The following is a 72,089-nucleotide window of genomic DNA, read 5'->3' as shown; positions in this document are numbered from 1 at the left end:
ACTTTCGTATTGGAATTGAAGGCGAACATGTGCAACATTTTTCAAGATTTTCCTGAGAAAAAATTTCTCAAAACTTACTGTTACCGAAAAAGAGGAAACAGCAAAATATTTAAACTTTCATCATATGAAATTACTTAAAATGCTATTTTTTTTCTTATTTGGAGATATTTCAGCACGAACTGGTAATTGGAAAGTTAGTATTTTTTTTAGTGACCATATAATGAAAAATTCTTTTCACATCAGGTATTGATCGAAAACTCTCTTTTACTAGCATATTTCATGAATGTACCAAGTAAAATTAGATATTTTTTTTCATTAACGATTTTGCTACGGGAATAGTAAACAAAGTGAATTCTCTTATTACTAAACTGTAATTTTGACATCATAGGACAGTTTACTTAGAATAATGTATAGTATCAGCTGCCTTATTCTAGTTATCAAGTTTATGTATGCATCGGTAAAGAAGTTAAGTGATATTATAAAATATCATCATCATCATCATCATCAGCCTTTACAATTCCTACAGATCAAAGGCCTCAGACATGTCCTTCCACTTGCGTCTGTTCATGGTCTTTCTATGCCAGTCTACGCTCGCAAACTTTCTTAATTCGTCTATCTATCGCCTTCTCTTCATTCCCTTGCTTCTTTTACAATCTCTTGGGACCCATTCTGTGATTCTTAATGACCACCTATTGTCTGTCATTCTCATTATATGCCCAAGTTGTTAGAATATCCTCTACTTTAGTTTGCTCTCTTATCTGTGTTGCTCTTTTTCTGTTGTTTAGTGATATTCCCATCCTTATTCTTTCCTTAGCCTTTTGAGTTGTAACTAGCCTATGTTCAAAGGCTTTATTAAGGCTCCAAGTTTCCGATGCATAAGGTAACACTCGTAGGAACATCTCATTAGATACTTTTCTTTTAGATAAAGTGGCATTTTACTTTTCATAATTTCATATTGTATACCAAATGCACTCCACCCCCATGCCTATCTTTCTTTTATTTTCGGTCTTGCATCCTGGGAAAACACTTACTGTCTGTTCTAAGTATATATATTCATTAACATTCTGTAGGGGCTCATTTATAACTCTTATGTTGCCTCTTTACATTTTCATTGAACATTATCTTAGTTTTACTAATATTCATTTTAGTTCTACATTACTGCCTTCTCTGTTCAAATCTTTTATCACCTTTTGTAATTCCTCCCATGATTCATTAAACGCAACTATGTCATCTGCAAATCTTAAGTTGTTAAGGTATTCCCCATTAATAGTAATACCTACATTTTCCCAATCTAAATTCTTAAACACTTTATCATGGCATGCTGTGAATAATTTAGGAGAGATGGGGTCTCCCTATTTAACTCCTTTCTCAATCGGAATTTTCTCACTATCTTTATGTAGTTTTAAGATTGCTCCACTTCTGTTATAGATATCTTCAAGTGTTCTAACAAAAGACTCACCTGTTCCTTGTTTTTGAAGGGCTTTCATTACTGCTGATGCTTTGACAGAATCAAAAGCTTTCTCCTAGTCTATAGATGCTATACATAGTCGTTTGTCATACTCTGTTGATTTTGCCATTAGCTGGTTAATTACATGGATATGGTCAGTTGTTGAATACCCACTTATAAAGCCTGCCTGCTCTCTTGGTTGATTAAAGTGTATCTGTCTTTCTATTCGGTCCAATATGATCTTTGTAAATTTTGTATATATTACGGAGAGTAAACTTATTGGAAGGAAATTTTCCAGGTCTTATGTGCTTTCTTTTTTGTGAATTAGTATGATAGAGGTTTTCCAAGCTGTGGGTATATAGAGCATTTTTACAGACATTTGTAGAGTTCAGCCAGTTTTACTACTATGAAATCCCCTCCATCTACTATTAAATCAATTATTATGCCATCTTCTTGTGCTTTACCCCTTTTCATGCCTTTTAATGTTTTCTTTACGTCTACTGTTACATTTGGTACCGACTCTGGTATTTCATTATTTCTATTGGTGAAGTTATTTCTTATATGACTATTATATAGAAATCCTCTACTATTCTTATCACTCCATCTCTATTGTGGATAATATTTCCAGTTTCATCCTTTAAAGAAAACATCTATTGGTGCCCTGTTTCATAAATTTGATGTTTCTTCCTTTATTTAGTGTTTCCTCAATTTTGGTTAGATTGTGTTTACGAATATCTTGGGTTTTTGGTTTGTTTATTGTTTTGAATAGTTCTGCTAATTCTATATCAGTTCGCTTGGATTTTACCATCATTTCTAATTTTTTTTTTTCTGGTCTTTTCTGACAGTTTTTCTTGATCTTGTTTAGGAACTCGTCTACCTATCTCTTGTGTTGATTCCAATACAAATTTCTTTAAATACTGTTCCTTTCATCTTTACTTGCTTCCATTTCAACATGTAGCTTGGAATACCTATTTTGTATTGCTAAACTAAACTCATCCAATTTTTCTCTTGTTACAGGAGTGTTTATTTTCTTTCTTGAAATTAATATTTTCCTCTCTCTCTTTCCTTATATCTAAACAAATTTTGCTTCTCACCATTCTATGAACGTTTGACTTTAATTTGTATAACACTTACATCCTTAACTAAATTTACTTTTTCCACTGATAATAAAATCTATTTCATTTTTCGTTTCTCCATTCTGGCCGTCTCCATGTCCATTTGATTTGTTCTTTTTATGAAAGAAGGTGTTCATGATTTTCATATTGTTTCTTTCAGCAAATTCTACATGCATGTCTCCTCTGCCATTCCTTGTGCCTACTCCAAATTTACCTACTGCTGATTCTCCTTTCTTCTTTTGGCCTACTTTAGCATTGAAATCACCCAAAACAAATGTAAATTGAGTCATAAGTTTTTTCTCCAGTTTATACTTCCTATGTAGTTTGATCATTAATCCTGCAATGCTAGCACTAGTACTAAAGAATTCTTCTGTTTTAACTGCAAAATTTTTATCAATAAAAAACCCACTCCATTTTCATCGTTCCTTTCATATACCCCGAAACAAAATATATGGCCGTCTTTTAATTTTGTATAAGATTCCCCAGTTATTCTAATTTCACTCAATCCTATTATATCCCAATTTATTCATTTCAGCTTTTCTAGTAATACAGTCAGATTGTTTTTCCCTATTTAGTGTCCTGACATTGTATATTATAAGGTTGAGTTTCCAAAGGTGGCCTCTTCTAGTCTAGAGATTTTTTGCACCCCCTGTTGTAGAATGTAACTGCCCTCCATCTTGGGTAGTTGTTCCATTGCCGCTGGAGACTGGGGGCCGAGGCGGAGTTGTTGAATACATGGCTGGGTTTTGGTCAGTTTTCATCTCCACGCTGTAAATAAATACAAAGTTAACGATAGCTCAAGTAAATGGTAGTAGTGAGAAATGCTAAGTCAAGTAGCTTTAGATTGAATATTGAAGAGGAAAGTAATTTTCCTCTCTGTGACCAAGTTGTGGAATGATATTCCTAATCGGGTAGTTGAATCAGTAGAACTTCAAAAGTTCAAACTTGCAGAAAATATATTCATGTTGAACAGGCTTACATTAGTCTTTTTATAGTTTATATATGACATATCTGTTTTGATGTTGTTACTGTTTTTAAAATGATTTATAGCTAATTTTTTCTCATCGTTTATTCATTTCCTTTCCTCACTGGGCTATTTTTCCCTGTTGGAGCTCTTAGGTTTTTAGCATCTTGATTTTCCAACTAGGTTTGTAGCTTGGCTAGCTATAACAATAATAATAATAATAATAATAATAATAATAATAATAATAATAATAGTGTGTGTGTGTGTTCCTTTAGCTGTTTATGACTCGCTTATGACCGTTTTTCTTCTGACGATTTATTTTGAAAAGTTTTAGATAAATCTTGAAAGGAATATAATGCTGTGTTAACTCTTATACAATGTGTGACTTTCTTTCCTTAGCTCTGTATAAGCTTGAAAGTATTCACACCTAGGGTTGGGTTGCATCATAACTTTCAAGGAAAGAGACTTTCTTGAAAGGCTGTGTTTATTCTTTTCTTTCATACATTGTTGAGGAAAATGCTGTCTCCAAAGTTTAAAATGAAACAGACTTTGATGGTTTCGTTTTAATGTTATATCTACTGCCATTCCTGAAAAATACAAAGCATCCCTAGTTCCTTGGTAGCAGCCAATTGTTTAGGGCACCTGTCAGGGTTTATGACGTTTTTCGTATTTCTAAAATGGGCAAAGGAATTTCATATGTCTTCTTTTATATTTACAATACGATATTCTTTCTCTTTTGCGTTCACCGGCAAAGGCAATGGTGACAAACAGCATCTCTATTCATTGTGCCAGTTATTTGAGGTTGATTTCAACCTTCTGCCGAAAGTAGAGAGAGAGAGAGAGAGAGAGAGAGAGAGAGAGAGAGAGAGAGAGAGAGAGAGAGAGCAATTAAATTAGATCATTAAGGTCCAGAATGTCATTAATTACCCCTCGTGTCTCGCCTCTGAGGTAAGATTTTGTCCGCCCCCCTTCATGCCCATGTCTCATACTTGTGCTAATTGACCTGCGAGACAAAAACCAGTGAAGGGTGTGTGACCGACAAGTAGTTCTTCTTGTTTGTTGTGTCCATTGTGCGATTTTGACGAGTTATTTTGCAATGGCACTAAAGGTCTTCAATGGGGTTTCTATGCCATTGGCAGGTACTTAAAACCCTGGGTATTCTTAAGCCTGGTTAATGAGTACCCGGCAGTGATGGGGTCGCTTTGATTATTTGGCGAAGGCCGGTAGCTCATGCCAGTCAAGTTGAAGGATTATCTGAATGCCTTCCTTGCCATCAATGCAACTTGTTTTAGGACTGTTGCATATAGACTGATAGCATTGTTCGCAGACTGAAAAACCTCTTACAATGAATTGTTGATTACGGTCAGTATCAAAGGTTATTACTGAAGTTCCCTCTGGGATATTTTCTCCTTGGATTTTCAGTATTATTAGGGAGACTACAGTAGTTCTTTCTAGTTTATTTAAATGGTCACTCTCTAACCTTTGCATTTTAATTTAATTTTTGTGGTGTTATATTCTTACAGTACAAGCATTTTTTATTTACCGAACGCCCCTTGAATGGAAGCGGAAAGCTCAATTTTAAATTGACAATTGTAGAAATATAGTGCTTATTTGATTGACTACCGGATGTGCACATTTACCATCATAAGTACTTATTGAATATGGTTATTATTGCTTAATATACGCCTGATTTTTTTTAATCTTTTCCTATTAATCTTTTATTATATGTATTACATAACTACCTAGACAAAGGTTTCTGCGGGGTGGGTACGAGTCTAAATGTTCACACCGGTCTTTTGTTACCTCCGTCAACGAAGTTGGGAGGAGGTTATGTTTTCGCCTCTGTTTGTCCGTTTATCTGTTTGTTTGTGGTCAACTACCTGGTCACAGTTTTATTCATAGAGTAGTGAAACTTCCAGGGATTAATTGTTATGTTGAGAGGTGGAAGTGGTTCAATTTTGAAAGTCCTAAGCCAAAGGTCAAGGTCGAGCAAAAGGTTGACCGAATTAACCCTAACTTTGACCCCAAGTTTGCACATGCTTGTTACACATACTTCAAATACGCCTACGGTTTAAATTGATTCTGGGAAAGGCAAGCTGGTTTCGAGAAATAACCTGTTGTGGCGGAGGTCGGCACTCTGAGCGCTTTTCTAGTTTGCCCTGTAACTCCTTGACACAAGATAAACTAAAATTGCCCATGGTGGCATGAAGCTTTCCCTGTATTACCCCAGAAAAGAGAATGGCCGTCATCCAGATGCTAGGAAATAGACGTTAATACTTTGTTTAGTTAAACTATTGTTTGGGTTCGTTCTTTTTAGGAATAAAAGAAGGCTAATGTTTTTCCAAAAACCGGTGTATATAACAATGTCTATTTTAAATACTGTAACATGTGGACTGTAATTTTATACACCATTATATTAGTTCTAGCTATGATAACCTTAAGTCAGTAATATGGATACTTTTCTTCGCAATACTGACGATTACCTTGGATACTTTAATGTTTTTTTGTGACAAAATTTCCATAGCTATCCATTTTCCTGTTTATTTTCTTTACATGATCACTGGGTTATTTTTTGTTCGGCTTATTTTGCTAGATTTGCAGTTCGTAAAATTAGAGCTGGTGATGTGATGTTTTGATTATGATAATTTACTACGGAACTATTAAGTACCAGTGTGCTTATTATACTTTACAATTGTACCAGTAACAAGGCCCTAATCTAGACAACCAGTTTACATCCTCATGACAAATGGCTACTCATTTCTGTAGACTGCATATCTGGACAACGAAGAGTGCTGCAGAGCCTGTCACACTGTTCATTATTCACAAAAGAAGACAGATTTGATGGAAACGGTCAATTGGAAGGCAAAAAAAAAAAAATCATGTCATTAATAACAAATTAGTACGTGTTTAATGGATAATGTCCTGCGTTCCAATACACAGGCCTTTGGAAATCGGATTACCATCCCTTGGCAGTTTTATGTGATGGAATAACACATGGTTACGTTTTCATTAGCTAAATTAACGTTAGTTAGGTTTATTTCTTTTGAACAAATGTGCATAACGTTACGACTATGAACAGAATATTCTTAATCACTAAGTTCATTAATGGTGAAAAATATCTCCCACGCAATCTTTGTCGTGTGACCTTTTTCCCATAATGCTTCAACCTGTCTCCCCCACTTATTCCCTTCATCCAGTAGCCTCTATGGTAATTTAATCATACCCCACGGTCCTCCATTAGTCGTGTTCTTCAGTATGCTGAGCGAACATCTCTTTTCAATAGAGTCCTGTTAGTTTGAGCTTCATTTACTTTCATAGAATATGATTCATCCCTCTGCGTCTCTCTCACTCTCGACTCTTACCCATCACTTTCTGGGAGCTCTCAGTTTTATTTTTTTTTTTTCAGGTTTGATTATGAGAAAATTTGTGAATTTTGCTATATAATGAAGATAATTTCAGAGTCTTCAACACTTATTTATACGTTATGTATTTCAATTCTCCCATCTAAATCACCTGTTGTAAGAAGAAAGTTAAATTCCCCCTTCCCTCCCAAGTCTACGAAGTTTTTTGATGTTCAAATTATTCAAAATTACACAGAAGTAGTCATAAATCAAATAATTAAAGTTGCGTAAAAAAATCCTTATTTTATCAAAGATTTTGAAGATTTCCTTCTTTCAGTTACTAAAGGTTTGGATTAACTTTAGTTGTACGTGTTTGAGGTATGAATATCAAGATGTGGCTACGTCTGAGTTTATCTCACATTTATGCATATAATGTGAACTGAACAGTAGTTGCTCGGCTATCAGCAGCCAACCATCACATCGTAGTGACGTTCGAAGAGTGGCAATTCCTACCTCTGCCTAAGGTTTTTTAACCTTGTGCATTATCATTATCTTCAACAATAATGTTTTCTTTATTTCTTCGGGTCGGCGCATTTTTTTCCGTCCTGAAGAAAGAAAGTATTGAGACTTTAAAAGGTGTATTTCGTTATTCCTTGATATTACAAAATTTATGTAAAATTCACATGGTCGTTATTGGTCTTTTAATTTTTCATGTGTATTTTTTCATGTACATGTACAACACCGGGTGTTGTACCGTAGTATCGATAGATCTACGCACATGCATACACACCAATTAAAATTTATTGACTTATTATATCACTTCAATCTTGTAATTTTAGACTCTTAATTATTCGTTACTTTTATGATACAAGAGATATTGGGAGTTTTTTTTTTTTTTTTTACACCAGGACAGGAATAGAAATGAAACTAAGAGAGATTACTCGAGTGCCATATGTGGATGAGATCATGGTGCGGGGTAGATGGGGATGGTTTTGGCATGCTCTTCGCACTTCCCAAGAGTGATAGTTCATCAAACGTTCAGCTTGGCTCCACAAGGCACTAGAAGAGTTGGAAGACCCAGGTCTACATGGCTGAGGACTATAAAGCGTGAAGTAGATGAGGAATGGAGAGTTATTGAATTAAAAGCTCAAAATAGAGACGACTGGCGAAATCTAACCGAGACCCTTTGTGTCAATAGGCGTAGGAGGCGATGATGATGATGTTTATGATACAAAAAAAAAATATTCCCAAAATACCCATGAGTGTCCACAGTTTTAAAAGAATTGATTTTTCGCCATTACTAAGGTTTCTACTTAGTATGTTATTAATTACATTTCAAGTTTTTAAAAACTTTTAAATTTTAAAAGTTTTTAAGATTCTTATATGAATTATGTAAGGCACGAAAGTTACTGAATTGATATAATAGCTAATGTAGGCTATGCTTGAGTTAGGTAAAGGATAGGCCCGCAAGAAGTCCTCAATCTTTTTGCTGTTGTGGAAATGTTTTTCTCTGGACTTTGTGCCGAACTTTACATTTTTAACCCTTTCATCTATATATCTCACGAGAAAAGAAAAAAAAAAAAGGTTGAATCTCTTGTTTTTCAAACTTTCAACCATGATGTTGCATAAATTAAATTTACTTTTGTGTACCATATTTCGTTTTCTAATATTAAAACCCATTGACAAGGACCAAAGAAAACGTAGTTGAGTATCCTTTCGTAGGAATAACTAGCTAATTATTGACGAGTTTGTTTTTATGGCATAATTGTCTTTTATATATACATGGCTTATTGATAATAGCTATTGTAATTGATATCAGAACCATAAAGAGCATCTTAGTTTTGTGTTTTCCTCCTAAAAACCTGTAGATATAAGAGGCGGTCTTGGTATTTAAGGTGACCTGAAGTTGGCGAAAAGTCTCTTGATGTTATCCTCACTCTGATGTTAGTTTCTTTTGCGATATAAATTTATAAATGTAATTACTAGTTTGATGAAGTTTCGGGTCAGAGTATATATCTTGAACATACACAACCATTATCATATCACAAATTAAAGTGTTATCAACAGCTCGAAAAATGATAGACCTACGTGTCTTTTATTGAAGAGTGCCGACTCGTTCTTATGAAATAGGGGATTTGCCTTTTTAATATATTCTTGCAATGATTGTTATGCTTAAATTCTATATGCTTACACATGTGATCAATTTTGAAGGGCGACATTTAAATTTATGATCCTCGCTCTAAGCTATAATAATTACTAGTGGATTAAACCATTTTAATCCTCAAAATGTTTGAAGTCATTGCAGTTTTTCTGTTACCTTAACTCTTTTCATTTCCAAAGTAAAGCCTTTGACGAATCCTTAACTTGGAGGATTTTTTTCTTCAATTATTTCTTGCCACAATGGCAATAAAAATGCTTCTTTTCTGCTTGCTAGTTTCAATGCATACCATAGTGGTTGAATTCAGTTTCTCTTACTAATTGTCAGGGCTTGAGATCTATTGACCTAGCTTTTGAATCAGGCTGTGAGCAAATAGTAAGTGAAGATGTACACGTCTGGTAATTGCTTGGACATAGTAAGCTATAAACTGATTCCCATAGTGTTATAACAAGCAAGGTTTGTCCTCCAGTTGGGACTTCTGATCAGGCGTTGTTCTCGTTAGTAATTAAGACTGGGCAGCTTGTACCACATGTGTCATACTCTTGTAAGATACATATGAAATATTAAGGCAAGACAGCGATCACTGTTTCATTCATGTTTCAACTTTTGGAGCCTAGATGAACCCTCAATGCTAAAAACTTCCATAACATCAGTTTCTTCATACGCTCTTCAGCAATTCATTGTGAGTACCTTTACACACAGCACCATTTATCCTTTTATTACAAGCACTCTATTTTACTATGTTGTACATTGAGATCCTTCATTTTATACGACCATCACACTAGCCTTTCCATGACTTTGTCCTCGTAGCACTTTCATATCGTGTACTTTTTCCGCCACCTTATCCTTCATAACCATATAATCCCAAAACAATTAACTAATATTTTTTTCTGTAATAACCTATTAACAATTCTTTAAACTATAAATCTTATGGTTCTACATTTCTTTTTAATTCATTTGTGTTCAACACCTACACCTCACTCTCCAATAAGATAATTTATGCAACAGTTCCTTCATAAATTCAACCCTGACTTCCAGAGACACTCCAAGTTTTCTACAAATGTCGTGCTACTTTCGTTTTTTTTGCCTATTCTGTGTATTCGCTATCTACCGTATATCATCTACCAAAATATTTATTCCCTGTTATACCTGCGAATCTTCTCCCATTATTCCACCATCCATATAATAAACCATCTTCCAGGTGTCAGTTCACCGTCATAATATTACTCTTTCACTAGTCTTATGTCGTGTCTATTCACTATATTCGGTCAGTACTCTGACATATGCAAACATCAACTATTTTACACAATTCACAAGACATCTTGCCTTCTAACTATATATTTACCTCGACTGTCCTCCCTTTGACATCTCCCGTCACTCCTGGAAAGGAAGTAAACAACCAGCGCCATTTTGACACCAACCAAGTCATTCTTCAATTTTCGGTGGAAAATCTGAAAACTGTTATCGAATTGCTATGGACTCAGGTTTAATCCTTTATTAAGTTATTCTGCTTTTTACGGTTCTCTTGCTCAAAATTTAAAACTATTTGTAATTCAAAATATTAAAGTAAATCAATTATAGTCACAAGCATTAGTGTCAAACTAATTTCAATTACAAATATGTAGAGCAGGGTCAACATGAACTCTTATCTCCTTCAGTGGACAAGTGGTTTAAGTTTATTTTCTCTTTTTATTGACTCATACATAGTCGTTTAAAAAATCCACCTATATCTTTATTCTCGACCCATAGATAATTTGAAATCAAACTCTTTGTGGCTGAATACATGAAAGTCACATTTTAATGATATCATAGATAGCCCTTTGTTAGGAAATTTCTTTTTGTTTACCGTGCGCAATAGACAAGGGTATTATTATTTAATAAATTTATTACGCCCAAAGACGTCAAACAAAGTTACATATTGGCAATTACATATAGTACATCATAAATCAACATAAAAAGAAAAATTACAGCATTGAATCATCAGTGTATCAGTTACAAAAATAACATATATGAGATCGTATTCCATTATCACAACAACTGCAACAGACAGTTTAGCAGCCACCAGAGTGTGGATGACGAGTCAAAATTACGCCTAGGTGGTCATCTTTGAGTAACTATTGACAGGTTTGAAGTAAATTTTTTTCCTTGAGGTAACAGATTCCTGACAGTAGGGCAATGAAGGCAATAGTGTTTAAGGTTATTGGCATTAGCAAGGTTACACAGTTTACATGAGGTGTAGTGTGGTATATATAGACAAGGGTAAGTGCAACAGCGTGAAATTCAACTCAATTCACTTGATGATTTATTTCTTAGGCAATATATATATATATACACACACACACGCATACACACAAAGGGAGAGAGTTTTGGTCGGGGATGAGATGAATTATGACTTCATTACTCTTTTGCATATTTCCTTCAACTCTGCAGTTGTCGTTTGGAATTATATTAAGGTTATATTTCATGGAAAGGAAAGATCTTTTTCATGAGCATTTCGCTCGTATTCTCTGATTTAAAGAGATCTTCTCTAAATGACTGCTAAAGTGAGACTCGTTACTAAACAACAGATGTTTATACAGTTGTAACCATTCTACATTACCATTATTATAATAATCAGAAAATAGTTAATAGTCCTTTAAAAACTGCAGATTTCTTAGCTCCAAAGTTATCTGTTATTTTGCGCTAGTTAGCAAGAAGAGGAGCTTTTAGCACTTGTTGGAGAATTGATAATGTTACTCCACTGTGTAAATATGTTTGTGGTAGCTCAAGTCCAACTAATTACCACCCAATTTCGATAACTCCCATATTATTTAAGTTTTTGGACGTCTTTTGGCAAAACGTCTGAATAGGTTTGCTGACGGTAATCATCTGTTCCCTAGTTTGTAATTTGGTTTTCGGAAAGGCCTTGGAGCTTGTGATGCCCTTCTTACAATCTCCAATCCTATACAGAAATCTCTTGATTGTGGTCAGGAAGGTCGTGTGATTGGCCCTGATTTTATTGCTGCCTTTGACCGTGTTAATCATAAGACCCTTGTTTTCAAACTCAAACAGTTGGGAGTTTGTGGGTCGTGTCTTAGCATCATTATTGAATTTTTAAGCAAAAGATCTCAAAGAGCTGTTGTAGATGGTCACCATAGTGAATATAAGAATGTGATATCTGTTGTTCCTCGAGGTAGTGTTCTTGGCCCATTACTTTTCCTGCTATATACACATGACATGTGGTTTGCATTAATTCCATCTCCTGAATGGCCCTTTGCGTCAATAGCGTAGGAGGAGATGATGATGATGATGATGAATGTAGATCTTGCGGGGTTGCTGAATCTCTTAAAGGAGATCTAGCTAAAATTAGAGCAAGGTGTAAATTATGGGGCATGAAGTCAAATCCTAACAAAATTTTAAAAAATAATTTTACTTTTGAGAAACACATTAGGTTGGTGTCTTTTGCCATTGCACAAAAAAACTGGCTCATTGGGAAAGTCTTTTGAGATCTTTGGTGATCAATCTATTCTGAAGTTTTAGTTCTTTCATTTTACCTTGTTTCGAGTATTGTTCTCCTGTTTGGTCTTCAGCTGCTGATTCTCATCTTAATTTGTTTTACAGAAACTTATTATTATTATTATTATTATCATTATTACTAGCCAAGCTACAACCCTAATTGCAAAAGCAAGATGCTGTAAGCCCAAGGGCTCCAATAGGGAAAAATAGCTCAGTGAGGAAAGGAAATAAGGAAATAAATAAATGATGATAATAAATTAACAATAAATCATTCTAAAAACAGTAACAACGTCAAAACAGATATGTCCTATATAAGCTATTAACTACGATCTATTAAATTTCTTATTCCTTATCTAGATGTTCTCTGGCACCATCGTTCAATTAGTTCATTATGCGTGTTGCATAAGATTTTTCATAATTCTGATCATCCTTTACATTCAGATCTTCCTGGACAGTTCCATCCTGTGCGTAATACTAGGCATGTAGTTAATTCTTAGTCGGGCCTTCTCCATCATGAGGCTCAATACTACACAGTATTCTAGAAGTTTTATTCCAGAGTTGACCAAGTTGTGGAATGATCTTCCTAATCGGGTAGTTGAATCAATTGAACTTCAATAGTTCAGACTTGCAGCAAATGTTTTTATGGTGAGCAGGCTGACATAAGTCTGTTTTATAGTTTATATATGAAATATCTGTTTTGATGTTGTAACAGTTTTTAAAATACTATATATTAATAGTTTATTATTTCTCAGATCGTTTATTAATTTCCTTATTACCTTTCCTGACTGGGCTATTTTTCACTGTTTGAGCCCTTGGGCTTATAGCATCTTGCTTTTCCAACAAGGGTTGTAGCTTAGCTAGTGATAATAGTAATAACTAGCTGGTTACAGGGCAGGTCTCAGCTAGGTTGGTCTGTGTAAAAGCTACGTTGGTCCGAAAATAGATATATATCAAGCCACAATTGAATACAGTACCACGACCTTAATAATGAGGATCTGACAAAACAAACAACATCCACGGAGCAGAAGTTGCTGGGAAATCGGATTACCTGTCTCAGAATCGAGCGGCGCTTTGCCATTCCCCAGGGTTAGCAACTGGTTTGAAAAAAATCCAACTGAGGAGTCACCAGACAACTGGACCCTCATGTGGGGGGTTCCAAGTCAGGGAACTATCAGAGTTCCAGATGATGATTGATTAGCTCAACTGAATAATTGTGATTATCTAATCTACTTGGGAATTTCGGGAGCCCTGGGCTCCTGGGATCCGCTTATGGGCCATGGTGCATTCGTCCCAGAGGACGATTGATTAGCTCAACTGAATGATTGTGATTATCTAATCTACTTGTGAATTATGGGAGCCCTGGGCTCCCGGGGTCTCCTGGGGCCCGCTTGTGGGCCATGGTGCATTCGCCCTATAGGATGATTGATCAGCTCAACTGAATAATTGTGATTATCTAATCTACTTGGGAATTTCAGGAGCAGGGCTCCCCGGGTCTCCTGGGGCACGCTTGTGGACCGTGGTGCATTGGTCCTAGAGGATGATTGATTAGCTCAACTGAATAATTGTGATTATCTAATCTACTTGGGAATTTCTGGAGCCCGGGCTCCCAGGGTCTCCCGGGGCCTGCTTGTGGACCGTGGTGCATTCGTCCCAGAGGATGATTGATTAACTAAACTGAATAATTGTGATTATCTAATCTACTTGGGAATTTCGGGAGCCCGGGGTCACCTGGGGCCCGCATGTGGGCCATGGTGCATTCATCCCAGAGGATGATAGATTAGCTTAATTGAATAATTGTGATTATCTAATCTACTTGGGAATTTTGGGAGCCCGGGGTTTCCCGAGGCCCGCTTGTGAGCCATGCTGCATTCATCCCAGAGGATGATTGATTAGCTCAATTGAATAACTGTGATTATCTAATCTACTTGGGAATTTTGGGAGCCCTGGCTCTCCCGAGGCCCGCTTGTGGGCCATGGTGCATTCATCCCAGAGGATGATTGATTAGCTCAACTGAATAATTATGATTATCTAATCTACTTGGGAATTTCTGGAGTCCAGGCTCCCAGGGTCTCCCGGGGCCTGCTTGTGGACCATGGTGCATTTGACCCAGAGGATGATTGATTAACTAAACTGAATAATTGTGATTATCTAATCTACTTGGGTATTTCTGGAGCCCGGGCTCCCCGGGTCTCCCGGGGCCTGCTTGTGGACCATGGTGCATTCGTCCCAGAGGATGATTGATTAGCTCAACTGAATAATTGTGATTATCTAATCTACTTGGGTATTTCTGGAGCCCGGGCTCCCAGGGTCTCCCGGGGCCTGCTTGTGGACCATGGTGCATTCGTCCCAAAGGATGATTGTTTTGCTCAACAGAATAATTGTGATTAACTAACATACTTGGAAATTTAGGGAGCCCGGGCTCCCATGGTCTCCCGGGGCCTGCTTGTGGACCATGGTGCATTCGTCCCAGAGGATGATTGATTTGCTCAACAGAATAAGTGTGATTATCTAATCTACTTGGGAATTTCCAGAGGCTGGACTCCCAGGGTCTCCCAGGGCCCGCTTGTGGACCATGGTGCATTCGTCCCAGAGGACGATTGATTAGCTCAACTGAATAATTGTGATTATCTAATCTACTTGGGAATTTCGGGAGCCTGGGGTCACCTGGGGCCCGCATGTGGGCCATGGTGCATTCATCCCAGAGGATGATAGATTAGCTTAATTGAATAATTGTGATTATCTAATCTACTTGGGAATTTCGGGAGCCCGGGATCCTGGGGTTTCCCGAGGCCTGCTTGTGAGCCATGCTGTATTCATCCCAGAGGATGATTGATTAGCTCAATTAAATAACTGTGATTATCTAATCTACTTGGGAATTTTGGGAGCCCTGGCTCTCCCGAGGCCCGCTTGTGGGCCATCGTGCATTCATCCCAGAGGATGATTGATTAGCTCAACTAAATAATTGGGATTATCTAATCTACTTGGGAATTTCGGGAACCCGGGCTCCCGGAGTCTCCCGGGGCACGCTAGTGGGGCATGTTGCATTCATCCCAGAGGATGATTGATTAGCTCAACTGAATAATTGTGATGATCTAATCTACTGTGGAATTTCAGGAGCCTGGGCTACCAAAATTATGTCATGACTACCCCGAGGTGGAAACACATCTCCGTGCCGAATTTCAGCGTCTTTGGACCGACGGCCTGCGCTCCTATTGTGAACATACACACAGAAACATTGCTAAATATATAATAGATAATAATAATTATGTCAATATCAAGAAAAATTACCCCAATTGTCGTAATCTAATTTTCATAAGTCAGTATATTGTGGAAGTTTGGATAATATTTTTTGCTAGATTTAGACTATAATCATATTCTGACAATGTAAATTTAATTAGTTTTCTATGAAGAGACTTCAATTATTTTATGAACTTGCTACACTTTAATTTAGTTTTAGTGAATGCCAGTGTAGACTACATAATATTTAACTATAATTAACTGAGAGAGAGAGAGAGCTTTCTAGAAATACAGTGGCAAACCATCAATAATCCAAAGAGATTTCGACGTCAGGAGATCTGCACTATAACTTCAGATGTATTTTTTACCATCGATGATTGTTTTGAATCAGTTAGTTTGTTTTCGTTTAGTCTTTTCTATGAGATTTACACATCTCAGGGCATGAAAATTTATAGACTACGTTGGTGCAACCTTCCTTTTTTGCTTTTGGAGTTGTATTGTTTTTCATCATAAGACTTGCAGTCAGGTTGGGCTTGTTGTATATTACAAGTTTTACTTTCTGTTAAGGGGCCCTTGGGGACACACCTCAATTGAAGATTCCTGGCAATGTCCGGGTTTCATCTTTGTAGGCCGAACAACAGTACCGCCCCAAAAGGACCAAAAGGATTAAAATACAAATATTATCAAAAATAGAGATGGAGTGATACAAATATGCCTTAAAAATAGAAATGTAAATGTTATCAACAATAGAGGTGGAGTGATAAAAATAGCAGAAGATTCCTATAGAATTCTGTACAATAGTGATATAAGAAGTAACTTTGCCAATAGAAATAGTGAAACACATCAGCCTGTACCAAATGTAACAGTAGGAGTTGTAAAGAAAGCATTAAAAGGCCTGAAAAGAAGGAAAGCAGCAGGAGAAGATGGCCTGATAATATATTTAAGAATTGATGGAAGCAATTTCATATAAGTAAAACTGGCTGAACTTTACACAGAATGTTTGCAAGAATGATATATACCTACAGATTGAAAATTTTGTCATTATACCAATTCGCAAAAAGGGAGACACAAGAGACCTGAAAAATTACCGCCCAATAAGTATGTTCTCCATGATATATAAAACATTTACAAAGATCATATCAGGCCAAATACTGTAATCAACCAAGAGAACAGGCAGGATTAGGAGTGGGTATTCAACAACTGGCCATCTACATGCAATTAACCAGCGAATGGAAAAACCAACAAAGTATAACAAACCACTATATATGGTTTTTATAGACTATGAGAAAGGTACGATTCATATTGAGAAAGGAGTTAGACAAGGAGATCCATCTCTGCTAAATTTTTCACAGCATGCCTTGAAGTTTTCTTTAAAATTTAAATTGGGAAAATGTAGAAATTGATATTAATGGAGAATGCCTTAAACAACTTAAGATTTAGATGACTAAGTTGTGTTTAGTGAATCATATGAGGAATTGTAAATGGTAATAGAAGATTTGAATAGATTAGGCAAAAATGTACAATTGAAAATGAATATGAGTAAAACTAAGATAATCCCCAGTGAAAATGCAGAGACAAGTAAGAGTTATGAACGAGCCTCTAGAAATTTTTAATGAATATATGTACTTAGGACAGATAGTTTAGAGTTTCCCCAGGACACGAGACTGAAATTAAAAGAAGGATAAGCATGGCAAGGAGAGCTTTCTGGTAAACAAAAGGAGATTATGAAATGTAAAATGCCACTTTCTTTTATAAAAGACAGGTATTTAATCAGATGATCCAATCAGTTTTAACTTTATGCATCAAAGATTTAAAACATAAGCAAGTTACAATTCAAAGACCTATGGAAAGAGTAATGATGGGAATAACATTAAGAGACAGAAAAGACCAACATGGATTTGAGGGCAAGCTAAAGTAGAGGATATTCAAACATCATGTAAGAAAAAGAAGTGAGACATAGGCAGGACATATAATGAGAATGGCAGAATGGACATTAAGAATAACAGAATGGGTCCCTAGAGATTACAATAGAAGCAGGGGAAAGGAGAGAAGGCGATGGATTGGCGAACTGAGAAAGTTTGCAGGTGTGGACTGGCATAGAAAGACCATAAACTGACACAAGTGGAAGGACATGTTTGAGGTCTTTGTTCTGCAATGGACTAGTAATTGCTGATGATTATATATATATATATATATATATATATATATATATATATATATATATATATATATACATATATATATATATATATATATACATATATTATATATATATGTATACATATATATATGTATACATATATATGTATATATATATATATATATATATATAAATATATATATATATATTTTTTTTTTCAAATAAGCCATATATTTTTGATACATTAATATCTGGATTCTCTTAACGACCTCGGGATCAGAGCCCCAGGCGAAATCACACAAAGACAAGAGCTTGTGACCGGCCGGGAATTGAACCCTGAGCTTGTATAGACAGTGACTAAACCACTTGGCCACGAAGAAAGATAAAAGTCAATGACAATTCTTCTGTACTTATACCTGTCGAATTCAGGTGTTTTGTACTTAGAATTGAAATCAACCCATCTTCACCATCGTAGCTTATTGGTAGTTTGTTACTTGGCATTCGATTGATGATAAATTTTGCACATTTAGACGTGTTTTTCATATTCAAATAAGCCATATATTTTTTATACATTAATTTCTGGATTCTCTTAACGACCTCGGGATCAGAGCCCCAGGCGAAATATGAAATATAAAAAACACGCCTAAATGTGCAAAATTTATCATTATATATATATATATATATATATATATATATATATATATATATATTATATATAATATATATATGTATATGTATAGTGTATGTATGTTTGTATAATTACACATTGGGTTAATATTAGAAGATGAAATCTTAATAAGGTAAACCTAATATAACTTATCAGCCTACGCGAAGTTGTAAGCTTTTTTTTTTTATTTTTCACTTCAGGGTTGACCCGGCAGAGAAGTTAACATTCAAGTCTTCGTTTCACGGAATACGGTAAGTGCTAACAATTAAATATTGCATTATTTTGTGGTAAAATTAATGTTTAACAAAATTGAAATCTTGCCATTTTCTATTTCAAAGTTAGTTTTACGGGATATAATATTTTTTCTTTTTAAGGTTTTTTTAAGGAAGTGTGTTTGCAAATACCCTTGAGTGTAATTTTAAAGTTTTACCTTTTAGTGTATTCAAATATCGTAAAGAAAAAATATTGTGTAACAGCACTGGAATTCCTAGGTAAGTTCGTGTTTTCGCAAGATCAATACTTCATTGTTGACCGGTCTTGGTCGATATACTTTAACCATCTTACTAATTATTTGTTATGGCTGCCTTCACACGCTCTATTTTTTGAGGTACCACATATTCCTGGGTTTTGAACATTTTTTTCAACTGTACTAAGATGAAAGATAATTTAGCAATGTTAAGGCAGTGGATAACAAAAAAATAATTGGCCTACTGATATTACAGGATCATAAACCAAAATTTTGGGTGAAGGCAATAGCGAGTGAATAAGAAAATTTAAGATAAAGAGTTTGGTATCAGGGTTCACTTTATGGTGTTACGCCGTCATAATGAAGCCACACAGGAATATAGGAGAGCCCTCTGGTAGCTGCAGCATGCAGACCATCTGACGCTGACATTGGAATCATAAAATATTGCATTTCTGTTTAAAGATTAAGAGTGGGGGGGGGGGAAGAAGAGGATTTAAAAACAAAAAGCAAAACAAAACATAGTTTCTGGAAAGGAACCAGAGTAAAAAATAGTCAGGAAACTGGTCTAGTGAATACTGTTGAAAAGAAGTAGTGGAAATATATGTTTTGTGTATCAAATGGTATAGATGGGATCACGAGATATGACCAGACTTGCAAAATATACATGGGATTTACGATACCGGATGTATATGGGAAAAACAAGTATATTTTATTATTATTATTATTAGTATTATTATTATTATTATTATAATTATTATTATTAGCTAAGCTGCAACCCAAGTTGGAAAAGCAGGATGCCATAAGCCCAAAGACTCCAATAGGGAAAAATACCACAGTGAGGAAAGGAAATAAGGAACTACATAAACTCCAAGAGAAGTATTGAACAGTTAAAATAAAATATTTTAAGAACAGTAACAACGTTCAAATAAATCTTCCACATATAAACCACAAAAACTTAAAAAAAAAAAAAAAAAAGAGGAAAAATAAGATAGAATAGTGTGTGCTTGTGCACCCTTAAGCAAGAGAACTCCACCCCACGGCAGTGGAAAACCATGGTACAGCTGCTATGGTACTATCTAGTGCAGGGGTTCTCAACCTTCTTGGCCCATGCACCCCTTTCACCATTTGCAATGATGTCATTCCCCCCCCCCCCCCACTTCCCGTCTTTTCCAAATTTGTCTGTCTCAAAAAGTGCACTGTGTATAATATGCAAATATTACTAAAAATCCTTTTATTTTCTTTTTTTTCAAACTGAATTATACATTTACAGCTTTACATGGATCACTTTTACAATGGAATATTACAAATTATATGCAAATTGAAAATATCGATGGATATATAAAACTTGAATGAAAGTGAAATAGTTTTTTTTTAATTTATAAGAACTACTTAACAGGCCAAACTGAAGCTGATGCAACAAACAAAAAGTTCGATAGGGTAACAAGATATTATAAATCTGTAATTATTTTCATTCAGAAGATTACATTTCATTGATTGACGAAACCTGTGATTGTTTTTTTCTTAGCCAATTCTGGGATACGCGGATGAGTGCTTGAAAGGGCACAATGCAGATAATTTTCTACCTCTAATCTACTACGCTGGTTCGTTTTAATTTGAAAAGCCTGACTCACAAAGATATGTCGATACAAACGGAAGCAATACACAGATAGCCATTTCTGCCACTTTTGGGTAGGAATCGCACATCAGAGGCCAAAATTCTGTTATTGATTTCTCATCGAACATATCTCTTACACCCGAATCACTTTTTAACTCCAAAAACTCATCTTGACAATCATCAGGAACTTTTTCAACCGACAGTTTGAATGGATGTCTAACTAAATCCAACTCATCATCACTCAGTTCGTAAAAATATCGTCTGAATTAATTTTCCAGTGCTGTCAAATGCTACAAAATCTATTTTTTTTTGCAAATTGGGGAAGCACCTTGTCTTCACCACAAACATCAAGAATGGATGACAGTTTCTCAAACATTGCTACATTTTCTGCATTTACCCTTTTCTTCTAATTTTCAGGCTTGCTCATGAAAGCTTCCAAGGCATCTACGAATTCTATAATGTCTGTATTCCTTCCTTGCATCTGAAGATTCAGTTTATTCAGTTGCTCAATTATATCAACCAAATAGGCAAGACGCATGATCCATTCCACATCACTCAGCCAGGCAGGAAATTCTGTTTTACCTTGCACTTCAAAAAACAATTTGAGCTCATCTCTAAGCTCAAATACTCGCTCAGTTACATTTCCTCTTGAACGCCAACGAACATTTGTGTGAAAAAGAAGCGAATGATGGTTTGCATCCATATCAGTACATAACTGCTTGAAAAGTCGTGAGTTGAGAGCCCCTCCTTTGACGAAATTTACAATTTTAATTGTTTGATCCAAAACCTTCTCTAGCGGAGCAGGAAGTGTTTTTTGAGGCTAGTGTCTGACGATTGCTCATACAATGAATACCTTTCACTTTTGGAGCTCACTTTTTCACACATACTTGGAATTCTGATTTTGTCCCTAACATAGCTGGTGCTCCATCTGTACAACACCCACTGATATTATCCCACGAAAGATTTCCTGATTAAAAAAAGATGAAACCTTCTCCAAAATATCAGAGGCCTTGGTAGTTAGTTCAAGAGGAGAACAAAAGAGAACTCCTCTTTAAATGAACCTGAGTGAACATACCTTGCAAATACCATCAACTGGGAACATGATGCCACATCAGTTGATTCATCAATTTGAATTGAAAATAAACTAAATGCTGAAGACTTTATCTCCTGCACAACTTGATCCTTGATATTAGCTTCTCAGTTATTTATAGTCCAGGAGTTCCCAACCTTGGAGTTGCCAAGTAATTATCTTGGGACCTACTTAATTCCCTAGGGCTCTGTCTCTTCCTCAGTACTTTTTCCAATCCTAGGATTAACTTGGGTGGTCACTTGTATATTACTGTCTAATTCATTTTTCCTGGTCCAGCACATGATATAATCCCAGCCCACGTGACAGGCCAGTTACGCCATAGTCTATAATTGCTCTCCTCGCCCATAAACTTACTTCGGTCACAATTCACCCCCTGAAAGCCCAAAATTCACCCCTGGGGGTGAATTTCACCCCCATTGAGAACCTATGATCTAGTGGTTTGATTTTGTAGTGTCCTTCTCCTAGAAGAAATGCTTACCATAGCTAAAGAGTCGCTTCTACCCTTACCATGAGAAAAGTAGCCACTGAACAATGACAGTGCAGTACTCAAGTCCTTGAGTGGAGAAGAATTGTTTGGTAATCTCAGTGTTGTCAGGTGTATGAGGACAGGGGAGAATGTGGAAAGAATAGGCCAGACTATTCGGTGTGTGTGTGTGTGTATATCCGTGTAGGCAAAGGAAATATTAACAGTAACCAGAGAGTGGTATCCAATGTAGTACTGTCTGGCCATTCAAAGGATACCAATTTTGCTAGTTTCCAGCTATGTTTAGCAAATTTTGTTCGCCATTCTGTCGCAATTCACCAGCAAGTCCTGTGGGACATGGCCTTAATAACACTCTAGCGGTAGTATCTCAACAGAGACCTGGTACCCAGGCCAATCTACTACCTTAGGAGATGAGGAGGAAAAACCCCATGCTTATGTAGAAGGGAATTGCACTGGTCTTCACAGCGTCCCTTTGGATCCTAGCTGAACCCACCTTTTATTTCTCTGCTGTATTTCTGTTCCCCCTTTCTTCCACATTAATGGTCAAGCTTCTTAACTTTAACTTCATAAATCATCTGCGGGGTTCCCTCCCCCGTTACATCTTGTTAAAGGACCTCCTCAGCCCCAGAACTAGGTTAAAGCAAACAATAGTGGAGGTTTCGAAATAGGTAGAACATTCCTCTTACCTTTTGGACACTTTGAATTGTGAATCGGGTATCGAGAGGCCAGTAAGAAATAAATGAAGTGTTGCAGCGACCTGGATGAATTTGAAAAAGATTAGTAGACTACTAGTAAATAAAATTATCCCACTGGGAACCCAAAAAAATCGCCAGAGAAGCATATAGCTTGTACTTCTTTATACATCCGTTACATTTCGAATGATAAATGAAAAGGAGTATATATTTGAAAGGAGTGGTTGTAAAACATAAAGATTCATTGCCAAAGTGAAGCAGTTTAAATATATTAAACTAAGATTTCAAAGATTGGGATGGATTTGACCTGAAATAAAAAGGGATGGAGAACAGATAGAAAATTTGTAAATATGAGAGTACTGTAGTAGGTTGAAGACCAGTAGAAAGACACAGAAATATCAATCTCGCTACATTATTATTCAACTTATTATAATATACACATAAGACATGATCTGGTGTTACATCAAATATTGATAACACTAACTACTGAGATTCATTGATGCGTTTTGCATAATCAAATTTTTGGCTATTGAAAAAATTTATACCTGATATATAAATGTTTATTTAGGATTAGTATACATCAAATAAGTTACTTACAGCAATCCATTCTCTCACTTCAATAGGATATTCAATTTGTGTAAAGAATAAAGATTTTGAGTCAGCGACAAGTGTAACAAAATGCTGTTTACTTTACAGTGTAGTCAATTTCGTTTTTATTCTTCACCTTTTCGATGACACTTGATGGAATACCATCTATGCTTACAACCTGTAGTAAACCCAGTTGATTTTCAAATTCCTTGAAAAATTCATCGTAAATATCCATAGCTACTTGAACATCTACCATCTCATTGTACAAAAGATACCAAATGTCTCTAGTAATGTATTGCATGTTGGCTGATAACCTGATGAAGCCACGCCCAAGTTCCAATGAATGAGATGTAATAGCACGAAATACATCTGGTCTACGAATCATTGTAACAAACTGTCGTGGCGGATCGTCTTCAAGCAGTAAGGGATATGGGTTGGGTTTGACATGAATGCCTTCTGTGTAGTGCTCAGCAAAGCCTCTCATCAAAGCTTCCCCGTATAGGATATGCCGGATGGGCACAAAGAATCCTTGGTAGAGGCGTTCTGGAATGGGTGAAGGAAGTGTATAGTAATGCTTCATCTGACCATCTTCTTCGTCGACATCAGGATGCATTTTCAGCAACGATGCAGCTGCAAGACTTACAGAAAGAGTCCCATTTCTTCGTATTCGCAAATGACGGCAGATTCTTTCACGAAAGGCCGGTAAACTATGTACAGGAGTCATGTGTAATACATTGACAAGAAGTTCTAGTAGGCGATGAAACCAATGACTTTGATCTTTTCTTATATGAGGGCTATTGGACAATCCCATCTTATTCATTATTAATGCAATTTCCTCGGAGATATTTATATTTGTGGGTCTGGTTTCTGTGCATGCTCCATAGTTAATTGATAACTGTAAGTCCCTGGAGCTAGAACTCGCAGTTGAACTGGAACTTGAAGAAACAGAACTGTACCTCCTACTTCTAATACTTGGGATGTCGTCAGCAAAACTGATACCAGAGTCTGAACTGTACAGACTGTCCGACCCAGAATGACCTTTTGTGGCACTACGGACTGAACTCATCACCTCTGAAACAGAAAATAGATTTTAAAAATCATTTGAATCAGTCTTGAAAATTCCCGTTATGTATGAAAACGGGGTAATGGAATTTCATTCAATACAGAGTTCATTTTCAGTAGTGAAGTAATAATGTAAAAGTTTTTATTTTTCGGTATTAAAGAAAGAATCTATACCTTTGTAAAAAATATATATAAAGACTAAATAAAAGTTATACAGTCTGCTATTCCCTTTAATTACAGAAACAGTTAAATACATATAGTTTGCAATCATGCTTCAATTAGCAATAACCTACCTTCATAAAATTACGTTCATGCTTCTAAAAACGTCATATTGACAAGCTTTTCAATTCATTACCTCTACATAATCTCCCAAAATTCCAAAACCTTGTTAGCATACTGATTCCCTTTTTTTGACATTCGCTTCCCTATAAAACTTTATCTACCACTCTCCATATCTCATTAACCAGTTATTCGCCGGAAAATTCATCATGACAGCTTCTTTTGACTTATACAACAACAAATGTCAACTTAAAAAAGTAGTTTGTGCATATATTACATACACACACTTGTATATATGTGCTCCAGCGCGTATGTATATATATATATATATATATATATATATATATATATATATATATATATATATATATATATATAATATATATATAATATATATATATAATATATATATATATATATATATATATATATATATATATATGTGTGTGTGTGTGTGTGTGCGTGTGTATGTTTCCCTTTTAAATTAAATTAAAGGCCCCTACCCTTCTCTACTAATGCTTAAACTTACAATATTCAGTGACCTAACAAGTATATATTTTACAGTTAAAGTTAGGTTTTACACGATTTAGAAATTCGCATAAATGCACAGTACATTCTTGTTTGGCTTAGCCATTCCAATGTGTATTAATATTTTACACTCGTAACGTACGTTAAATAAAGATGAATAGATGCACATTTTTAACAGAGCAGTGTAAAAGATAATCAAACAACATATAGAGTATAATTTCATACCAACAGGATATGTTTTTTTTTTTTCTTTTTTTTTTTTTTAAATACAGGGTTAAAAGTTCGGAAGCAGTGCTCTTGGCAAATTAAAAATACTTTGAAGCAATATTGACATTCTAACGGACGCGCTTTTTAAAACAAAAGCTTGATACAACACATACAGTAGATTTAGGGAAATTTTGTACGAATTACAGTCCCTAATTTTTTTTCTTACCAAAATTTTTAGCCCTTATTTTTATAATTAAGGATCAAAGGTCGTTCAGTGGGTCTACACTGTCAGGTAACGAGAGTAAAAGTGAAAAAATAAATTGGCAGATTGAATCTTGGTAAAATTGTCTAATGATGATCAGTTAATAAAAAACAGATTCCAATTATTGATTTTGACGTCCCTGCTACTTACATGAAGGTTAATTGGATAGTAAAACGTTTGAGGAACTTCTGAATATGCCTAATAAGGACTTTGTCAAAAATCTGTTATTATTGGTTGGAAATATCTGTCGCTCATTACATAGGATTAGGTTATACATGGTCATGGATGAAATTTTATAATATTCTTTCTGTTAAAAGGTGTTCGGAAACTTCAGCATCTTGTCAGTGCGGAGTAGACGTGTCTCATTTAGCAACACTTGTAAAGGGAAGGCGTTCGCCGTAAAATCAGTAATAGCAATGATAGAGTCGACAAGACAATAATCAAATGGCCAAATAAAAGTTTCTGTTTGTGACTATAATCAAATCATTGCCTAAATGTTAATTTTACTTTCTCGGTGACGATTCGTGTCGAGTGTAACGTGTGTGTGACCTATGCCTTAGGATAACCACCAAGGTCTATAGGTATTCTATAGACCTTGATAACCACTATGCGTCTCCAAAATCATGTCGTGTCGCATATAATAACGTCCTCTTACGAGGCTCTACGAAGAGAAACATAACACCATACCTTTGAGGCAAGGCCTGATAACTGCAGTAGGTCTTGCCAAGGACAACAGACAACTTTGAAGCCGTCAAGGAAAAACATATTTTAAGAACAATTACATGGAAGGCATTCCGTCAGTCCAATTATTACGTGACCTTTTCACTACAGAAAAATAAAAACATAAAACATATAAATTCACATAAGCTATTATCTTTAATGAAGCACATAATGTATTAGAATATGAAATTTTGCCTGGTCTTCGACTAACTCACTCCTTGGATATTGCCGTAGATTGAGGAAGCTAAATATAGATATTCAACCTTCAGTCACTCCGTATTTGATCGTGATGTTTCGCAATTAGAATATTACAACAATTAAGCGATACACTATATTAGATTTTTAAGACTAACTGGACAGAGCCATTCTTTTAAAAAACATCGAATCCGTTAATATATCGCGAATATCATATTGTTTGAAAGTTTCCACTTCGAATTCAGTTTGTATCCTTCCTCCTTCAGCGCTGTAAATTTAACGACATTTGGTCTGTCCGTATGATATCTTCTTTTGAAAAGTGTCATTTTAATTTTGTTAGCTGAACACGCTACTGTTGTTTTCTTAGCATTCAGTGGTATAATGAAATTACTATCTGATATAGAATATATTGTTAGTGTAAAATATCTTTGCCAAGAATTATTTAATTGTCCGAAAGGAAGTCTATGGGGTTTCGGATAGGCGGCTTTGATTGGAGGCATTGACGTCTGAACTATCCAATACAAATACACAACACAACACACAGACCTGCACACACTATATATATATATATATATATATATATATATATATATATATATATATATATATATATATATATAACTAAATGGTGATTAAATAGGTTGCAAAGCACAAAAAGGCATAGGCCTACCCACTATTTTATCACCATCCATTTGCAGTTGATTGCCATAACTTCCATTTATTTAATTTATTTTTGCTCTCCGAAACACCTCCCAATAAATTGTTGATTGGTTAAGGCTGTAAACGAATAACTGAACACGCACCCCTTCAAGAACTGATGAAAAATGGTGTAATCTTGGGGGAAGGCGCTTGGGCTCTTGGTAGGTCGTTTTAAGCTCTGTCACTTGGAGGAAATGGAGCTGTGAGAATTTTTAGTTCATGGAAAGTATTTCTTAAACGTATGTTATATCCATTACTATCAAATGTATATCATTTCAAAGTTAAAGACATGTTCTTCTCTATATGTTAAAATGGACATGAAAGGATTTCAATTACTGTCATTTATCATGTTAGTAATATGAGGAAAGAAAAACAACTAGTCCGCCTGTTTATTTTACTTAACTAAAATGGAAAATTTTGTATCTAAATCCTCTGTAAATCCATTAGTTTTTGCATTAATCGCTAGGTAAAGTTTCATGATATTATATGGGTATTGAATAAATGCTTTTCGAACAGCGGTTTCTGTATAACGAAGGTGTATATATATATATGAATAGGTGTAATTCCAGGTGAAAATTAGAAGTTTTATAGCCAGTGTTGGCGACACTGGATAAGGTATTGGGCCTATAAAAGTTGCCAAATTGTAATTTTGAAGTAGCACGAGAACAAAATAAATGTAGTCGATCTTGTATCTCGAAGTGTTGAACTTTACAAGTGCTTTCATACATTATGAAAATACATAAGATCATAAATATTTTTCAATAAAAACATATATAAACACCGCATTTTTTGAAAGATATATAGAAAAAAAGTTTTATGCTGTACGGCAACTAGCGATCGTCAACGACCCTGACACACGCTTGACAGAAATGATTAAATGAATCATGGTCAGTGCGACTACACCTAAAGAAGACTATCTCTGCCTTCCTTTCATTTGTTGTGTCGTTTTATTTTACTTTTTTGGTTTGTGTTTATACCAATTGGATTTTTTATATAATAGTAACCTTACAAATTATTAAACAAGAATATTCATTCATTACCCGTAGCTTTACCATAATCCTACCTAAACACAAAAAACAACTCCCCCCCCTCTCTCTCTCTCTCTCCTCTCTCTCTCTCTCTCTCTCTCTCTCTATATATATATATATATATATATATATATATATATGTGTGTGTGTGTGTGTGTGTGTTTATGAAACAATCTTTCGCACTATTTTTTGTTCTAGATAGAAGAAAAATTTTCCATTGCATAATTATTTTTTGCTTACTGCGCTTCAGCCAATTATGTATGTATTGCTACATTAACTATCTTATACGCGCGCGCGCGCGCGCGAGAGAGAGAGAGAGAGAGAGAGAGAGAGAGAGAGAGAGAGAGAGAGAGAGAGATTAGGAGTGGATGATGGAGCTGCATATGGAAGGTTATCAGGAAGGTCCGGAACAGGGTTAAAAGAATTCTTTTAACCCTGGTCCGGAAGACGGTGGGGGAGTCGAGAGCCCGAGTTCATGATCAAAGATAAGGTTTGCTACCTCGAGGGCTACGGTTGGTCCTTCATCCGTATATTTAGGTGGATTATAATACAGTATATTTGGTATGAATGCTTTTTGGGGGAGGGGGGGGGACTTTGTACATATTTACGATTTTTGCAAAAAAGAATTATAATAATAATGTTCCATTTTTATCAGAGGAATAAATTTACAAACCATACAGAGTTGAACGTAAAGAACATTGTAGTTTAGTCATTTTTTTCGGTCAAAGTGGTCCAAATATAATTTCTTAATTTTCAATAAAGATTTCATTCATCTTATAGGTGTAAATCATACAGGTCTAATAATAATTTGTCGTTATTCATGCTAATAATAATTATAATAATAATAATAATAATAATAATAATAATAATAATAATAATAATAATAATATGCGAAGAAACTTATTTATTATTTAAAATAAAAATAGACAAAATTCATATTGCAGGATTCATACAAAAATTAAGTATATTTCTTATTGTAATCTTTTTTTTGTGTGGTAAGTTTCAAAGCACTCAGGATGCATTGTAGGTTGCCTGGTAAATGTTTTACAGTAATATTTTGTTTCTTTTCTTCCACCAGGTCCACGTCTGTCACTGCATATAATGCATTCGACGGAGTGTTTCCTGTCTTGTTTGGCTATTATATGTAATTTGCCATTCAACCTTTCCTCATCATCAGATGTGCTTCTTCCATTTTGAGCCGCATTTCTTACGTTTCCTACCAATTCTTTCCGGAACTGAAGATGAGTTGATACCTTCAACCCTTTTGATTTCATATGAATACGATGGCGAATGAAACTATTCACTATGGCTAATTGCAAAAGGAAAAAGTAAACTTTTCTCCACCATTTCAATGATTTTTGTAGGAAGCAGTATGATGATATGTAATGATCTGCACGATCCACTCCTCCCATGTTAGAAGTATATTCGGAGACCATCATTGGTTTTTCAATAACTTGTTCTAAATTCCCTTTCATAACACGGCGATGTTGGATGGTTCTTGCAGTATGGTATGTAGAGCACATAATGACGTCCCTCTTATCTTTCCAAGACAGAATATGGCATCGCTTGTTTTTCACATACGATCTTACAGTTCCTACTGATGATCTTTTTCTTTTCTTCACTTGAGGGGGAAGGCCTTTCCCATTCGTATTTATCGTTCCAGTGATGTGAATTTTTTTCTTCAGAAGTTCCGCAGCTAGAGATAAGTTTGTATAAAGACGATCCGTATAAACATGGTATCCAGTGTCAATACATTGCGAGTGGTGAAGAGATGACCAGCATAACCAAGGCACTAGATAGTAGCTTTGCCGTAATACGGAATCAAACCTTGAATATATCCCGTCAGCGCATCGGCAATATCATATATTCTGATACCCCATTTTGTTGGTTTTTTGCTGTCGTACATCTTGAATGCGGTCCTGCCCTTGTATGGCACTGTGGACTCGTCGGCGCTCAGATGGCATCCAGGATGATAATAACGTAAGAACCGTTCAGATAAATAGTCATGAACTTGTTTTACCTTTGATCTCCGAGATGCCATGAAGCCACTGCCAGGGGCTGCTGGAGGAGACACATGAAGACCCCAGAATATCTGGAACCACCTATCTCTCCTAAAGATTTGACGAAAAAACGAACTTTCGTCCACCCATTGCTTGGAAAAGAAGTCCCTTGATCTCTTATTTCTGTGTAAAACCATATTAATTATTGTTCCATGAAAGGCCATTATTTCCTCCACGCTTATTTTTTGTCAGTTTTGCCTTATAGAATATTGTTGCAGAGGCCTTTTCCTACTTAACAGTTCCTCTGTGTAGCAATTCGTTTCAACTGCAATTGTTTGGAAAAGTTTGCGTGTAAAAAAAAGCATGAAAAATTGAAAAGGAGTGTTGATAGTTTGATCAGGACAGTTGAATTTTGCTCGTCCTTTGAAAGTAAATCTGGGTAATTCATGACTCTCTTCATCAAACTCTTCCCAGTTATTTACTCCGGCCCAATATTCGTCATTTGTGTCCTCGTCTTCTTTAGGGGGGCATTACCATATCGACGGTGTATTCGTCCTCGTCTTCGGCAGTAGATTCCGCTTCCAGGTCTTCATTCACGATGATAAAAGAATTGTTTTCATCGTATGTGGAAGGAGCGGCAGACAGTTCATCGTTTTCACTTGAATCATCTTCCGATTCCGAAGGCAATACAAAAAAGTATTCTAAGATTTCCCTCTTCGTTTTCAAGAAACTTCCGGTGTCGGAGAGACATGATTAACGCAGCAATGCGTTCGTTACTAATCAATTACAACTCGGCGAAACAAGAAGTCTGCCCTGTGTAAGGTCATCTGAGTGTTTGGGTACCTGGGTTTATAGGGGTATGGTATTATTGTTGTTGGAGTATTATAGCCAAAACTTGTTGTTGGCACAGGCCTTTCCCTTGGTTAGCCCGTACGGGGTATGGTATGGGATTAGCGGCTTATAACGACCGAGAGGATTGTCAACCCTGAATAACTGGAAACAAGCAGCAAATTTGGCTGGTTTCTCCACGTTTTTGCGCCGAATAACATCGCGATATCTGCTGTTCATTTAGCCAGTTTTTCTAAGAAGAAAATTGACACATAAAACACGTTATTTGTTCACGAAAATAACATTTCTTGAAAGATATTCTGGGATCCTTACAAGAAAGTAACATTAGTTAGCCCACTTCTGACCAAAATAAGAACTATCTCGCGCATCTCGCTGAGCGGGTGCATTGGTTAGGGTTCAGATTAAGAAATGTCATCAGTCTGTATTTGACTCTACTCGGGAGAACAAGAAGAACTCAAGCTCTCCTAACCAAGCGGTCTTTATCCACCTGGTTAATCCTCTGGGTCCTGAGGAGTCATGGCTACTTGCTCCGTGTATGGCTGCAGATCAAGTCAAAGGAGAAAGGAAGACCAATATGTAAAATCTCTCTCTCTCTCTCTCTCTCTCTCTCTCTCTCTCTCTCTCTCTCTCTCTCTCTCTCTCTCTCTCTCATTTCTTATATGATTCCTTTTGTAAATCTACCAAAACTTGTTTCCCTATTTGTACAGTGTCTCATGTTTTTTTATGATAAGAATCTTGAACAGAAAAATCTCCTGCGAGAGAAGTCAAAAGCAAAAATATGGAAAAATAGAGAAATAGTAAATTTCCAAATAAAAGCTTGAATTTTTTTTTTGTATTTTCATTAAAAAAGTATAAATTTTAAACAGAATTCTCTTATCTCCTTAACCAAAAAATAAATAAAAACAAAGAAAAAACTGAAATTCTAGTCTTCAAATAATAAAGTACCTGAAGATCAAGGTAAAAGTTATCTTCCTCGGTCACGAAAGAAAGAAAAGTGTGTTATGGGGGAAACACCTACTGTAGTGACCCTAAAACTTGTTTTCCTCGTTTTCTTCTACAGTCACTATCCATTGACGTCACGAAGGTGCGCAGTAACTCAGAGACGGTCTAACCCGGTATGATTAATTATCTTGGCGGCAGCTGCAGCGGTTGGAGGCTTCTCGCGCCTCCTATCTGGCCACGTACATATGATACCTTAGGTTTCAATTTGCCCTGGGAACCTCTTCCCGCTAACCACGCCGCTAGTCGCGCTCGGTGTGGCCGAAGATTTATCCCTTTTTTATACGACTTACATCATAGTCCTATGATGGAAGTCCGTGTAAAAACGGTTTGTTATCTTTTTTTTCGTAAAGGTTTGGATACTATCAATAACAATATTTTCGGTTTGAGGATTCTGTAGAGTTACAATCTCCCTTCCTTTCCCTCTTCGGTGTTTGGCAGTAGAATGCTCGTTTTACCCAGTACCCACTCCAAGTGGGTCTTGCTTTTCTTGTTTAAGGCAAGGCAATCTATAAGCAAGCAAGCAAGCAACCTAACCTCTATTTTCACAAATTGCGAGTTTTATCAATTCCACGTTTTTAGATTCTGGTATCCAAAGAAAGTTATATGTTAAAATATGTGAAAAGTTACAAAGTTATGCAGCGTGCATCCGAAAACAAGCTCCTGAAATGACTTCGGCGGGTATTGTTTTTAAATTTAGATTTATCATCACGATATTTTATAATATATTTATTCGTTAACATTATTTATTGACAAAACCTATATCTGAAGTAGAAATTTAGATTAGTAAATAAGTTTCGATTCATATCACCTAGTAATTATTTGAAAACTAAGATGGTATTAGGACGAAAATACTTCTGACCAATCAGCTATCAGGAAATTTTCAGAGCTAAAAGGGTATCCGTGCGAGACGGTGCAAATCCGCATCGCCAAAATAAATTGACTATAGTAATTACGTAATCATTGATAATTTACAGGCAGGGTATTATCATAGGGAATAATTTTGTGCTTATGTCATCTGCGCTTGTATTTTTCCGGCGAATTAGAGAATACATTTTGGGTAAATTAGTATATCGCACTTCCATGACAAAATTCTGGAAAATTGTGTCGTCTGAGAATAAGAAACTTTTTTTATATGATTTATCATTAAAGCAAATTTCTCAAAGGTTTTGATAAAATGTAATAGTGGTCTCGTTTACCGCAATACAACTCATTTTCGACTCGATTAACTAAACTCTGATAGTATTCAAAGTGCTATACCGTCATCAGTATTTACTGTATCCATTATTGATTATCTATTAGGCAAAGTTAATACTTAACTTTCATTACTAATCAACTTTCCAACAACAGCAGCTATTTTATTCTACTGCTACTGCAAATCAACTGACAATGAATTAGGTCAGCAATATTTGCCAGAACGTTAACGTTTATCAAATTAGATTTAGGCAAAGAAACTATATTTTACAAGATGTGTCAAGAATCTTCATTGAACCCCTCTCCACCACCCTAAATTTCCAATGACTTATTTCCTGTGTCGGACTGACCGAGGAAGGGGAAATTTCCCCATTCCCACCCTTCCATTGAAAGGGTCTATATACTGGGCTCCTCCCAAGAAATAAATAATATATATATATATATATATATATATATATATATATATATGTATGTATATATATATATATATATATATGTATGTATATATATATATATGTATATGTATATATGTATATGTATATATATATATATGTATATATGTATATGTATATATATATATATATATATGTATGTATATATATATGTATATGTATATATATATGTATGTATATATATGTATGTATATATATATATATATATATATATATATATATATGTATGTATATATATATATATATATATATATATATATATATGAGTGTATGTGGTGTGTTGTGTTGTGTATTTGTATTTGATAGTCGAGACGTCAAATGATACCACAGTATGAAATATGGCAACAATTTGTAATTTTATTAAGCGTTTGCTGAGGTTGGACAAAGCTTCCTAAGAAATAGTAAGACATGGAACTCTTTATTTGTTTTGTCATAGTTAACACCAGTGACCTTTGACGAACGAATTCCCTCGAGTGTCAGCGGACTTTTGAATCTAAGTGTACCATAATCTCAATCTGGTAAAAAAAAAAAAAAGAAGAAGAAGAAGATAAGTAGGAACTGGGTTATGTGGACAACATACTGGCAGGGTTAAATGAGTTTAACCATGCATACTGGTACCTTTATACCCCCAATTGAAGATATGAGCGCAAAATCTCAGCTTACTACCTCAAGGAGCCTATTTAACCTCTTTGTTAGTACCTGTGGATTAACTGATTTAGCATGCCGGTGCCAGTTTTGAAATCTCTAAACTGCTTGAGCTGCATCGGAGAAAGAAGAAAAACGACAGGGACAGGAGTTCAGAAACTGTTAAATAGAAAATTAAGGCGCAGCGAGACCACAAGCGAGTCCGAGACCAATGCAGAACACATACCAAATTTCTGCGGGAGCGTGTAAGCTTCATAATTGGGTCGGCTTTGAACGAGAGATGGCGTTCCTGAGGAACCGATGTAGGTCCGGCAATAAAGGATGGAATACGAGAGCTTCATGAAATTCTGTGAAGCCTTTAGAAAAAATGTTTATGTATTTTGAAAAAAATATATATATCTTAAATTTTCTTATTTATATGTTAAGGAATCTAAAGTTATAATTTTTCAGTTTTGTTGAGTGTTTTCCGAATTTCCAAATATTTTGATATCAAATCTTCACCACCATAACCTTTATATTAGTTTAGTTCCAAAACTCAATGTAGTCCTTACTCCTGAAGAAGGGTCGTGAAATGATCCGAAACACGTGTCGACACTAAGCCACAAATTGAAAAAATTTAAATGTATTTCTGCTGTTATCCTGAAAACTATCTGCAGGTCGGTCTGTCCGAGGAAAAACTACCTTCGATTTTGGGACGCCACTGAGATGTCTATTCATTACAGAGAGAGAGAGAGAGAGAGAGAGAGAGAGAGAGAGAGAGAGAGAGAGAGAGAGAGAGAGACGCTGCGTGTTATTGTACATTGTTCGGGTTCGCGGGTATGATAACCCTTATCACCCTACACTCCTACAGTCTTGCATTGGCAGCCCGCAACCTTAGCCTGTACGTGATTTGGTTGACGTATACATTCTTAAATATTTAAAGTATCTTATAACCCAATCCACATTATCGTAGAAGTTTGAAAACATCATATAACCCAATCCACATTATCGTAGAAGTTTGAAAACATCATATAACCCAATCCACATTATCGTAGAAGTTCGAAAACAGTCTTCAAGTACTTCTTGGAGGCTTTAATATCTTTAGTCCAGATCTTTCTATGGAGCTTGTTATACAATATTTGGGCCGCGATTTGAAAGCTCTAGTTTAGAATCAACATAAGTGGTATATATTGGCTCTAAGACATTTAAACCATCTTGTGTCGGCATTTTTGTTGGCTGTACGATGTAGAGCGATTCTCTTTAAAAGTTATTATATCATACTTGTACTGGAGATAAATTCAGTTTAGGTTTCAATGAGAAACCGACTTAGTGTTAATGTCCATACATGAAGTTAAATGTTGATAAGCTATTACTTCCTTACTTACCTCATTTTACAGTCTTCTTTCCTCGAGTCCAATTTCATCGCTTGCTGCCTTACGGTAGAAATTCCTCATACACTACACCCAGGACTGGGTCCTGCACAACACCCGCTATTAACTGACTTTAGATCCAAAGTAATACAGAATCACGAGAAATGCTTAATTTTCCTTTCGTGGGATTGTGACCCCCTGTGTGCTTACCTGTCTACCTTTGTATCTTGGTAATGTTCAATAACCACAGCGTATGCTAAAGGAGTATACTGTAAACACGAAGTCGTCTGACAAAACTATGGCTCTTTTATGTGTTCCATGTTACCTTTCCCCACTGCCAACCGCACAAAGTTAACTAACGAAGTATCGTTATGCGCAGCCGTACCTAGGCCTGTAAGTTAACTAAGCCTTTGATACTTTGATGTTCTGTTACTAGAATATTTTAATAAGATTATTTATTCAAGAAAAAATAACGTTCCTCTCAAGCTCGGTTAGTGTATTCGGGGTTATTAATTCCATGTTTCCGGCTAGGAAACTATCTTGGTTTAGAACTTTATTTAAGGTTGAAATTATTTTTCGTTAAATTTCAAACCGCACTTCGGCCTTTCATAATATTTCACAAATTTAAAGTATTTTTTATATAAGATAATGAAGCATCAACACTATAGTTGAAGGTTATAGGTGCAATCTTTACCAATAGCCATTTAACGGCCGTTACAAATTCATCTAAAAGAAAATCTCTCTCTCTCTCTCTCTCTCTCTCTCTCTCTCTCTCTCTCTCTCTCTCTCTCTCTCTCTCTCTCTCTCTTTTTTGCTGGCGCTATTTATAGATCGTGCCTGTAAATGTAATTAAGACAGGTGAGGCGTAGAAAGAAGTTCGAAAAAACAGGAGAAAGTACTATAATTGGAAGTTTGTTAAAAATCCTCGGCACCTCATATGATCATAATGGATTTTATAGGGTTAGAACAGCGGTAGTTAAGCACCCCCTACCATTGCTTAACACACAGTTACTACAATGATAAAGTAAAGACAATTGCGGTGTATCTTGATCATATGTTTGGTTCATTCTCCAAAACAAAAACAGTCATTATGGCAATAACAATAAGAAAATGAAGGAAATAATACTCATCAATAGGATTTTTTTTGTTACCCATGTGAGAATTATATTATTATTATTATTATTATTATTATTATTATTGTTATTATTGTTATTATTATTAGCTAAACTACAACCCTACTTGGAAAAGTAGGATGCTATAAGCCCACGGGCTCAAACAGGGAAAAATAGGAGAGTGAGGAAAGGAAATAAATAAACTTTATGAAAAGTAATGAACAACCGAAATAAAATATTATTATTATTATTATTATTATTATTATTATTATTATTATTATTATTATTATTAGCTAAACTACAACCCTACTAGGAAAAGTAGGATGCTATAAGCCCACGGGCTCAAACAGGGAAAAATAGAAGAGTGAGGAAAGGAAATAAATAAACTTTATGAAAAGTAATGAACAACCGAAATAAAATATTATTATTATTATTATTATTATTATTATTATTATTATTATTATTATTATTAGCTAAACTACAACCCTACTTGGAAAAGTAGGATGCTATAAGCCCACGGGCTCAAACAGGGAAAAATAGGAGAGTGAGGAAAGGAAATAAATAAACTATATGAAAAGTAATGAACAACCGAAATAAAATATTTCAAGAACAGCAACAACATTAAAACCGATCTTTCATATATAAACTTTAAAAAGAGACTTATGTCAGTCTTTCATCTTAAATACATTTGCTGTAAGTTTGAACTTTTGGAATTTTATCATTTCAACTACCCAATTAGGAAGATCACTCCACAACACTGTCACAACTGGAATAAAACTTTGAATAATGTGTAGTATTGAACCTCATAATGGAGAAGGCATGGCTGTCAAAATTAACATCATACATAGTATCACAAACAGGAGGGAACTGTCCGGGAAGATCTGAATGTAAAGGATGATCAGAAGTATGAAAAACCTTATGCAACATGCATAACTAACTAATTGAACTACGGTGTCAGAGATTAATATCTAGATCAGGAATAAGAAATTCAATATACCATAAATTCCTGTCCAAGAAAATAAGATGAAAAACAGCCACTGCAGACCAGACAGGAGATCAATACCCGAAACAAGGTAGAATGGAAGAATTAAATCACTTCTTCATAAAGGATTGATCATCGAAAATCTTAAATTTTTTTATAAATTAGCCAGTTTTTGTGCAATTGAAGAAGACACAGACCTAATGTGTTTCTCTAAAGTAAATTTGCTGTCGAGAAATAAACTTAGAATTTTAAATGAGTTGTATAGAGTTAAAGAAACATCAATGCTGAGAACCGTATGTTGAGGAACAACTATCCTCGACCTTCTTACAAGCATGCTTTGAGTTTTTTTAGGATTCAACTTCATGCCCCATAATTTGCACCATGCACTAATTTTAGCTAGATGCCTATTAAGGGATTCAGCAACCCCAGTTCTACAATCAGGAGATTGAATTGATGCAAAGAGAGTAGCATCATCTGCATATGCAACAAGCTTGTTTTCTAGGTCAAAGCCTATGTCATGCGTGTATAGTATGAAAAGTAATGGGCCAAGAACACTACCCTGAGAACACCAGACTTCAAATTCCTATACTCAATATGGTGCCCATCAACAATAACTCTTTGTGATATATTACTTAAAAAATCAATAATGAGACTAAGAATAGACCTACCCACTCCCAAGCGCCACAATCACATATGTGACCTTCCCCAGCACCCCCTGAAATTGATTTCAGTACCCCCTGGTGGTACTAGCACCCCAGGATAAGAAACACTGGTTTAGAAGGACAGGAAGGGAGAGTTGAATAAATAATTGGAGAGATGAAGGCCTTGGTGAAGGGGAAAAAAGATTGGAGCCCTGAGGGAGGCGAGGCCCTCCTTTGCCTTGCCTAACTCCCAGGACATCGGTAGCCCAAATCCTTCCTGACGAGTGAGAGGGTCGCGAGGTTAAAAGAAATAGCGAGGCCTCTCATCAAGGGAGAACCGGCATCTCTGACAGAGTGGCAAAGGCTAGTGGGGCATCTGGTGTCCCTGGAGAAACTCGTCCCCAAAGGAAGACTGATGCTGCGACCGGCCCAGTGGGATCTGAAGGAAGTGCAGACCCTAGCAACTAGACATCCATCAGTGAGACATCCCAGTCAACCAGGGAAGCTCTCCAGTGGTGGTTAGACCCGAGGACACCCTAGCAGGGGTCTCAACACTGGATCCTCCTCCAGAGATCCTCCTCTTCATGGAAGCATCCAGGGAGGGATGGGGAGCTCATCTTTTGGATCAAACGGCCGCAGGACTGTGGTCCCTGGAAGAAAAGTCCTTCTACATAAACGAGCTCGAACTTCTGGCAGTGCGAAGGGCCCTTCTCAAACGGGTGAACTCATTAGTGGAGAGAAGAGCTGCCCTGATGAGCGACAATGCCACCGTCAGATTCACGACCTGTTGCTGGAGATCCTGTCAGGGGCCGAGGACAACGCCATCTCCCTGACGGCCAGATACATTCCGTGGAAGAGGTGGTCCTTACATCCGGATGTGACAAAGACAGTGATAGGAAGGTGGAGCTCTCCCTGTCTGGACCTCTTCGTGACGAGGATGAACGCAAAGATGCCAGTCTTTTGTTCCCCGGTGCCAGACCCAGCAGCAGCTCTGGAGGACGCGTTACACTATGCCCTCCTAAACCTTTCCCTTCACACGTGGAGACTGCAGCGTTTTGCTAAGAAGGGAGGGGTACTCCAGAAGGACAGCCGCTCAGATGACGGGTAACCTCAGACAATTCTTGAAAGTCATATACAGTACTAGGCAAAGCGGGCGGCCTTTGGCAGATGGTGCACCAAGGAGGGCATTGAGCCCCTTAATGCCTCAATCCTAGTCATCGTGAACTACCTGGTCCATCTACGCCTCGTTCAGGGCATGTCAATTCCGGCAGTGAAGGGATTCCGGGCGGCCCTGGGTCAGGTCTTCCTCAAGGGGTTGAACCTAAGTTCCTCCAAGCGACTTTCAATGCTGATGAAGAGGTTTGAGCAGGCATGTTCCCCAGGGCCCTCAAGGCACCCACATGGGACGTCATCAAGGTCCTTGACGCTCTGAAGTAACCTCCATTTGAGCCTCTTTGGTAAATTACAGACAGGGAGCTTACCCTGAGAACGGTGCTCCGTCTCATCCTGGCCTCGTCCAAAAGGGTAGGCGAGCTCCATGGGCTCTCAACGGATGTTTCCCACTCACACGGGTGAAAGGAGCTGGTTTTCAAGTTCACCCACTCCTTTGTGATGAAGACACACAACCCAGCTGTAGCTGACCCATGGTTCAACAAGTTTTCCATCCCTGCTATCCCCAGGACAAATGACATATTGCTCAAGGACCTCCTCCCTCCGCTTAGCTATTAAGAGTCTGTTTGTGACTACGGGGAAAGTGAAGAGGGCGGTCTCAAAGAACATGATCTTCTGGCTCCGGGAGATGATCCGTAGGGCATACCTGGTGAAGCCTCGTGACATCAGGGGAGTCGGCACTGTGTTGGCCTTCAAAAGGAACATGGCGGTCGGCCAGGTGCTGAGAGTAGGTGTATGGCCGAGACAATCGGCCTTTACGACCGACTACCTCAAGGTCTGTTCCCTCAGGTATTAGGAGGATTTTAAGTTCAGTCCCGTCGGGATCGCCCAACAGAGGATCTAAGGGCGGTCTACACATGACATAATCGATATAGAACGGTGAGGGGTAGAGCATCTCAAATCCTTATTATTATTATTATTATTATTATTATTATTATTATTATTATTATTATTATTATTATTATTATTATTTGCCAAGCTACAAATAATTGGGAAAGCAGGAGGCTATAAGCCCAAGGGCCCCAACAGGGAAAACAGCTTAGTGAGAAAATGAAGTAAGGAAATAAACTAAAAGAAAAGTTTAAGAACAGTATCAACATAAAAATAATTCTTTCAAAATAACAAGAGAAAGAGAAACAAGATAGAATAGTGTGCCTCAATGTACCCTCAAGCAACAGAACTCTAACCCAAGACAGTGGAAGACCATGGTACAGATGCTATGGCACTACCCAACACTAGAGATCAAAGGTTTGATTTTGGAGTGTCTTTCTCTAAGAAGAGCTGCTTATCATAGCTAAAGAATCTCTTCTACCCTTACCAAGTAGTTAACCCCTTGAACAAACAAGAATTGTTTGGTAATCTCAGTGTTCTCAGACATATAAAGACAGAGGACAATGTGGAAAGAATAGGCCAGACTATTCGGTGTATGTGTGGGCAAAAAAAAAAGAAAAAAAAAATGAGCCCTACCCAGAGAGAGGGATCCAATGTAATATTGTCTGGCCAGTCAAAGGAGCCAATGAATCTCTAGGGGTAGTATCTCAACGGGTTGCTGGGGCCCTGGCCAGCCTACTACTATGGACTACTACCGGAAGGAAGATGTTCTCTTGGGGTGGGTTCTCTGGCTACCCTATATTTGTTTTACCATTATTGTAGCACTTTCCCCCTGACACGCCTTACCCTTCTTCGCTGTATTGGGGCCACATGTAGCACGCAGACTGTCTAGTGTCCGAATGTCGATCACACTCCAACGTTCACTACAAAAAAAGATAAAGTAGTGGAATACCCAGAAATCTGGGCAAAAGGTAAACAGTCAAGAGAACTGGGCTCTGGGCTCCACCTCTCGATTTTTTATACCGGGCAAGGGGACCCAGCTATAGAACCTCAAATTTCCCTATTATCTTCTCTGGCCTTGAGCTTGCTGAATAAACAGACAGTATGACCTTTGATGTAATTCTGGGAAAATCAGCAGAAATAATAAATAGCTCTATCTTTAGGTAAGATCTTTTTCTTTACTTGAGTTTGCCGAAAAAGCAGGTAGCAGGGTCGATGGTTTATTTCCGGGGAAAACTAACAGTATATATATATATATATATATATATATATATATATATATATATATATATATATATATATATATATATATATATATATATTATATGATAAATAGCTTTAATCTCAGGTTAGATTTTAGAAAGGAAGCAAATAACACAAAAAAAATCTAAATTGGTGGCTGAGAAGGGGACATATGCAGGGGAAGGAAACGCTACGGTTTATAAGAAAATCGAATGTGTATTTCACAATGAAATCAAATATAGAGAATCATAAACAAACTCTGAAAAGATATCATGGTCTCATGGTCGGATAAAAACATGATTCCACACACACACACACACACACAAATATATATATATATATATATATATATATATATATATATATATATATATATATATATATATATATATATATATATATATATAAGTACAACCAAACACCAACTAATCATTGTATTTATTTTGACCAAACTCAAATGCAATTTGAATAAGCTTAAGTTAAGATCAAAGGTATTATAAGACCAGGTTGCACATCTGACCTGTCTCTACATTCTCTCTTTTACATCAGAAAGACAAAAGAAATTATGCAATATATTAAGAAAAGGCTTATTATCCTCAGTTCTGCACTCAAAAGGGAAAGCCAAATATCACATTTAGCACAGCAACTTCCCAAGGCCATGTTACAGAAATCTAAATATCACAGCACACCAATGAATTCTACCGTGTGCACGCTGCTGTTGCCTGGGTGGTCCAACGATCACACCAAGCAACACCACCGCTACAATAAACATCCAGACACAAAATGTTATCAGCAGCCAACCCCGGCAGCTACAATCATTGACAAAGTTCACAGCTGGTGGCACAAGAAAACTTATTTCAAGCTTATTGGAGTCACCAATTTATTGTTTTTTTTTTTTTTCACTTAATTGTCCACTGCACTAATATTCTAAGAACCCCCCCCCCCCCAAGTTAATCATTGCTTGCCCTCATCTACCACTTTCAAAAGCAGAGGGGAGTCCAAATCGCTCTCGCCACCTATCTTTAATAGGCTTCAGTACAGTTGTTGTTGTTGTTGGAGTATTATAGCCAACACTTGTTGTTGGCACGGGCCTTTAATTTAGATTATGTATCCAAGTGACACTTCTTGCTTGGCAATCTTTATCTTATACTAATTTTCTAGAACATGACCCTCGCTGAGTACAGGGCGTTGGTACTCTGTAAAAACAAAGAAAAGGGTAATTACACCATGATGAAATGGACAAAGAGCTTACAATAAATCAAAGTACACTATATTACAGCCAAATATAATTTTAAATTTGTGTGTTCCTAAATACAAAAAAAAAAAAAAAAGGGTATTTTCACACAAACCCTTTATCATTATTAGACCGCAACCCTCATACCTCTCCTACAGTGGTTTATGGTGAGCCTCAGAATTAAGAGGCGGGGAGCCTCTTAATTCTGAGGCTCCTTTACATTGGTTAGTGGGAAGTATTCGTTTCGGAAAAAATGACAGTTTCTAAGAAAATTTATTTATCCTAACATACATACCACTGACCAACAGTTTACTTGCCCCCTCCCATCCTTCCCCGCGGTAGACCCTGGTGATAGGAAACATTGTTTTCTGTGACCAGTGTAGAATGGTTGATAACGACCTGGAATGGTCACCTGAGGCGTCCCTCTAGTCGAGGTCATGCTGGGAAACAAGAGGTCAGTGTCACGCACGTGGGGAGGGGGTTTGGAGGGGTATAGGCTTGGTGGATGGGAAAACACTGGTTGGAGAGTGCACGCTTTAGATGTTATCCTATACATTGGTCAGTGGTATGTTAGGAAAAATACAATTTTCTTAGAAATTGTCATTTCTGGACTTAGTTGGGGAATATTGTGCTGTATGATTCTGTGTAGTGTTAGGATTTAGGTAATTATGGTAAAGGGTTAGTAATTTTCCCCTCTTGCTTGGGGGTACACTTGTTCATGCTGTTCTATCTGTTTTCTTGCCTTTTTTTTCAAGTTTTTATAGTTTATATGTGAAGGATCTAATTTAATGTTACTGTTCTTGAAATATTTTATTTTGGTTGTTTAATTCTTCTTTTGTAGATTATTTATTTCCTTTCCTTAATGTGTTATTTTTCCCTGTTGGAGTCTTGGTTCATAACATCTTCCTTTTCCAACTAGGGTTATAGGCTAGCTATAATTAGACTCGGACCAGTGATCGGATTATCGGTTCGTTCCAGCGAAAATGAGCAGTAAACAAAATCAAGTTCGCGGAACCCATAATGAGATAAGTAGCCTAAAGTAAAGAATTTGCTTAATGAACTATAACATAAATGAAAAGCTGAAAGGATTTACTATTAAAATATTTAATTGCCGAAAACACTAAGTAAAATAGATTTCTATAATAAATAAATAAATAAATATTGATAAATAAACGAATATTGATTTTACAGTAAAAGGCAGTTTAAATGTCAGTCGAGTCTTCTCAAGACTAAAGTAATTTCTTGTGTAGGCTATTCTAAATTTCCTCTTAGCCACTCTATAGGCTTTATCCTCGAGCATTTTTTTAAATTCAAAATTCGCAGTAAAGTTAAAAGCCAAAACACTTAAATGGTATACCTGGGAGGGGCACCCTTAGATTAGTCTACGAGTGATATAATTACTCCCACCCCTCCCAGCGATTACAATGTCTAACGAAGAATCGACTCCATAAAGCAGCATCGTGATGACTTTCTTTCGTTGACTGCCAACAACGTTTGTATAACAGTAGAAATTTTAGTAACGGAGTTAGTCTCTGTCCGTGTTTGTGATCTGATATACTAGGTTATCATTAACGGTGTACTTTTTTTACGAATTATTTGGGATGAGATTTTACAGTATTATAAGTTACAATTAAATACAAACTATGCATAGAAGTCAGCTCATAATAAGGAAAAATATCACAAATCCCTTGTTATCAAAAACATGTCAGACAGTGCCCAAGAGCGAGTTTACTAACAACTTAGTTTAATTGTGAAGTGTTCCCTAATTAGATTCAGCTTCCTGAATTCCTTAATATGACTTAGTGATATGAAAAACTATAGATATGTCTAATACCATTGTCACATCGGAAGTAATGCGAAGCGAGAAACTATGAACCCGAAATATGTCACGCGTGAAAACCAAAGTTACAACAAAGATGGACTGTGTCACATAGAAATTGAAATATTAATGCTTATTGCTGTTATGAATAGGAGATATGAATGGAATAAGCTGATTGATATACCTGAAGCTGATGAAGACTTTGATGTGCCCATGAATGAATTCAGTGTGTTTGAAGTCTAAGCTATCCTAAAAAACTAAAGAGATGGAAAGCCCCCGGTGTAAAGGATTCAAGTTACCCCCCGTTTCAAATTACCCCCCGGTAACTTGAAACCGGTTTCAGATTACCGGGGGGGGGTAGTTTGAAACCGGTTTCAAGTTACCCCCTCTGTTTTCAAGTCACCCCCTCATCAGAATAATAAATAATTCATGTGACATCGCAAATATGTATCATGCATTTATTGTTGGCTTCGCACCAGTAGGAAAAGTAGTTTAATTTTGTATTTAAGACCAAAAATTGTGTATCAGTGAATTATATGACACGTTAAAAGTCACAGACTGTAATTCAAGGTTTTGTGATAAAGGCGAGGTAAAATTTTATTTTATTTCTGTTCGTGTGATTGTTGATATTTTCGCATTTAAGACCTAAAGTGTCATATAATTCCATAATTCACAATATTTGAAGTTACAGACTTTCATTTAAGGTTTAGTGATCACGGCGAGGTAAAACTTTATTTTATTTCAGTGTGCGCGTGATTGTCGAGATTTTATTTTTTTTTAATTTTTAATTAACTGGCCTTATCTTTCAATTAAACACAAACTATGACGCATCTAACTTTATACAAAACAATTATTAAGTAAAAAAAGATAGATATTACCCGTAAAAATATTTGAAATCAAAACCATCATAATGAACCCTGTTTTAGTATTACATGGAGAAAAGTATTTACTAAATTAAATATTAAGAAAAAAAGCATGGGAAAATGGTAATGAAATTGTTAAATTTGGAATTGACCAAACAATAAAACGTGTCACAGATGCAGCCAACTTATAAAAAACTACTGTTTCAGATTTGCAAGGTAAATTGGGTCAAGGGTATTAAGCATACTGATAACATTATAAAGGAAGACATGAAAATGGTCTGAATGAACTAATTTATTGAATCTTTTGTGATAGCACTAACTTCATCTGACGAAGTCACCATAACCACGTTTGCTAATATAACCTTTGTTGTAAAGAAATTAATTTTGTCGATTAATTAAATAAATTCTAAAACAATACAATCACCTACGTAAATATACCATATTAAACATAGTTAATTAAATCCTTTGTAAAGAATCCTGTCTTTTGATAATCAATCAGAATTGAGAAATGAATTCATTTGATATCAAAATTAAGATTATTTCTGTTAGTATGATAATCGTTTTATAACAATTTTGCTATTTGTTATATTTAAGAGTTTCAACTTGTCACCACGTGGTTGCAAACAAAAAGAACGAAGGAAACAATTTAGGGAGAGTATCAAATTAAAGGATTATATTCTTAGACCGTTCAAATCCGGGTGAATGACTTATTAGTTGACCATTTTTTCCTATTCTTGGGTCGCCCATAGATTAAAGCGGCTAAGCCAGGTGTGCTTTGAAAATGACCCAAGAGAACTGGCAATGCCGCTATTGGGCTCCGAGTTTGCTCTTAAAATGGTTTGACTATACCCATAGTTGCAATATAACAATAGAACTCCTTGTGTCCATATATCTCTTTGTTTATTCATTTATTCTGTCACTGATAATGCATAGTAACTTCGTAGTATTTGGATGCTATGCACGTAAAAAATAAAAGCTCAAATATAAATTACCAACATGCATGTCGTCGTGCAGACAGAATTAACGTTGTGTAAGCTACTGTTAGCTCGATTCATTTTAAACCAGAGGACATTAAAGATGGTATGAAGTCTCGATTACTAGTTATTGTTGTTTTGTCATTTGATGAAATGAGTAATAAGAAAGAATGGAGCTATGACAAAGGGGCAGAAGTGTTATATAAACCGCATGGAAATGTACAGGTGACCATGTGGCGAGGTCTTTTTTTTCTTTATGATACATTTCAGGTAAAATTCTTAAACATTTTATGACACCGTTTTTCAATAATTTTCCATTTCGAGATCAACAACAGAGAAAAAAAATCCATACACGAATCCATCACTTACTATTCTGGAAGATGGTTTAAATAGGATTTGATTTAGCCCATGATAACACACAGCTGCCTGCCTTTAGGCTAAAATCAGTAACAACAGTTGTGAGATTAACACAAGCTGTGTTCAATGTCATCCAAAGAGGGCTATAAAGTGTAACGACTTTTCCGTAGTCCAGGTGTTTTCGTATACAAACAACCAATGTAAGTACAGTAGAAGTAAACAGCATGTACTGTACCATGTTTTATTAAAACTGTTATAATTGCTTATAATCTTGCTTTATTAAAAGTGTCAATTATTTACAGATATCATGAATGATATAGTATTTACAACATACATACAAATACATATACATGTATTATATGTATATATATATATATATATATATATATATATGTGTGTGTATATATATATATATGTGTGTGTATATATATATATATATATATATATATATATATATATATATATATATATATATATATATATATAAATACATATATATACAGTATATATAGATACATATATATATATACAGTATATATATATATATATATATATATATATATATATATATATATATATATATATATATATATACATATATACCTATGATCAATATGTTGATTATACCTTATATATATATATATATATATATATATATATATATATATATATAGATACATATATATATACAGTATATATATATATATATATATATATATGTATATATATATATATATATATACTTATGATCAATATATTGATTATACCTTATATAATATTTGCTTGCAATATAATTATGAAATATTTCAAATAATGGAAAAAATTACCGTCAAAATCAAATTTCACCTCGTCTTCTTGTCTCGGTCAAATATGCGCCCATGACTGATAATGGAATATCCGACATTTATTAGCTAAGATATAAACATAAGACGGATAAAGGCTGGATGTTAATAAACGATACCAACTGGTGAAACAGTACATGTATATACATATAACCTAATGATTGTGTTGACCCTGATCAAAAGCAATTTATTAATATTCATAAATGATGAGATCCTGCGCAAAAACGAGGGGGGTATTTTGAAACCAGGGGGGTAGCATAAAACCGGTTTCAAATTACCCCCAGGGGTAGCTTGAAACCGGTATCAAGTTACCCCCCGGTAGTTTGAATCCGGTTTCAAATTACTGGGGGGTAAGATTTGGAGGGGGTAATTTGAAACCGGTACACCGGGATGCAGTGGAATAACTGCCGAAATGATACTGACCGAAAATGCAGTGACTCCGAGACTACTTACAAGATTATTTTGTAGAATGTGGCATGAAGATGCAAAACCTGATGAATGGGAGTTAGGAGTGTTGGTGAAAATAGCAAAAAAAAAGAGAGAGACTTGACCGATTGCAATAATTACAGAGGTATAACACTTACGTCAGTCGTTATGAAAACATATAGTATGCTTATTCTAAAGAGACTGGAGAGAAAGATTGATGAAAAGCTGAGAGATGAACAAGCAGGATCTAGAAAAGGCAGAAGTTGCACTGACCAAATTTTCATTTTGAGACATGTTGTACACCAATGTGTAGAATATAAAAATCCTCTTTTGATGGCATTCGGGGACTATGAAAAACCCTTCGATAGTGTGCACCTGCCAGTTTTGTGGAGAGTCCTGCGTTATTATGGAATTCCTCTTATATGTATAAATTTAATTAAGGCCATTCATGAGAATAGCAAGTGCAAGGAGTCTTATCAAATTATTTTCCAGTAAACAGTGGGGTACTTCAAGGGAATGTGTTGTCACCTATGTTGTTTATCCTTTTCATGGATTTTGTAATGAGTAGTACAATCAAGGATGGTGGAGAAGGAGTAGAGTATGCTGATGTTGCTGTCCTTTTTAGCAGAAAACCACGGGATTTACAAAGCTTGCATACCAGAATGCATGAAATATCACACGAGGTTGGGCTGAAGATGAATAGAAGAAAGACAGAGATGATGAGAATGGAGTATGCAATAGAAGATGAAATATCATTGGAAGGAAAAAGGATTAATGAGGTAGAATCATTTAAGTATTTAGGAACTATGATCTCCTATACATGGTCTTTAGAAGTAGAGTTTAGAGAAAGATTGAAAAAAGCAAATCAGACAATGGCTAGGTTAAGTAAAATTTGGAAATCAAATCTCCTGAAATAACATATAAAAATCAGACTATATATTAGCTTAGTGAGATCAGTGTTACTGTATGGACATGAGTCATGGTATGACAATAAAACAATCTCCAATAGATTTAGCAGTTTTGAGAACAAAGCCCTCAGAAGGATATTGGGCGTTAAATGGCAGAACAGGGTCAGAAATGAAACGGATCACTGATAAGGGGTAGGTGGAGATGGTTTGGACATGCTCTTCGCACTCCGCAAGAGAGATTAGTTTATCAAACGTTGAGCTGAGCTGCCCAAGGCACTAGAAAGAATTGGAAGACCCAGGCCTACATGGCTGAGGACTATGAAGCGCAAAGTAGGAGATGATGAATGAAGAACTATTGAAGTAAAAGCTCAAGATAGAGGTTGAGTGATTTAAAGTTTTCTGGCATCCTGACATATAGTCAAGATAGAGACGTCTGGCAAAATCTAACCGAGGCCCTTTGCGTTGATAGGCGTAGGAGATCATGATTGCTGTTGTTGTTGATTTTATTACTACTACTACATATGCTGCTGCTACTGTTCTTTCTTATTATTGGTAATGCTCGTCTTCTTTTCACTATTATCGTCAATATTATTATTGCTTTTTTTTTTTTGTTGTCAACTGACAAAAGTGGGCACATGCCCATGTCTATGTGACGGGTGACACGTGACGTGAGGCGCGAGGTGTAGACTCATTTTGGCATTCCCATTTATCGTTTCTATGGGAAAGATGGGCGGAATATTTTTAAAGTTTACTGAATGTTGAGGATAATGGGGAGGCAGATATAATTGCTGTTGCAGGTGTTGAGGTGCCAGCGATGGGAGATGAGAATGAGAGAGAGATTACAATAGATGAAGTGAGGAGAGCACTAGATGAAACGAGAGTAGGAAAAGCGTCTGGTATGGATGGTGTTGAAGGAAGGGGGTGTGACTGTACTTGAATGGTTGGTGAGATTGTTTAATATGTGTTTTGTGTTGTCAATGGTACCAGTAGATTGGGTTTGTGCATGTATTGTACCACTATATAAGGGTAAGGGAGATGTGCATGAGTGTTGTAATTCAAGAGGTATTAGTTTGTTAAGCGTAGTTGGAAAAGTGTATGGTAGAGTAATGATTAATAGGATCAAGGATAAAACAGAGAATGCAATCTTAGAAATACAGGGTGGTTTCAGAAGAGGTAGGGGTTGTATGAATCAGATTTTTACAGTAAGGCAGATATGCGAGAAATATTTAGCAAAAGGTAAGGAGGTGTATGTTGGGTTTATGGATCTGGAGAAAGCGTATGATAGAGTTGATAGGGAAGCAATATGGAATGTGATGAGGTTATATGGAGTTGGTGGAAGGTTGTTGCAAGCAGTGAAAAGTTTCTACAAAGGTAGTAAAGCATGTGTGAGGATAGGAAACGAAGTGAGTGATTGGTTTCCGGTGAGAGTGGGGCTGAGACAGGGATGTGTCACCGTGGTTGTTTAACTTGTATGTTGATGGAGTGGTGAGAGAGGTGAATGCTCGAGTGCTTGGACGAGGATTAAAACTGGTAGACGAGAATGACCATGAATGGTAGGTAAATCAGTTGTTGTTTGCGGATGATACTGTACTGGTTGCAGACACAGAAGAGAAGCTTGGCCGATTAGTGACAGAATTTGGAAGAGTGTGTGAGAGAAGGAAGTTGAGAGTTGATGTGGGTAAGAGTAAGGTTATGAGATGTACAAGAAGGGAAAGTGGTGCAAGGTTGAATGTCATGTTGAATGGAGAGTTACTTGAGGAGGTGGATCAGTTTAAGTACTTGGGGTCTGTTGTTGCAGCAAATGGTGGAGTGGAAGCAGATGTACATCAGAGAGTGAATGAAGGTTGCAAAGTGTTGGGGGCAGTAAAGGGAGTAGTAAAAAATAGAGGGTTGGGCATGAATGTAAAGAGAGTTCTATATAAGAAAGTGATTGTACCAACTGTGATGTATGGATCGGAGTTGTGGGGAATGAAAGTGATGGAGAGACAGAAATTGAATGTGTTTGAGATGAAGTGTCTAAGGAGTATGGCTGGTGTATCTCGAGTAGATAGGGTTAGGAACGAAGTGGTGAGAGTGAGAACGGGTGTAAGAAATGAATTAGCAGCTAGAGTGGATATGAATGTGTTGAGGTGGTTTGGCCATGTTGAGAGAATGGAAAATGGGTGTCTGCTAAAGAAGGTGATGAATGCAAGAGTTGATGGGAGAAGTACAAGAGGAAGGCCAAGGTTTGGGTGGATGGATGGAGTTAAGGAAGCTATGGGTGATAGGAGGATAGATGTGAGAGAGGCAAGAGAGCGTGCTAGAAATAGGAATGAATGGCGAGCGATTGTGACGCAGTTCTGGTAAGCCCTGCTGCTTCCTCCGATGCCTTAGATGACCGCGGAGGTAGCACCAGTAGCTGATTCAGCATTATGAAGCTTCATCTGTGGTGGATAATGTGGGAGGGTGGGCTGTGGCACCCTAGCAGTACCAGCTGAACTCGGTTGAGTCCCTTGTTAGGCTGGGAGGAACGTAGAGAGTAGAGGTCCCCTTTTTTGTTTTTGTTTCATTTGTTGATGTCGGCTACCCTCCAAAATTGGGGGAAGTGCCTTGGTATATGTATGTATGTATGTGACTCCGGCCTAATGTGCAACAGGTAGGCTATATTCAGGCCTAGTTGATGAAAACAGCAACACACATACACACACTATATATATATATATATATATATATATATATATATATATATATATATATATATATATATATATGTGTGTGTGTGTGTGTGTGTGTGTGTGTGTAATACGCACACATTACTTTGGATTCTAAATATTGCATATTCATCTCTTACCAAGTGCAAAATAGTTACAAGTGTTTGAAATGTTTCAAGTTTTACAATGAGAAAACTATATAAGCAAAATTTAGGAAAGAATGGCTGGAAGTGGAAATATTTAAGAAATGGCTCGTGGGAGTGCCTAATGACCAGTGAAGCCCATTGTAAATATCGCAGGTGTTATATTAATGCAAAATGCTTATACATTCTGTTTTTCATTATAATTACTAACATTATCCATTTTTTTCTTTAATAGGAACTGGTGTATAGTTTAGAGTAACAGGGAAAATTCTAGTGTAAATCTAGCGGACAGTTCTCCCAAAATCTGGTGTACAAGTAGTAAAATGAGTTGGCAACACTTGAGTAAATGAATCATTCTCTAGTACAAAGACAGTCAATTGAAGACAGGAAAGCCTACATAAAAGAAGAAGAAAAAAAAAACTGCGCCTTAACAGCGCCATCTACTGTACAGTAATGATGATGATCTACTGCGGATGGCCCCTACTAATTAACTAAAAAAACTACGGGGTTTTGGTATTTCAGAAGGTTCACATATTACTATAAAAATATTCAATTAATGGTTTAATATTATTCATCTAGTGATTTTCAATAGATCTATGTTAAATCATATTGATCATTAGACTACCTATATTCTTTTTCATACTTGCATAGCTTGTTGCTTATTCATTTACAAAATGCAAGTTACGGTTAGGCTGTGTATTTCATGTATATATAATATTGCAAATATAACTTACAGAATATGTGAAAGACACGCACCCGAAATAGAACACGTGCCTAAGACTTAACTAGGAGGGGAGAAAATGGATGGATTAACATTTTATCTCATACCTTATAGGGATATTGTCAGAAAGAGGTGCTCTTATTTATTCTGCAATTAAAGGGACGTTTATTTCTAGAGGTACAAGTTTGCACTTACATTAGTAAAATAAGGGCTTCTCGAAGTGGCCTTAACATTTGTTAAGCATGTTTCAATGTATAAACTCAGACTTTGATAAAGTACACATTCTGCAAGTTATAATCATGTATACTAAGTATACATTCAATACACAACCTTACCTGAACTTTGCATCGGCAAATGGGAATAAAATGCACCATTAATTGATAGTTTATGCTTGAAGGACAATACATTCAACATTTGTTCATTGTTTTACATATGGCGACAGTCAGCTACAATTGTTTTAATACTTTGAAGACTTGAATATGCGTTACCAGATTGTTGGAATCCAAATTCCCATAAGAAGGATGGAAATACAACATAATCATTAGCTTAAATGAAAATAGAAAAACCAAGAGTACGTTTTTTCTATGACTTTTTTTTATTCATAATGTAATGTATTTATGTATCATGGCGGATAATAAAAAAAAACATCATAGTTCAAAAAGAACACTGGTTAAATTTGGCCATTTGGCAACACTGACTTGCGTCAGCAAGCGCAGAGTGACAGACAATTCTTGCACAGTTGCACTACCTGTTGCGGATCCGCATTACTAAAGCGGCCAAGCCGCCAAATGCTCACAGAAATTCAGCGTACGTTCCTTTCTATCATGTTCTGCTTTTGGTAGAGACTATAGAAGCTTAGGAAGGCGCGCACCCCCGCATTACACACGCCTGTACTGTACCTACTGTGGGAGTTGGCATTTTTCCCACACATATATATCAACGATTAGCTTTACCGGCAATGTCTCTGAAACTGTCATCACTTCAAGGAATACCGTGAGAAGACTCCGGTAGCAGATAAGTATGCTTTACAATTTTGATGTGTGGATTAGTTTACACCGGTTTCTACTCATAATATCTCGTTTTGTTTGTTAAGCATGTGAGAGAGGAAGATATTAAAGGTAGTAGGTTGGCCAGAGCACCAGGCCCCCCGTTTGACTGGCTAGACAGTACTACAATGGATCCTCGTTGGTTACCGTCAATTTTTCCTTTGCCTACACATACGCTGAATAGTCTGGCTTATTCTTTACAGATTTAACTCTGTCCTCATACACCTGACAACACAAACTACAAACAAATTTTCTTCAACCAAGGAGTTAACTACTGCACTGTAATTGTTCAGTGGCAACTTTTCTCTTGGTAAGGATAGAAGAGAGACTAGCTATGGTAAGCAGCTTTTCTAGGAGGACACTCCAAAATCAAACCATTGTTCTCTAGTCTTGGGTAGTGCCATAGCCTCTGTACCATGGTCTTCCACTGTCTTGGGTTAGAGTTCTCTTGCTTGTGGGTACACTAGGGCACTCTATTCTATCTTATTTCTTTTCCTCTTGTTTTGTTGGTTTTTTTATAGTTTATATAGGGAATATTTATTTTGATATTGTTACTATTCTTAGAATAATTTATTTGTCCTTGTTTCCTTCCTCACTGGGTTATTTTCCCTGTTGAAGCTCCTGAGCTTATAGCATCCTGCTTTTCCAACTAGGGTTGTAGCTCGGCAAGTAAAGATAATAATGAAATAGGGCGAGTGATCCTGTCGGCTAAAAAATTAGTGTACGGTTAGGAGACAAAGCGGTTAATTTTGTATCTGTGATATAGGCTATGCGATTAGTCTCTTGCGCTGTAATTTAGAAAATTGTATGAAATTGGGTATTATTGTACTGTATTACAGGGCAATGTAACCTAGGGAAAAAACTATTTTTTTTCTATAGAAAAAAGTCCGCTCTCTTCGAAAATGACACTCGTTCCTGTCGCAAATGAATAGTTAAAGAAATATTTATATATCTATCCACCGATAATGGGGGACCCCCAGTGGGACCTCGGGGTTTTGGGTGGGGAAAACATACTGGGGGAATGGTATATGATGGTAAAACAAGCCTTTTCTTCTCGATACATTACCTTCTTGGATGCATAGTAAACCGATGAAAAAATATGCTAATTATCTATATCCTATACTAACGGTACATTTTTCATTTATTTGTTGACTTTCTACGGGTTGGTTGTAGTCGCTGTCGTTCGTTAGTTTGTACCTAGCAAGTTTCGACCTTCTGCGCATAAACTCCTCCCACCTGCACATAAACTCCGCCTCCATCAATAGGATTACTTCTTCTCTTATAACCCCTCCCCGTTTTCCCCTTCGTCACTTTACCCGCGTCATTCAAGTATTCGACTTCACTCGGTTTATTCAAGTATTTGACTTGATCCAGTACAACTATACCATTCCTTTTATGTAATACCCACGTATACATATTACGTTTGACCCTAGTATTACTCGTTTTAATATCTGATATCTTATAAAATCACCTCATTTTATATTCCCATTAAATATTATTTATCATACACTCCATTTTATCTTGCTATATTACTTTTATACATTTTGTTATTACCTTGTCACGCCCCGATTTCACATAAATACTTGCTCTGGACAAGTTTCCCATTCTAGTTCATTCATGTTTACTCTCTAGACTCTGTTGTTTTTCCGTTAACCAATCACGAACCCATACGTATGGAAAGTTTGCAGGGCGGGGTTAATATTTCCCAAAACCCCTTCCCTTATCTCTTCAAGTTGTCTCTTCATACCCCTTCCAACAAATCCTTTTCCGTGGAAACCTTTGTCCTAGTCAGGTCGTTGTTATTTCAAGTGAGGTTTGTTATTCATATTTTACGATGGAAGTTGTAGAAACTTGTAACGGCTGCAGTATTCCGTACTTAAAAGCATTTACCAAATTGCATGGAGTATTTTTTGATGCATCATCCAATGTTGATAATTTCCTAAAATCACATAATATAATACCCCAACCTTTACAGTGTCGTAAAGTGCCATTCATAGAAGTTAAGACATCACAGTTTCAACACCCCGGTGACCCACAAGTTTCGTTGTCCGGGTCATAAAAGTAAGTCATAAATTTCTTTAATTTTAATTTGTTCCGTAACTGAAATACAAACCACGCTATTTACATGGGGTATTTACTTCGGCGTAGCTGAATGACGAGCCATAAAAGTTTTAACGAGGGTTTACTACCCCGTCGCTAGTTAGCGGGGGGTAGGGAGGCGTAGCTAGCTACCCCCGCCCCCCTCACATACACACCGGTGAATGCTTCACTTTACTTTTGGCTCGGGAAGAGAACAGACCTGTCTGCGCTCTCCCTCGCTTTGACTGCCATAATTAATCTGTTTTTGCTTTTTCTCTTTCTCAGTGTGCTTGAAGTTGCCCTCTACTGATAGTGCCTACTTGCCCTGGACTTCCCGGCCGCCCTTGTGGGACCTTTATGTCGGCGGTCGACACTGATCCCCACACCTTGTGTCCTCATTGTAGGGGCCAGCGGTGTGATAGTGGTAATATATGTATTGAATGTAGGAAGTGGTCTACCTCCCAGGGGGAGAGGTTTGCCCGGCGCCGTAAGAAGAAGGCCTAAAGGGATCTTTCTCCTTCAGAGGCTTCTCTGAAGAGAGAAAATTCCAGGACTTCTTCCGTTGCCCTTTCCTCCTCCGAAGCTCCCCCTCGAGCGGTCTCTTCCGAGAGGCCGGCGAGTGGTAGCGTAGACCGCTGTGCTGTTGACCGATCCCGGGGTGCGGGAGAGGTAGTTGCCTACCATAGCGAGGCAGCTGCCCCTCCTCCCCCGGAGGAGGATTTTATGTGTAATAATGATTTGTTGCAGCTTTGGGCTTCCTTGGGGCTGCAGGGTTCGCCCTCCAAGGAAGCCCTGTTTGACATGATCAAACTGGGTCAGCCGTCAAGCAATTGCCAACTACAGCGAGATAGATCCTCTGTCTGTGGTTGACGTTTTTGTGACGGAGACATCCCGTGGGTCTAGCCAAACCCCCGTTCCTGTGGCTGAGGTAGCTGACGGCTTAGATTCTCCCTCCGAACATCCTTCGAGGGAGGATCTAAGTCCCACGGTCTCTCCTGCCGGTGATTCTCCCCCTCGGGGGAGTTCACTTACAGAGACTCCTCTTCGGAGGCCCATCGATGGTCAGCTTGCTGATCCCACGGCCCCTCGTGGGCGTATAAGGCGGAAGGCTCGTCCTCCCCTTCGCCGTAGAGGCCTTCCTTTCCCTTACAAGGGGATTAAGAGGCGCCTCTTCGGCTCGTCGTCACCACAGTCCTCTGCGGAGGAGACGACTCGCCATTCACCAGTCCTGCCAGCTACCAACCTAGACCTCTCCGGGGATCGTTCGCGATCACCTTCGGATGATGGTCGTCCTTCGGGACATAGGGACCACTCTCCCAGACCATCCACATTTAACGTTCCTGATGCGTGTGACGCGCCACCTGATACTGCCACTGCGCAGTCTCCGGGCCCTTCGGGGCTGAAGGGTCTTGAGCGCAAAACTGCGCCAGGTTCCTCCTGTGCGCTCTCCTGTGGCTGACGCTGCTGTGCCTGCCGCTGTTCCTGACTTAGCGCCACGGCGCTCACCCTCACGCATTCGCGCCACCGTTCCTGCTACGTGCCAGGGTCTCCCTGCGCGCCCACGCCCTTCGGCGCCCTGGCGCCCTCCAGCAGTTCCTGATATAGCGCGCCAGCGCTCACCTGCGCACACGCGCCCACCAGCAGTTCCTGATACGGCGCTCCAGCGCTCACCTGCGCATACGCGCCCACCGGTGCCCCAGCGGTCACCTGTGCTAACGCGCCCACCAGCAGTTCCTGATACAGCACTCCAGCACTCACCTGCGCATACGCGCCCACCGGTGCCCCAGCGGCCACCTGCGCTCACACGCCCACCGGCGCCCCAGCGTCCACCAGTTCCTGCATCGTCGCGCGCAGTCCAGGAGGCCCCTCCGCTGGCGCACAGGTGCCCACAGGCTCCTCAGGACTCGTCGCGCCCGTCTGGGGAAACGCACGATACGCGCCCATGCGCGGTTCCTGCTCCAGCGCTCACCAACGCGCTAGGGCATCCCAGTGCGTCGCCCAGGAGGCTTCCAAGTTAGTGCACGGGTGCTCACGGCCGCCTCTGGGCTCTCCCTCCAGACCGCGCGAGCTTGCATATGATGCAACCGCGCACGACGCTCCGGTTACGGGCCCTGTTCCTACCACACACCCCATTCCTGTCTTCAAGGCGCCCAAGGTAACCCTCCAGCGCACACCTGAGCACGCTCATCCAACCGCGAGCCCTGCGCGGCTGCCGCAGCAACGCACCCCGGTGCGACCGCATCCTGATGTGCGCCCACAGGCGAGCATGCCGGTCCTATCGGACCAGCGCCAACGCGCCATCCCGGCCGCTCGCGACCCTGCTCCAGCGCTCACGCGCCCTCGCCCGGTTCTTCCGGACACGCGCGCAGACGCCCCCGTTATCTCGCGCCCTCCGGGGCCGCATCAGGTCGCTGCGCGCCCGCAATTTCGGCCGGCTCCTGCGCGCCACACACCCTCGCCATCGCCTACGCGCTCTCGCGACCACGCGCCCGCTCCAGCTGCTGCACGCTCACGCGCCCGCTCCAGCTGCTGCACGCTCACGCGCCCGCTCTATCGCCAGCGCGCTCACGCGCCCGCTCTATCACCATCGCTCCCTCACTCCTGGATCCTCGCCTGCGCGTACGCGAGATTCCGGTATCGTGTGAGCCATTCGCACACGAGCCCCAGCGTGAGCGCCGCCAGGCGGACAGTTCTTCGTCTCGTTCCCCTCCCCGCAAGCGCAGACCAGCACGCTCGCCGGAGGAGGGCCGCTTCCTGGACAGGTCTAGAGACTTTCCTTTCAGCCCCACAGGCGAACCCTCGTTTGTCGACTCCTCCTAGGGATCCCTTGATCCCCTTCCCTCCAGAGGGGGTGTCTGACAGCACGACTGTCGGCCAGCAGCCCTGGTTCGGTACCCTAGTCAGAGCCCTTGTGCAGGCGATCAAGCCCGCCCTCTCTGACTCGGGTCACAAACCAGCGGCAGCTTCCTCCCCCCTGAAGAGGAAGAGAGGAGTCTCTCCCGTGGAAACTCCTCCGAGGCCTATACTGTCTCCTCGCAGATCCTTGCGCAAGGCTCCTTCCCCCCAGACCTTCTCTCCCTCCCCTGCGGAGGAGGACTACCCTTTCTCAGGAGAGTTGGATGAGCCGGACCATTCCCCCATCGCACCAATGGGGGAAGCTCCGCCTCTCCCTGAGAGGTCTCCCCGTCCAGGGGTGGAGAAGAGCCTGTGCCCTTCGCTGCTCGAGTCCTGTATCCCGCCCAGGAGGGAGCCTAAGGACTCTAAGACGATTCCCAAATCGTCAGCGAGGATCAGGCAGGAACCGTCTAGAGCCGTTGAGGATGTCCACGTGTCCCCCCAGGAAGAGCCACTGGGGATGGGAGACTTCGCTGCCAGTCCTTTGGGAGGAGAGCACCAGGAGTCAGAACACGCTTTCTGGCAAGTCCTGACCCTCATGAGGAACCTCAATGGGATCCCAGACCCTAGGTTCCACCTCGCGAAGATAAGGACACGGTCCTAGACCGCGTCTATGGCACCCAGAAACCCTCTAGGGCCAGTGCAGCTTTGCCCTGGTCTCGGGATGAAGAGTGCGAGGGACAAGGTCGAGGGCCAGCTCTCTGAGCTTGCCTCCTCCAGCAGATCAAGTGCTGGTAACAATCTCCTCCCTCCTCCTCGAGTCCATCAGAGGAGGTACTTCGAGATCCTTGAGGAGTCTTGTCTGAGTCTTCCGTTACACCACTCTGTGGAAGAACTCACAGGGAGTCCCTCTTGAGAGACTCTCCAACCGGCACGTGTCCTTCTCAGCCACTGAGATCCTAAGCCAGAAGGTCACCAAGTGTGCCATGCAGGCAACTTCGTGGCTCGACATCTGGCTGGGGTCTGGGCATCCTGGTGCGGTCCGAGGACCTCTCCAAAGAAAGCACCAGAAAAGCGCTGGAGACTTTCCTACTCTCGGGCACACGGACCATTGAGTTTCTGGCCCACCAAGTCTCGAGCTTGTGGGCCAATACGATCCTCAAGCGTCGGGACGCTGTGGCCGAGAGGTTCCATCATAAGGTCCCCAGTGCAGAGGCTAGCAGGCTCAGACACTCTTCCGTCCTCGGTAAGAGCCTGTTTGAGCCTAAGGACGTGGAGCTCACCGCTGAGAGGTGGAGGAAATCCAACCAGGACTCCCTCATCCACAGGGCCCTGACATCGAAGCCCTATAAACCTCCAGCGGTTCAGCAGTCCCGTCCAGCTAAGGACACAAAGAAGACGACCACAGCAAAGCCCTTGGTGTCTAAGCCCTTTCCTGCCAAGAGCAGAAGGAGCAAGAAGTCCTCCAGGGGAGGCAAAACCCTAGAGGTAACAGCCGAGGCCGGAAACGCTAGGGTTGGCAATCCCCCTGCATGTCCACCAGAGGAGGGGATGCCTACAGAGTTGCGCGACAACTTGGCAGCAACTCGGGGCGAATGCCTGGACGATCTCCGTGATCACTCTAGGTTATCGCGTCCCGTTCACAGCCTCTCTACCTCCCCTGACAGCGAATCCAGTGTCGTTGAGCTCTTTTGCCATGGGATCGGCAAAAGGGCCGGCCCTTCGGGCAGAAGTCCAGACCATGTTGAAGAAGGTCGCGCTCCAGGAGGTTGTAGACGGGTCCCAAGGCTTCTACAGTTGACTCTTTCTTGTGAGAAATGCGTCTGGAGGCTGGAGACCAGTCATCGACCTCTCGACCCTGAACGGGTTTGTCAAGCAGACTCCGTTCAGCATGGAGACGGCAGACACGGTCAGACTTGCGGTGAGACCACTAGACTTCATGTGTACACTGGACCTGAAGGACGCGTACTTCTAGATCCCAATCCATCCGTTTTCAAGGAAGTACCTGAGATTCTGCCTAGACAACAAGATCTACCAGTTCAAGGTCCTGTGTTTCGGTCTCTCCACAGCCCCTCAGGTGTTCACCAGAGTATTCACCATCATCTCTTCGTGGGCCCACAGGATCGGCATCCGTCTCCTTCGTTATCTGGACGACTGGCTGATCCTAGCGGACTCAGAGGCAACCCTTCTTCGCCACCGAGACAAACTCCTCGAGGTTTGCCAGGATCTAGGGATCGTGGTAAATCTTGAGAAGTCCTCCCTGCAGCCCTCTCAGAAACTGGTATATCTAGGCATGGTCATAGACACCAATCTCCACAAAGCCTTTCCATCAGACGAAAGGATAGCAAGGCTGAGGAAGGTCGCGAGACCTTTCCTCAATCGAGAAGAACTCCCAGCCCAATCGTGGCTTCGTCTCCTCGGCCACCTCTCCTCCCTGACCCACCTCAGGATGAGATCCCTCCAGTGGCGACTCAAGTCCCGGTGGAGTCAAGGCCACGACTCCCCGGACACCTTGATCCCTATGGGACCTGCGGAACGGGCGGACCTCCGATGGTGGGTGGCAGACGAGAACCTACGAAAGGGAGTGGATCTTCTCGTCCCTCCCCCAGATTTGATGCTGTTCTCGGACGCATCAAACAAAGGGTGGGGGTCCCACGTTCTGAGCCACAGGACCTCAGGCCTGTGGTCAGAATCAGAAAAGTACCTTCACATAAACCTGCAAGAAATGAAGGCCGTGTTCCTGGCACTTCAGAAGTTCCACCAAGTCCTGGGGGGCCACTCTGTGGTGGTGATGAGCGACAACACCATGTTGGTGGCTTATATCAACAAGCAGGGAGGTACCTTTTCGGAACAGCTATCCCATCTTGCAGTAGAGATCCTGAGATGGTCCGAAGTCCACTCGATTTCACTAGCGGCTCGCTTCATTCCGGGCAAAAGGAATGTGCTCGCCGACAGTCTGAGCAATGCGACGCAAATAGTGAGTACCGAGTGGTCTTTGGATCCTCAGATAGCCAACAAAGTCCTGACTTTGTGGGGGTTCCCCGACGGTGGATCTGTTCGCTACGGCGCTGAACACCAAGCTCCCGCTGTACTGCTCCCCAGTCCCGGACCCCAAGGCTCTCTGGCAGGATGCCTTCCAACAACGGTGGGACAACGTCGATGTGTACGCCTTTCCCCCGTTCTGTGTGATGAGGAGGGTACTCAACAAGACCAGAACATCGGTCAATCTCTCAATGACCCTGATAGCTCCGCTATGGCATCATGCAGAGTGGTTCCCGGACCTTCTGCAACTCCTCACGGAGATTCCGAGGGAGCTCCCTCCACGTCACGAGCTACTCAAACAACCACACTCCAACATCTACCACAAAGCCGTAGCTTCGCTTCGACTTCACGCCTGGAGACTATCCAGCATCTCCTCACAGAGAGAGGATTTTCGCAACAGGTTGCGAACAGGATGTCTGGCCACCTGTGCAAGTCATCCGCAGGAGTCTACCAGGCAAAGTGGCGAATTTTCTGTGGTTGGTGTCGTGGAAGGGGTATCTCTCCACTCGATGCCACTTTACCAGCAATAGCGGAGTTCCTCGTTTATCTGCGGGAGGAAATGCGCCTTTCAGTCTCGGCAGTGAAAGGCTATCGCTCAGCCTCAAGTCTTGCCTTCAGGCTTAAAGGAATGGACATTTCCTCCTCGCTGGAACTTTCCCTTCTCATACGGAGTTACGAACTTACCTGCCCTCAGTCAGAAGTGAGACCTCCTCCATGGAACGTGGTTCGAGTTCTCATGTCTCTTAAGAGACCTCCCTACGAACCATTACGCCAGGCTTCTGATCGCCACCTTACCTGGAAGACTGTTTTCCTGCTAGCTTTGGCCTCGGCCAAGCGAGTCAGTGAGCTTCGAGGTCTCTCGTACGACGTCGCCCATTCAAGGGGATAGGGGGAGGTAACGTTCAGCTTCGTCCCTGAGTTTGTTGCCAAGACTCAGAACCTGGGAGTGCCGGACTCAAGGTTCGACTCCTTCCGGGTTTCGAGTCTCCGTTCTGTAACAGATGACCCAGACCATCTCCTACTGTGCCCAGTCAGGAGTCTGAGGTTGTATCTTAAGAGAACAGCTGCAGTTCGCCCCCAGGTGCGAGCTTTGTTCTTGAGCACCGGGGAGACGAAGAGGAGGGTCACCAGAAATACCATCTCAGCCTGGATTCGCAAGGTAATGCATCTGGCCTTGAATCCTGACCCCCCTCCGTCACGTCGCCCTAGAGCGCATGACGTCAGGGGCGTGGCTACGTCCCTGGCCTTCAAGAAGAACTTTTCAGTGACGCAGGTCCTTCAAGCTGGGGTGTGGAAGCATCAGACCACCTTCACGGCCCACTACCTGTAAGACGTGACGTGACACACAGGAGGCTCGATACGTTTTCTATCGGCCCTGTGGTGGCTGCACAACAGCTGGTCTAACCTCAGGCTCCTTATTGGACAAGTAGCAGAAGGTTGAGGGCATTGTTACCCGGTTTCAGTCCGCGTGAATGAAAAGATCTGCCTGGCCCTTATTATTTTCTTCATCCTCTCCTCCCTTGGAGAAAGCAGCATCCTGGGTTCCTTGCACAGCTGACCTCGAACCTCTGCAGGTAAGCCATGCTCCCTTGTGTTCTTAGTATTAAGATGTAATACTGTTATGTCCCCATACCCTGACGAGGTGGTATTGGGAGAGTCCTAGCTTAGATTTTCATCTGAAGAACTCCAGGTCAACTTCCTAGGACGAGTCACTTCTCACCTTCACACACAACTTACGTAGGCCACAGCAGTTTCACAGCTGTCAGCGAGGAGCAGGGACCCCTTACCTCTTGAGTTCCTACGCACTCGGGTTCGGGGTCCCCGGGCAAGCCAAAGCCAGTATGGCAGGGTACTTACCACCCTTCCTAAGGGTTAAGTCACCCCATGTAAATAGCGTGGTTTGTATTTCAGTTACGGAACAAATGACAAATTCGTAGATAATTTGCATTTTTCCTAACTACAAACCTTAGCTATTTACACATATTTGCCCGCCAGCCCTGTCCCCCAAGATAAGTCCTACCTCTAAGTAAAGTGAAGCATTCACCGGTGTGTGTGAGCTAGCTACCCCTCCCTACCCCCCCGCTAACTAGCGGCGGGGTAGTAAACCCTCGTTAAAACTTTTATGGCTCGTCATTCAGCTATGCCGAAGTAATTACCCCATGTAAATAGCTAAGGTTTGTATAGTTAGGAAAAATACAAATTATCTACGAATTTGTCATCTTTTAATACAAGACCGTAACTTCTACGGTTGGTTGCGAGCACGACGCAGCGCCAACACTTAACGCCTGAGACCTGCTATCCGCTGGCTTCATTTCCGGCATTCACATTTGCCCACTGCCGATGTGGTTTGTGGCGATGGTGCCAATCTTACCATCCGATGCACCTTGCCAAGTGCACAACTCTTGCTCCCATAGCAATGATTGGCAAAGTGTCCTGTCTTTCCACAGTAAAAACATTCCGCAGCGCTAGCAGGACAATTGGCACGGTCCCTCGGGTGTGCAAATTCACATTTCACTCTTGCCTTGGATCTTAATTTTGACACCTCTTCCTTCTTTTTCTGATAATTTGTTTTCATTGCCACGACCTCTTCCAGTGGCAACGCTGATTCCTCCTCCCTCTCGATACCCACCTCGATGACCTCTCTTCGTTCCCCGCTCTGCGTGGGTTCCCCACATTCCTGTACTGCCTCTTCGAATGCCTCGCACTTTGTCATGATTGCACTCACAGAATTGTACTTTTCGAAATTTTCTTAAATGTCCTGTTTTAACTTCCGATTCCGAATACCGCTCACAATCTTGCCTGCTAGCACATATTCACATAAATCCTCCCTGCAATTAGGGCATGCAAACAAACATTCGAGGGCCTCCCGCTGACACCTGTGGATGCATTCCTTTGCCGTTTCCTCTTCTCTCTGTTTTCCTGTGAAGAACTTATCCCACACAACTTCCCTGTCCGCTGTCTTTGTGGTTATTTTTCTTGAGGCATCAAAGGCGTCCTCCACCTCAAGGGTATTCCAAATGGCTGAAGAGAATTGGGCATCTATCACACTTTGCAGTTTATCTTCTCATAGTAGCCTCATATTCGTTGCCGCCTCACTACGGGAAAATTTTCTGATCCTTACCTAGTCCCCAGTAGATTGCTTCCAGCACCTAATATCCTCTGCTGACATCACATACATGTAGTTTTTAGGGGAAATATGCTTGCTGTTCCCCCTGACAAGTGCTGGATTAATTCCACTTGTTTGCATTGCCGTACCTAGTGCCTGAATTAATGCGTTGAGATCCACTGTTGCACCATGGTCGGTTCCGGTTCTGGCGTCAATGGGTCTTGATGATCTAGGGGTGCCTCTCAGCGATCTTCTACAAAATCCCGACTTTTTGCGCAGGTAATACTCCGTCACTGTGCCATATATGATATATTATGGACAGGGTAAGTAAGGAGCACTCTTCTCGTGTTGATGGTTTATTAGGAAGCACGTCTTAATCCTATGATGAGTACAAGCTTACTGAGGTCCGCACCAAGACATGAGGTCTTGGCGCCAACGAGTTAGGCGATGCGTAGCTAACCATGGACATAACACCCGACTCATTACTGACACATACTTATGTAATAAAATTTTATTCTTGTGGTAGCACACATGAAAGCTATTTGTTAAATTGTTATGATTGTCAAGATAAACTACATAAATAAATTGAACTATCTATCACTTATTGGTTCCTTTCACACGTGTGAAGATATATACAGTAGTATGTTTACGATGTATCTTTATCTTTTCTATTTTTATTTATCTTGCATGATTCACTTTAGTTACCCCCTTTTATTTTCTGATTCTTCTTTATCTTTTGCACAATTTATTTGAGCTACACTTCTCCCTCTCCATACATTTTTCAATTTGTTGATTGTTGATCTGTGCTTGTGATGTCACCCGCTTAGATTTCCACAGCGCTATTTTTTATGTCTGTATGAAATGTTTGATGGTTCCTATTACTGTAAGAATTGTATTCTAGGATTTATTATTTACTATTCTTGAATGTAAGTTGTACATAAGAATTTATAAGTCTGTTAATTAGGAATTTTAAAATCAGACGCGCCACCTGTAGGATGACTTGATAAATAATTGTAATTTCATGATAATGTTTGAGCTAAGTACTACATAATTGGCACAAAGATATTAGCAGGAATATTCTGTGATCAACTGCACCAGCACAGTTTCTAACAGTTCTTCTATAGCCACTACAGTGTAAGCATATACACAATAAAAGATGCTGCACATAGAATATCACCTTATTTAGCCTACATCACACAGTGAGCTGTTCAACACCCACAAGATGAGCAGATACACAAGCACATCACATGGAATCAGGCCCAAGTCAAGGGAGAGCCACCTAAGATGTCTTGGTGTTCGAAGGGCAGACCTGAGGGAGAATGGTTTCAGTGGAGTAGCAGAGGCAGTAGGGTGGGCAATACTATTAAATAATAGCAACACAAACCCCAGGCAAGGTGTTAGCAACTACAGCCCACTTGAAAATTGCATTTACTCAATGTCCACAGGTTCATATAGGGTTTGGTAATGATCAATGGAGGATTGGCTTAAGCCCGGCAAGATTCCAAATGGTGACGCCATATTACATATTCGTCTGAATTGTGAAGAAAAATTGAAGATGGTGATTGATTCCCAGTTTTAGCCCAAACAATAGTCATCCCTTAGTATGCATAGAGCATTTGATGTTATACTAGATATTTCAACAAAACCAATGAATAAAGGAGTGTTGTGGGATAATTTCTTTAGCAAGAAGCAATGAGCTGTTGAACCTGCTATAGAATATGTGCATGTCTCTCAGTAGGCAGCAATAGACTAATTTTCAATGCTCAAAATGCAATGATGATTGCATAAAGTACATAAAATAGTGAATGGTTTGTTTAATGCAAAATTGTAGCAGGATTTGTCCCGACGCAAAATACAAACCTTACGCTCTTTAAAAGTGCATGATTATTTCAGCGAAGCTGAAAACTAGTCGAAACAAAGTTAAACAGGGTTTAACTACCCACCGCTAGTTAGCGGGGTATGTTAACCCCTGCCCCCACCAGCAATGATTTCTAACAGTAATTTTTTTATTTGGCTTAGTAAAGTATAGATGTCTCACTCTCCCATTAACCTAAACTGGCTGGAACTGATTTCTTTGCTTTTTCTTTTTCGGTTTGTTTGCCCGTGAGGATCAAACATGCGGGTTTGTCCACGTTTGGAAGGGTGCCGGTGTGGGACCTTTATGTCCGCCGAGGAGACAGATCCTCACGGCCTCTGCCCTTCATGCTGAGGTCACTCGTGCCCTAAGGAGTCTCCTTGTAGTGTGTGTCAGGGGTGGTCGCTCTACCAGTGATTGAGGTTAAGAAGGCGGTGGCTAAGAGGGATTCTTTCCCTTCGAGGTCAGCCTCAAAAGGGAAAAAGGCGGCTAGCCTCCCATGCCGCAAAACCAAGCCTCGTCTACCTCCCTCTGGGTCCCCCCTCAGGAGGCCATAAGTCAGCCTTGGTCAACCACTGTCAGAACCAACCCAGCCTACTTCAAGCGGAAGTAGGGGACAAGTCCCCTCTCCCCTAAACCCTCTGGAGCTTGTGTGATGCCTACCAACAAGTTGGAGAAATTAGATGAAGGAAAGGCAGATACAAAATCTCCGTCTGGGGGTCCCCTCCGCCCCTTATGTCGGGGCTCGAAGCCACTTCCCTGCACCCCATGGAGGAGACACGTCGTAGGACCTGAGAAGGTGAAGTTCAGGACCTGCTCCACAAAGGAGCCATCCAGCCCGTGTCCCTCGAACTGCCGGGTTTCTTCAGCTTCCTGTTCCTGGTGGAGAAAGCCTCGGGTGGGTGGCGCCTAGTCATCAACTTCTCGGCCCTCATCCGGTTCGTCGTCAGGGTCGCTTTCAGGATTGAAACGGCCAGAACAGTTCTGGATGCTATCAGGGAAAGGGATTTCATGCTCTCCCTGGACCTCAAGTATGCCTACTTTCAGATCCCAGTGCACCCGTCCAGCAGGAAATTCCTCAAGTTCAAGTTGGGAGAAGAAGTCTTTCAGTTTTGCACCCTCTGCTTTGGCCTATTGATCACGCCTCTGGTCTTCACCAGTCTTTTCTCCCTAGTCTCCCATTGGGCCCACTAAAGAGGGATGAGACTACTGAGGAACCTCGACGACTGGTTACTCCTTTCGGAGTCCCGAGAGTTGTCAAAGCAGAGGGAAAGATTGGTGGCATTTTGTATGGAAAAGTGGGTGATTTTCAACTGAGAGTAGTCCCAGCCCTCCCCAACCATGAGGACGGTGTACCTGGGGATGGAAATTGGAAATATGCTCCGTGCAGGCCAAAGCCTTCCCAACAAGGGAGAGGGTCAGGAAGCTAGAAGAATTAGCGAGGCCTCTCATCAAGGGAGAACCGGCATCACTGAAGGAGTAGCAGAGGCTAGTAGGACACCTGTTATTCCTAGAGAAACTCGTCCCCAGAGGAAGGTTTGTGCTACGTCCGGCCTAGTGGAGCCTGAAGGAAGTGCAGGCCCAAGCAGCGAGGCGACCGTCAGTGAAGAATTCCCCATCCCAGTCAACCAGGGAGACTCCAGTGATGGCTGGACCCAAGGAACACCCCAGCAGGGGTCTCACTACTGAACCCTCCTCTAGAGGTCGTGTTCACGGACCCATCCATGGAGCTCATCTGCCAGACCGAACAGCTGCAGGGCATTGGTCTCTGGAGGAGAAGGCCCTCCACATAAACAAGCACAAACTTCTGGCAGTGCAGAGGGCAATTGTTGAGATGACAAGCTCATTGGTGGGAAGAAGAGTGGCCCTGATGACTGACAATGCCACTGTCATTGCTTACATCAAGAAACAGGGCGGCCTGCGTTCCTGTGGGATTCACGACCTGTCGGTAGAAATCCTGTCATGGGCCGAGGACACTGCCATCTCCCTGACAGCCAAATACATTCTTGGGAAGAGGAATGTCGTCGCAGACGGGCTCAACAGAATGGGACAGGTGTTGGCGGCAAAGTGGTCCCTACATGCGGAAGTGGCAAAGACAGTGATAGGAAAATGAGGCTTTCCCTGTCTGGACCGCTTCACAACAAGGCTGAACGCAAAGCTGCCAGTCTTTTGTTCCCCAGTGCTAGACCGAGCAGCAGCTCTGGAGGACGCATTCCAACACCTGTGGAATAGCCTCGATGTGTACGCCTTTCCTCCATTCAGTCTCCTACGGCAGACCATAAACCGTCTTCGAGGGGCAAGACAAGAAAGGATGACATTGGTGTTCAGTTTTTCTATGAATAATATAAATTTTCTATGCCTAAGGAACTATTTCCACCTCTTGAGTAAGTTAACAGTGCTGACAACACTTGTCATGACATCACTTCTCTTCACTATTTTGGTGAATAATACAGTGCAGTGTGATGAGATGCACTATTTTTCCTTTAAAAGCTCAACTAACCCCACATTACAGTATTGCCAGCCATAGCTTTCGCACCATCAGTTGCAATGCAGGAACACTTTTTAAACTCTCCATTTTAAACATAAGGCTTACCCGGTAGTTATATGTATAGCTTACGTCCCTGACGTCACGGCAGAAAATTCAAAACTCGCGCCAATCGCCAATTGGATAGCCAGGTGTACCACCCCTGCGCCCTAGCGAGGTACCTGGGAACCATTCCAGGAACCCTCATATATTCTCTGCCGTCGATAGAAGCGACACAGGAATTCTGCTCTCGTCAATATTGATCTTATTTTGGTGAAGTACAAAACTTTGGTTGTTGACTCCCGCTTGTTTTTTATCTCGCTTTGGATATTCTTTAATTTGATTTGGATTTAGAAAATTTTTTACCTTTGCTTGTCTGATTTCTCTTTAAATTTTCAAAATGGCCACCCCCCCTATAACTTTTAGGTTATGTGTGAGAAGTGGGTGTAAGACCCGAATGGCAAAAGCTTCACTTGACCCCCATTCTCTCTGTTTTGCTTGCAGAGGTAAAGAGTGTGATTTAGGAGATCGCTGTGATGAGTGTGTACTACTATCAGAGCATGAATGGATTGAGTTTGATAGGTATAGACGTAAACTCAAAACGGATAGATTGAGGCGAAGTTCTTCTCGCTCTTCTAAAGACTTTTCATCTTCCCATGTCATTAATCCTGTTCCTTCCCCTGTAGTGGTAGATCCTGATCCCACTATTGCAACTGCTAATGAGCCGTCACTCAAAGATATGTTTGTGGCGATTCAAGCGCTGGGCGCTAAAGTGGAATCGTTTGCTGCGGACAGAACACAGCTGATGTCCGATGTAAGGCAGTTGAAAGGTGAAAGTGCAGTGAAGTTAAGTGCAGTGGAGGGTGCGCCTGCTTGCGTCTGTCGTCGTCCTAGTCCTAGACCTCTTCCAAGCTCCCCAACCCCTGGGAGAAGGAATATCGAAAGGTGAAAGGAGATGAGAGGCTTTAATACACGAGCAGACGTCCCCTCGAACGTACCTGTGGGCACTTCCCAGGACGTTCACCCTCACCAATGGAAAGGTGAGGTTAAGTGTTTCTCGTCGTCTTCGGATGACCCCTTGCCTAAAAGAGGCTGGAAGCTTGCTTCCAGACCTCTTAAGAGGAACTATGATAAGGCCTACCGACGTCCTGCTAGTTCACGTCCTGGATGTAGTCACTGGGATACACTAGAGACATTTGAAAGTCCTCCGATAAAACATTCTTATAGGACGTTGGACGCTTCCAAGGATCCTCCTATGCAGTCAGGACCAGGCTTAACCTCATTCCAGGCGCCAGCGCAGCCTTCAGACTGGTTTTCACCTTCCAGGCGCTCTGTTCCTCTGAGCGATGAGGAGAATTGTGGTTTCATCACCGATTTCACAACGTTCAGATCCTAATTTTGTTATGCTGTAAAGACATGCAAAACAGGCTCTTGTCGTTCATGCAGAACTACCAGCGTAGCGACAAACCTCAAACCAGCAAATGTGACAGTTTTGGTCGGGATCGAGACAGCGAGCAGGCTGTTCTACAAGTTTCGAAACGTCCTGTAGGACGTATGCTCGAACGCCCTCATAGTCGAGGATCTAAGTTTCATGCTAGCCTCTATGAACATCCTTTAGGAAGTGATCGTGAACGTTCAACTAAGTCCGCTGTTGACAGCCCCTATATAGAACACGAACGCCCTTATAAGCGCAAGGAGATCCTTCCGTCAGATTGTGTGCTCGAACGTCCTTCAAAGAAAGACGTTGGACGTCCTGTTAAACAGGTTACCGAACGTCCTTCCAAACGTGCTGCCAAACGTCCTGAGAAACAGGCTGCCGTTCGTCCTTTGAAGCAGGCTATCGAACGTCCTTCGAAACAGGCTACCGAACATCCTACGAAACAGGCTGCCGAACGTCCTGCGAAACAAGCTGTCGAACGTCCTACATTTCAGGACGCTCTTCACTCCTCAAATTATTTTAGTAAACGTCCTCCAGGTCGTGTTTCAGAACGGAAAACAGACGAACAAGTCGCTGAACAGCAAGCGGTTCGCAGCGTCGAAGCTTGTCAGGAATTGACGGCAAGCGCGTTTCCGTATACGATCCTGAACGCCCTGTATTTCGAATGCTAGTCTGGATTATGATAATGAGGCTCACTCTTCCCAAGAAGACATTGATGCAGTTCAAGTTCAGGAACTCTTTGACTCCGATCAAGTTGATTGCGAGCGTTCGACTGAGCCGCAAGCGTCACGCCCTCTTGATATTTCTCGTAATGATCCTGTTTCTATTGCTGTTGGTACTCAGGATATTTTTGAGAAGGAAACTGCTCTCAACACTGCTGCTCCCGAAGGAACGTTGCCAGAGAAGGATATAGAATGCCAGCTTTCTCGTATGGAGTTTGATGAAGTCTCGGATGACGAGGACTCTCTTTTCGTCATTCTGCCGACTTGAAAAAACTGATGAAAGTTTTTACTTAGGAGTTCTCAGACTTTTTTGTGCCAGTGGCTCCCCATTCGCCACCATTTGAGTTTACTCTTGGGAAGGCCTCTAAGATAGCTCGCTTTACCAAGATGATGTTATCGCGCTCATCTAAGAGAGCTCTTAAATTGATGGGTGACTGGTTACAGTCTAAGAAAGCCTTAGGAAAAGCAGCTATCTCCTTTCCTCCGGCTAGACTGGCCTCCAGGTCTAGTATCTGGTACG

The 72,089-nt window shown here is 39.7% G+C and overlaps 1 protein-coding gene across 2 annotated transcripts; it reads right to left on the bottom strand.

Annotated features, from left to right (window-relative positions):
- Positions 1–23,462: 23,462 nt before the first annotated feature.
- LOC137621195 (uncharacterized) lies at positions 23,463–36,312 on the bottom strand. 2 transcript variants are annotated; one of them, XM_068351606.1, is made up of 2 exons: positions 36,178–36,312; positions 23,463–24,570 (listed from the first exon to the last, which is right to left on the bottom strand). In XM_068351606.1, the coding sequence occupies exon 2, from the start codon at positions 24,563–24,565 to the stop codon at positions 23,597–23,599; it is 969 nt and encodes a 322-aa protein (XP_068207707.1). In that variant the 5' UTR covers positions 24,566–24,570; positions 36,178–36,312; the 3' UTR covers positions 23,463–23,596. The 2 variants fall into 2 exon arrangements, with proteins under 2 accessions (XP_068207707.1, XP_068207706.1); XM_068351605.1 differs by lacking the exon at positions 36,178–36,312 and adding an exon at positions 35,983–36,169.
- Between the last annotated feature and the right edge of the window lie 35,777 nt (positions 36,313–72,089).

Source organism: Palaemon carinicauda, chromosome 27 (genome assembly GCF_036898095.1).
Source record: "Palaemon carinicauda isolate YSFRI2023 chromosome 27, ASM3689809v2, whole genome shotgun sequence".
NCBI lineage: Eukaryota > Metazoa > Arthropoda > Malacostraca > Decapoda > Palaemonidae > Palaemon > Palaemon carinicauda.
Note: the sequence above shows the minus strand (reverse complement) of the source record. Positions and strands in the feature narration are given on the sequence as shown.

What these genes read in the sequence shown, in the direction of transcription:
- LOC137621195 (XM_068351606.1), bottom strand. Translation starts at nt 24,565, where the DNA reads ATGAGTTCAGTCCGTAGTGCCACAAAAGGTCATTCTGGGTCGGACAGT.